General features: G+C 38.2%; 6 protein-coding genes and 1 non-coding gene across 12 annotated transcripts; 5 read left to right on the top strand and 2 right to left on the bottom strand.

Annotated features, from left to right (window-relative positions):
* Positions 1-17,790: 17,790 nt before the first annotated feature.
* On the bottom strand, positions 17,791-23,820 carry LOC113528524 (protein phosphatase 1 regulatory subunit 21). 3 transcript variants are annotated; one of them, XM_026917123.2, is made up of 7 exons: positions 23,025-23,820; positions 20,113-20,246; positions 18,962-19,191; positions 18,543-18,743; positions 18,243-18,386; positions 18,063-18,156; positions 17,791-17,929 (listed from the first exon to the last, which is right to left on the bottom strand). In XM_026917123.2, the coding sequence occupies exons 1-7, from the start codon at positions 23,113-23,115 to the stop codon at positions 17,891-17,893; spliced, it is 933 nt and encodes a 310-aa protein (XP_026772924.1). In that variant the 5' UTR covers positions 23,116-23,820; the 3' UTR covers positions 17,791-17,890. The 3 variants fall into 3 exon arrangements, with proteins under 3 accessions (XP_026772924.1, XP_053095292.1, XP_026772923.1); XM_053239317.1 differs by having other exon boundaries at positions 18,962-19,113; positions 20,113-20,249; positions 23,025-23,819; XM_026917122.2 differs by having other exon boundaries at positions 20,113-20,249; positions 23,025-23,817.
* Positions 23,821-23,864: 44 nt separating this feature from the next.
* leprotl1 (leptin receptor overlapping transcript like 1) lies at positions 23,865-32,172 on the bottom strand. Its single transcript, XM_026917157.3, has 4 exons — positions 32,014-32,172; positions 27,698-27,773; positions 27,208-27,394; positions 23,865-26,571 (listed from the first exon to the last, which is right to left on the bottom strand). Exons 1-4 carry the CDS (start codon positions 32,027-32,029, stop codon positions 26,455-26,457), a joined length of 396 nt encoding a protein of 131 aa, XP_026772958.1. The 5' UTR covers positions 32,030-32,172; the 3' UTR covers positions 23,865-26,454.
* A 128-nt stretch (positions 32,173-32,300) lies between these two features.
* LOC113528321 (F-box/LRR-repeat protein 12) lies at positions 32,301-36,540 on the top strand. The gene is made up of 4 exons (XM_026916811.3): positions 32,301-32,554; positions 32,947-33,022; positions 33,939-34,163; positions 34,656-36,540. The coding sequence occupies exons 1-4, from the start codon at positions 32,454-32,456 to the stop codon at positions 35,340-35,342; spliced, it is 1,089 nt and encodes a 362-aa protein (XP_026772612.2). The 5' UTR covers positions 32,301-32,453; the 3' UTR covers positions 35,343-36,540.
* A 2,199-nt stretch (positions 36,541-38,739) lies between these two features.
* tmem107 (transmembrane protein 107) lies at positions 38,740-43,957 on the top strand. 2 transcript variants are annotated; one of them, XM_026916948.3, is made up of 6 exons: positions 38,740-38,970; positions 39,288-39,395; positions 40,270-40,337; positions 41,583-41,683; positions 41,819-41,915; positions 42,843-43,957. In XM_026916948.3, exons 2-6 carry the CDS (start codon positions 39,309-39,311, stop codon positions 42,910-42,912), a joined length of 423 nt encoding a protein of 140 aa, XP_026772749.2. In that variant the 5' UTR covers positions 38,740-38,970; positions 39,288-39,308; the 3' UTR covers positions 42,913-43,957. The 2 variants fall into 2 exon arrangements, with proteins under 2 accessions (XP_026772749.2, XP_034165696.1); XM_034309805.2 differs by lacking the exons at positions 41,583-41,683; positions 41,819-41,915.
* Positions 43,958-45,031: 1,074 nt separating this feature from the next.
* Positions 45,032-49,912, top strand: aurkb (aurora kinase B). Of its 2 annotated transcripts, none has more exons than XM_026916159.3 (9): positions 45,032-45,207; positions 45,582-45,620; positions 46,538-46,583; positions 46,683-46,725; positions 47,403-47,591; positions 47,825-47,963; positions 48,047-48,195; positions 48,295-48,469; positions 49,041-49,912. In XM_026916159.3, the coding sequence occupies exons 1-9, from the start codon at positions 45,202-45,204 to the stop codon at positions 49,221-49,223; spliced, it is 969 nt and encodes a 322-aa protein (XP_026771960.1). In that variant the 5' UTR covers positions 45,032-45,201; the 3' UTR covers positions 49,224-49,912. The 2 variants fall into 2 exon arrangements, with proteins under 2 accessions (XP_026771960.1, XP_053095434.1); XM_053239459.1 differs by having other exon boundaries at positions 45,032-45,303.
* A 537-nt stretch (positions 49,913-50,449) lies between these two features.
* On the top strand, positions 50,450-50,531 carry trnal-aag (transfer RNA leucine (anticodon AAG)). Its single transcript has one exon. It is a non-coding gene; the product is annotated as a tRNA-Leu (tRNA).
* A 724-nt stretch (positions 50,532-51,255) lies between these two features.
* On the top strand, positions 51,256-68,681 carry bod1l1 (biorientation of chromosomes in cell division 1-like 1). Of its 2 annotated transcripts, none has more exons than XM_053239326.1 (27): positions 51,256-51,472; positions 52,673-52,797; positions 53,181-53,377; positions 53,796-54,233; positions 55,003-55,152; positions 55,597-55,760; positions 56,061-56,157; positions 56,273-56,381; positions 56,497-56,560; positions 57,737-60,242; positions 60,941-61,008; positions 61,130-61,211; positions 61,347-61,417; positions 62,470-63,061; positions 63,205-63,260; positions 63,745-63,820; positions 63,929-63,993; positions 64,073-64,157; positions 64,684-64,736; positions 64,826-64,868; positions 65,222-65,283; positions 65,593-65,650; positions 65,745-65,827; positions 66,037-66,112; positions 66,210-66,324; positions 66,646-66,720; positions 66,879-68,681. In XM_053239326.1, exons 1-27 carry the CDS (start codon positions 51,356-51,358, stop codon positions 67,000-67,002), a joined length of 5,751 nt encoding a protein of 1,916 aa, XP_053095301.1. In that variant the 5' UTR covers positions 51,256-51,355; the 3' UTR covers positions 67,003-68,681. The 2 variants fall into 2 exon arrangements, with proteins under 2 accessions (XP_053095301.1, XP_034165701.2); XM_034309810.2 differs by having other exon boundaries at positions 66,207-66,324.
* The last annotated feature ends 1,467 nt before the right edge of the window (positions 68,682-70,148 follow it).

Below are 70,148 nucleotides of genomic sequence, written 5' to 3'. Positions count from 1 at the left end.
TTACTTATCTATGTTGATCTGCACTGAGAGAAACTGTTATAGTCAGTTACAGTCATATTTCTACATATTTCTAAAGGCATGTCCTGGGCTAAAGGGGGACAATAGGGGCAATAGAAATGGAGTTACTGAGTGAGTAACATGGTAATAATGAATTAAATCCAGCTAGCGTAGTGCTAGTGCTAAGTCAGCCATGATATAAATCAGATTCACTTCTGAGGTATCAGAGCCTCTAGCTAAATGAAGTCTAAGCTTGGATTAAATATGTGCTGAATATGAGCGCTAATGGAGCATTATGAGAGAATGGAAAGCATTAGCAAGAGGAATTGGAAGCAGAATCACAATCTCACGTTCCTGTGATGTCATTGAGTATGTATGAGCATTAAACACTGCCAGGGTCAGTCTCTCTCTCTCTCTATCTCTTACTCATACAAACAATGAGTGTAATGCCAACACAGCACTCCCAGGAAACCCCTTTCTTGTTTGCTGTATATTGTTAATCTTATTCCATCCTTCTCTTTGTCTCTCTGTGTATCTCTATCTGTCTTTATCTAGAAGTGTCTCTCTTTATTTCAAGCTTTCTCAGAGTGCATTGCCCTATACAAACCCCACAAGCACTGAGGTTTGTGGAGAGATAGAGGTTAAATAGAAAAGAGGAGAAAAAGAGGGGATAATATTCATTCATTCCTTTGTTAATCTTCAGTAACCGTCAATGCCAATGCCAATGCCAAAACACCTATTTCTTGACATTTCTGATTTATTTCAGAAGTATTTTGATTTATGGATTCCAAATGGGTGTAGGTATACTAATCTGTCACAGGTCTACCTACTTCTGAAAATGAGAACACACACACACACACACACAAAACACATACACACACACACTCATCCAGGGTTCAGATCATCACAGAAACAAAGAATAAAATTACAGATGTGCGTATGTAATCCAACAAAGGCCAGACTCTGTATGTGATACTTTGTTTTGTAAGAAACTGATGATTCTGAGTGTTTTCAGATGCACCAATCAGGATAATTACAGTAATTATTTCATAACCTGTTTCCTGTCTGTGTTTACAGCCACTCGGAGCTGTCACAGGAGACAAACTCCAGCCTCGGTCAGAGAGTGAAGGCAGAGCTGATCACGAACAGCAGAAACAAAACGTTCATGTCAGTGAACTTCACTGTGATGCATATATGGGAACAATGCTGCTTAGTCCAGGTAGAAGTCAAATAAACATTGTTATTTCACAAAGACACGTTAAAGATCAGACACTGAAAGTTTTTAGGGGCAAAACGCACAGTAGGGATGTGACAATACGTATATTAGTCAGACCATATACTAGGGGTTGCATGTCTATTCATCTTTACTAGTGGACCAGTAATTCAAAAAGTAGTCTACTAGTCAACTAGTGAAAAGCTGATAATCAACAGCAAAGATCTTCTCAAACTGCATTTCAATTAATAGCCATACTGCAAAAATATATTTCCAGCTTCAGTGCTTTTTTAATACACAGTTAATGACAAAAACAAACAAATCAGTTCAGGAATTGTGAAAAATAATAAATCCATGTATTATATTTCACTATTTACCAATTCTTCAGCAGAAATTGTGGATTCTGGAACTAAGAGCATGCAGCATTGAAGCTTATGTCCATCCAGAGCCCTCCTTACAGCTCAATGATGAACCCTCCTTGGATGGACAATGCACTCAGTAATGTCTGGAATCCAGTCTGGATGAACACAATACTCACACTAAAACTATGCAAAGTGCACAACTTTTGAGTCATTTTATTGTTTTTGTTTACACTTGTAAAGAGATTTATCTGCCATTTTGAGAAAGAATCTCTCTGCCTCAGATCTCTAGGGCAAGTTTTGCTCTTGAAGTCTACAGCTGTGTCAAGAATTCTACCAAGGAGGAAGAAAGAGGAGAAGTGTATTAAAACAGTATAGGAATGCAGCCATTATGCGTAAAACTGTAATATGTGCTTTCTGTAACTAAATAACACAGGTGCCATGTTTCATTTAGCAGCTATAAATGAGTTTAATAAGAGTAGTAAGTAGCACGTTTGAGATGATTCAATGCTAAGAGCTCCTGCGCCTTCTTGGTGGTTTGTATGTGTGTGTTTCCTACAAAGTAACATGAGTAGCAGTGTGTCTGCTCTGGAAACGGGATTCAGGAACATAAAAAACTCAAATCAAATCCACCCCTGGAGAGCAGCTCCTTTTGTTAGTCTTATTTTACGTTACGTTGAATTATCACCGCACCAACAGTGGCTTTCACTCCTGGAAATTCCGTCTCTGGCTCCGTTTTTACAACCACTAGCCGCCAGTGTTTTTAAAGAGGAGTGGTTAATCAAAGCTGGGGTTTCTACCAACCAGAGAAAGAAATGGAATCACCCAACCATAACACAACATGTGGAGGAGCCTTAGGCAAGTCCATCTGTGTAATTTACTGTGAAGTATCTATCTATCTCACGCCAACGAGTTAGATATGAGCAGAGGAGTTATTTCACACTGGACATGGAGAACAAGAGCGAAATCAAATAAATATGGTCACATCCCCCCTAACTAGGGCTCAAATTAAAAATGCAGCTGAGTAGGGAATTAAGGAGCACAGTAGTCCAGCTTCCAGATCTCTGACATTTTCTATGAGGAAATAAATATCCCCAAATTCTGGACTAAATGAATGGAAACATGGCTATAGTTTTCATGTGATATAAGACCCAACCAGGTTTTATTGAAAAGTAGAATGGTTCATCTTGTTTCACATCATGTCCAATAGAAAATTCCAGCTACTCAATCCTTCCCCACTAGTGGACAAGTCAAGTGCATTTCCATAAATATTTATATTTCATGTGGAGGCCTATCATTTAGAGTGTACCTAAAACTGAGTTGGTACTGTGTGAGGAATCCTGCCCGCATGACCAAAGTGGCTTCTGTCCACTTTAATAATACCAAATCTGGGGTGCAGATCATTTTGAATCCAGATTTTTGCAGGAAAAGAATCTTTACTACACTACTAAGTTTTATGTGTGAAAAAAATATTGCGTATCTAGTTCGCTTCAGTATATTTGTATGTAATTATCATAAGTGTGGGATCTGACATCTGTTCGATCTATTCCCCTGTATAAACCCCACACACCCAGTCTGAAGTCTGTTTCAGCTCTAGCAGAGCTGTTAAAAGCCTTCACATATCATTCTTGCATGAAATCATTTATGTGCTTAATTTCTCTTAGTGAATTCCATACCAAGAGAGAAAGAAGTAAACATACAGTCCTTCTGGTGTCGGTTATCTAGTGTCACCTCTCCAACCAGGAGTCTAGGGACAGGCATATATAGGATACTTTAAGTGTTCTTTTGCCCAATTAACAGTTCTTAGCTTCCTAAAAGGTTTCTAGCCTTTACCCTTAAAGGAAAACCCCACCCTGAAACACATTAGATATGTTTATATAAAATATTTCTGATGTGCTTAGCGATTCTTGTGCTAATTTGTTGCTTGATGCTACATTTTTATTATTCCTGTTAGAAATTATCAGTTATGTGCCGCACTGATGTCACCGGGGAACACTGGGCCTCATTTATCAATCTTTTATTAAAGTTGTTTGTAAAAGTTTGTGAAAGCCAAACTAAAAAGTTTCAGAAAAGCTGATTTTCTTTTATTTTCATATCCTTATGTTGATGAATGCCAGTCACCAGGTGTGTGCATTGCAAAGCTGATTTGCATTTGGTGACGCCCACAAAACTCCATAAAAGGCAAAGTTCACACTGTGACCTTTCATCACCAATGTGACCTCCCTGACACCATGCTGGGAAAGCAGGAAGGCATGTGAGTGTCACAGGAAGTCATGCAATACAATAGGGATTATACGGCACATTGCAGCTTGAGACATTCCAGATTGGTCACTTATCATTCACTCAGTGTTGGCTCTAATGAAGTGTTACACAGCGTTAAAAGAATATGCTATGGCAAACAGAACCGATTTACACACTGCCTGAGCCATTGCAGCATGTCCTCCTTTTATACTGTGGCATTCTTAATTGAATGACTGATCTTATTTATCTTAATTTATGGATTTATGTTTGCTTGCTTTTTTATTTTTTTCATATTTAATACTTATTTAGTTGCATTAATATTAAATGACTGGCTTTCACAAAATTCTAACTAAATTTGTGTGCGCAGTTGAAATACAAACTTGACAGCGTAATCCATACACAAAGTGCAGTAACTCATACAAATTATATGATTTGAAGCCAATCAACTGAGGTTTACAATAGTTAGTCTTCTTATATGTACATTTATACACACTCAAGAGCACAAGTAGGATGTGACTGTTTTTTTCTGAAATTTCTTGTGAATGCTCATATGAACTGTTTACGAACAAATCTGTTTGTATCCAGCTTGATAAAGGAGGCCCATTGTTAGAGCAGTTACAATGGTTTTTAATAGGTGATAAAATTTCAACAATCTCAAACATATGTGACAAAAATCAGATTTTGATATTAGCTCCTAAAACCAAAAGAGCAAGAGCTCACTTGCCATTTTCCAGCAATGTTCCACATCAAATTAATGAGAAGTCCAATGTAGGAGTAGTAAAGACAAATACTGGACTCAAAGTTCCAGAATGCAATGCAGCTATACAACACATTTGCACTGAGTTAGAGCAGAGACTTGTCTTGGGTATTTGGTGTTGAAATGAAAATTGCATTAAAAATTTAAGAGTATACAGATGAGGAGGATAGAGAGCTGGACAGACCAAAGCAAGGACTAAATCACACTGGCAAACTAAGAATACAAAAACTGAAACTAAATCTTGGACTCCGTTGAAGATCTCATGTTATTTACTATGCAATTTGTTCAAGGTGGATTTTTCCTTTATGAGTTCTAGATTTGTACCTGTTCCTGAGGTGCAGCACCCAAACAGAAAGTTTAATGGCAGTTCTGCCTCCGCAACCATTTTGTTGAGACGTTGTGAGTTGTATTCCGCCATTTTGCTGCAACAATCCTTTCTTCACTGAGCCAGTACGTGGTCAGTGACTGGCTCTGTTTTATTTTAAATCTCACTATGATAAAGTGAGATTGTAACAGACCACCATGGAGATCTACATTAAATGAAAATCCATTCAATTTCCCACCTGTAACATCCACACTTCATAAATACAGATGATTCATACACACTTTCTATCTCTGATACTTGAGTACAGCTCATTCATAAGCAGAAAAGTGATGGTGTCATGAGGTAGAGAAATCTCACTCATCTTTTTTCTTTCTCTAATCTCTGCTTTCTCTCATTCTCACTTACTCGTCTCTGTCTATTTCTAGTTCTCTGTCTTTCTTGCTCTCCATTTCTGTCACTTTGAGATGAAAAATGACAACCAAACGGATGCTTAGTCAGTCTGTCCAACTTAAACAGCTTCAGTGCCAAATCTATTCCATCCATCATCCTGCATCCACATTAGAGTATGTGTATATGTGTGTACATGTGTGTGTTTGTGTGTGTTGGCAGGAAGGTGTGGACAGAAGTACTAAGATGATTTGTCATTGATAAACAACTATATCAACTATACCTCCCTCTTCATTCCCCACATATAGGGTTCTTCCTACCTCTTTTCGTCTTTCTATTTTACATTTCATTTTCTGTTCCACTCTTTCATTCTCAATTTTTCCCTCTTTCTCCATTCTCTTGTGTTGTCTTTTTCAATTCAGAACCTTTACCCTACATTCATACTTCAAACATTGCAAATACACTCACCAAAAGTCACAGGACATTGGCTGGTTCGAGCTGACAGGAAGGCTATGGTAACTCAAATAATCACTCTTTACAACTATGGTGAGCAGCAAAGCATGTCAGGAAGCACAACACATTGAACTTTGAGGCGGATGGGCAGATGACCACATCAGATTCCACTCCTATCTACCAAAAACAAGAATTTAAGGCTTCAATGAGCACAGGCTCATGGAAACTGGTTAGTTGAAGATGAAAAACGATGAGGGTTAGGATTATAGACATTACTCTATTGTTCAACTGTCCAATTTCAGTAAGTTTATGCCCACTGTAGCCTCAGAGTCCTGTTCTGGACTGACAAGATTCGAGCCTGATTTGGTCTTCTGTGCTTTGACGTGTTTCAACGTGTTGTGCATTCTGAGCTGCTTTTCTGCTCACCGTGGTTGTAAAGAGTATTTATTTTATGCATATTATAACTATTCATAATAAACAAGTGCCATTTTCATGTTAATATTTTTCATATTTTTATAAAATTAAATCAAAGAATCAAAATGTTATCTCACCCATGGGTTGGTTGTAATGTGGTGTGAGGTCAGGTTTGTTTTGTTTTGTTTCTTTTTTTTGCAAATTTTGCACCCAAGAAAATGTGGCAAATGTTACAACTGACCACACTCTCCCCCTCTACATTTAGCTAGCTGCATAGGTATGCATTATGCTAGTTAGCAAAAAGATATCATATATCATTTTGCTAGTTTAAATGTTGTATTATTAGAAAATAATGTGGTCATTGGCTTTTAGCTCACTAGGAATGCTGACAATGTTGGAAAATTTCTGCCAGGTGATATTTCTTTTACAGTTTTATTTAACTGTGCAGTTGGTGGGTATTCCAGTATCCCAAATAATCAACTCTACGAGGCTAAATGCAGTTTTAGTACACATAAAGTTCACAGTATTTCACTTTTAAAACAATACCTCCAAACATGGATGCTTATTTAAACAATACTAGGTTTTTAAGGACCATAAAACCCACATGTGGCACAACAGTCTGTGCTCAGTGTTGTGATCTTTGACCTTTGATCATGGTCATGACATTTGGCCTGACAGCTCATCCTGCACAGTTATGCCTCTTCTTGTGTTTTCCACACCTCAAGTGGGAGCTACTTTCCTTAAAATTTTATTACAAAATGTGGATCCTGCTAACATTTTGTGCCAATTATATGCTACTCTTTTTTTGTTTACACATGCATACACGCACACGCACACACACAAACACACAAGGTTCTGTATAGGCTAATTTGCTTGACACTTTTCCAGATGGTTATTCCTCCCTCCCTCATACACACACACACACACACACACACACACACACCTATGACTGCTTAAAAGCTCAGTGTGGGTAGACGTTTACATTCTCGTGTAACTCACTGACAGTACACACTATGTTACTAACATAAACTTGAGTCGTCACTTTCCATAGGCTGCTGCACCACACTCACACACACACACACACACACACACACACAGGTTGCTCCCTTCTCCCTTAAGGCTGCTTACACTGTATGATTTTCATCATAACAATGCTACAACAACCAAAAATGACAAAATTGTGAATAAATTCTTTGGTCTTGAGTTAAAACCTATGGTCTTAGATGTGTTCATATGACATGCTCATGGGCGGCTGATTTAGTGCTAAGTTCTTAGCCTAAAATTCAAACATAAAAACATTAACATTAATTAACGAATAAATATGACCCTGCTGTCTTAGCTTAGTTTGCAAAGAATTCAAACTCATCCATAATTAGAAACGTGAGTTTCATTAGTTTGTAAAAACACTAAATATGTTGATTAGTTAACAGGTTAGCAGGTTTATTATTATTATTTATTATTAAGGAAAAATGTAGCTAGCTAGCACAATTCCACTCTTAGCTAGTTTCACTTTTCATGTTAGTTTAGCAAGCTTGGCTAAGTAAACATTTTGCAATTTGACTTTGTTATTTACATACTTCTGCCAGCAAAATATGAGCTCTCGCTGCGTTCGTGCCATGTCGGAATTACCGTAATTACTAGATGACAACCCGGACATTCTACTCAGAACTGTTCACGTACTCGGACTCAGAATTATGTGTTTCTATATGCCAAAATGACTCTGTGTGAGATGATGTTGCTGACAATTGCAAAATACATATTTAAAACATTAAGTCATATTGTTATGCTATTTCTAACTGTTGAAGAACACAGAAAGCACATCAGGTAAAAATAACATGTTTATTAGTGACGCAGGCATTGGTAATGTGTTGTTGCAAATCTAAACAAACAACAACAATAATAAATTAATAACAGTAATAGCAGTATGAAAAATTAAACATTTTTTTTTATATAAAATTATATTATAAATGCATCTCTTTTTCCTTTTTTAGAGCAGTAATAGCTTTCATTGAAAATGAAAGGGCATTACCAGGAGTACTGAAATCAGATGCTACCTGTTTCCGCATGACGTTGCAGCGGTGGTACATGTCAGCGCTCTCAGAAAATTCCTAGTTTACAAGTTGTAATTACGAGTTCTATGAGGACGTGAATGATTTTTACAAGTCAGAATCTCGTAATTACGGTAATTATGACATGGCGTGAATGCAGCTTCTGCTACAATCAGCATCTATAGAGTACTTTCACTTTATTGCATCATAGTATTGTCATAAGAGAATCTTAAGCCAAGCTTACACTGCACGAAGGTGAAAATCACAGTGAAAGCTGACATGTTTTGAGTATTCGTTTTTCCAACTGTAACATTGGAAACAAACTTAATATCCAGTGGTAAGCTGTTCCACAGCCTCAGGGCAACAGCTGCAAAGGCACGGTCATCCTTGTGGAACAGCCAAAAGTGGCTGACCTGAAGATCTCAGAGACCAGGGGTAGGTCAGTGATCGGTGATGTAAGGAGGTGCATTTTAAAGTCCATGAAAGGCTTTAAAAACAAATTTACTTTTCTCTTAGTATGGGTACGCATCTAGAAGCTGCACTCTTTCCTAAATTTAACCATGCTAAAGAGGACTTATTTAATGCTATATACCAAGTATTATGGTAATCAAAACTACATAAAATAAAAGTATATATGACTTTTTCCATGTTGTGAAAAGAGAGAGATGGTTTGATTTTAGCAATTACTCCACATTGAAAGAATCTCCTCTTGACAGCAGAGTTATTCTATTATTATTATTTGTACTTCAGTGTGATTTTATTTTATTTACTAGTTTTAAAAAATCTCAGTACTCAGTACAGTACAGTATGCTACTTCTGTATAGGACTGTAGGACTTGAGTCTGGTCTTGAGGTGTTTTCAGTAATCACCTGGACTTGTCTCTGATTTATTGGCACTTGTACTTGGACTTGTCTCGGTCTTGGGAATTGGTCTTGCTAAATATGGTCTTGGTCTCAACCAAGTGTTTGTAAAAAATAATGTTCATGTTCACATTTTTTCTTTTTGCATGCACAAGGTTTGACAAGAAGTAATTCCTTCTTCTTGAAAACATAGCCTAATCATTGACTGAATGCCCGAATGAAGCCAAATTGTTGAAGTAAAGGCTTGGCCTCAAAAAGGATTTGTTTTCTTGTCTCGACCTTAACATTCTCACTTTCATTTGGACTCAATCTCGACCCCCTTAAGACTTCGTTTTGACTCTATCTTGGTTAATCTTAGTCTTAGACTTGTCATTAGCCATCTTGAATACAGTAGAGCACTATGGTTAATGAAGGTTGTTTTTAAATGTGCTCTAAATAAATGTGACTGGAGTTGACTAGTGCTGCTTTCATCATTTGGGTGTTTTGTGATTCTTTCAATTCAAACTCAGAAACAAGCCAGCTCACAATCATACTTCACAATGTCTAATTATATTTGGACCGAAATTGGTTGTGACCTCTGACAGGTCGATGGAACAGATTTATCAGGCCTTGTTTACCCTCTGATACTGTGCATTCCACACATGATTTACCATCTGATTCACATGTTTTAGTCATAAGTCACAAAATTGTGACTAGTTGTATCAAAAATGTACAGTGTAAGTCCAGCTTTACTTGTATTATTTGACACACAACAAACTTATAAGGCTGCACTTAAAAGAAGTAGGGCAACACAAAGCCTAAAGAGAGGCAAAACAAGCCGAATTTTATTAGTCAAGCTAGGTTAACTACTTTAGGCATTTTCACCAACTAAGAGCACTAAGATTAGTTAAATAATCTCTACTAGCTTGGCTTAGTTTAGCGAGCAAGCTTACGAACTAAATATACTGTAAGCTAGTAAAACTCCATTGTTTCTTTTTTCATTGTCCATGTTAGCTTAGCAAGCATTATTATGTGAACATTTTGTTACTTCACTGTGTTATTTATGTAATTCTTGCTGGTGGAAATGAAAGTAGTAAATATAATGGCACAGTTCCTTGGTTACATTAATTTTTTTTTTTTAAAAATGCATTCAGTTAACAGCTCCAACTTGTTAGCTAGCTTTATGAAGTAAAAATAGATTGTACTGTACTGGTTCAATTTAAAAACTCCACTGTGTTAGTTTGTTTCTCTAATTAAAAATACCTTTATAGAGTTTCTTCTAATTGATCTGGGAAAGCTGATCCATTGTCTTTTAGTCGACAATTAAAACAAACAAACAAGTACAAATTTTGAGTTTGTAGCTGCCTTGTATTCTCATATTTTCCAGAAATTAAATCGTGAACCTAGCATGCATGCCATTTGACCAAGAAACCGAAAAGCATAAACTCCTCTGTCGTGAAAATATGTTTTTTATTATTATTCTTAGATTTTGTGGAATGTCCACTATACAAGTCCCTGTGTATGAACTGTTACTATAGAAACAATAACATTTTAGAATGAGCACATTAATATAAACCTCTCGATCATGTTATAGCCGGAACTACTTTCCAAGCCGTTGCATTATTAAAAATAAGGCACACCTTCTGACCAATTAGATTCTTGCATTCCACCATGCTGTGGTATAAAGTTTATTATCAACGCACATAGTCGCATTTTCATGGTATTGTATGAACCACTACTTCTTTTACTAATAACAATTTCGTAACATTTTCTGTCAGTGTTGTATGTATTCAGTATTGTACGTATGTACTAGTCGAAATCCTAACACTATCATCTACTCCAGATTCCAGTGAAACATATTTCACTGTAATCCAGATTACATTGAAATATTTCTACTGAGCAAAAATATGACTATGGCACTTTAAAAAAAATTAACCCTTGTAAATCCATCACTTACTATTCCACACTCAAGAGTGGGAAATTTAGACTCATCCATAATTAGAAACAGGAGGACGAGTAATTTATTATGGCTTTCACACACACACACTGAAGAGCACTGTGTCAGAGGTCAGAGGTTAACCCAGTTACCGTGGCTACTTCAATCTCTCACTCTCTCTCTCACACTCTCACACACACGTGCGCGCACACACAGTTTTGGCACTACTTCCTGCTAATAGCTAACAGAACAGCAGAGTATATCCAGAACACTTTTGGACGCATTGAGATGACAGCTCTTATGTTAAATTATACACTCAATGTTGTGTCGCATAGATAAAGTCCAGGTGATGTTTTTCTAACCTTCAACTGTCCAGATTCGGTGATCCTGTGCCCACTGGAGCCTCGGATTCCGGTTCATGGCTGGTAGAAAGGGAACCCGATGTGGTCTTTTGCTGTTGTAGCCTATCCGCCTCGAGTTTCAACGTGTTGTGCTTTCTGAGATGCTTTTCTGCTCACCATGGTTGTAAAGACTAGTTATTCGAGTTAACATAGACTTCCTAACGTAGACTTCAGCTCAAACCGGTCCGGCCATTCTCCTCTGACCTCTCTCATCAACAAGGCCTTTCTGCCCACAGAACTATCGCTCACTATATGTTACTTTGTTTTCCGCATCAATTTGTGTAAACACTAGAGACTGATGTGTGTGAAAATTTCAGATCAGCAGTTTTTGAAATACTCAAACCAGTCTGTCTGTCGCCAACAACAATTTCATGGTCAAAGACATGGAGATCACATTTCATCCCCATTCCAACTTTTGATGTAAACATTAAATAAAGCTCTTGACCGGTATCTGCATGATTTGATGCATTGTGCTGCATGATTGGCTGATTGGATAACTGAATAAGCAGGTGTGCAGGTGTTCCTATTAAAGTGGATGGCGAATGTACTGATAAATTTCCAAATCTGACCAGTCAAATGGTGTAGATTAATTTTCTATAACACCAGCTCTGATGGTAGTTCTGACTGTAAGGCAAATCATAGGTTTATATTAAGGCACTCTATCTAATATATCATTTTTATAGTAACAGCTTACACAGGGACTTGTCTAAGCACCAGACTTAAAACTCCTGTCACAACGCAAATACACATCAACTCACAAGTATAAACCAGGCCTTACTAGGCTTCACCTCTTTGAGAAGGTGAAGCTGTAAGCAGATGCTGTACTGATAAACCATGATACAGAGTTGGATGATTATCATACCTGGATTGTATCATAGCATTACAGCCAGATGGATTTGTGAGGTTTTGGTTTGTGCTGTTTTGGGTGTGCAGTCGCCGTCACACTCCGATTAAGCTAATGTTAAAATGGCTAAAAGGGATTTCAAACCTCACACACAAATCACACGCACACAGTGAGAAACAAGTTTCTGAAGTCATGCTTCAGTGGTTCTTCTGCACCGGCGGGGTTGAACACTTAGACTTTTTCAAATATGGAAAAACTTTCTGGATATCGTGTGTATGAGAGAGAGATGTGTGACCGATAAGGCAAAGGAGACGGAGTTTCATAAAGCCCTCTTAAGCCAAGTCGCGTGACTGGACGGTGTTTTGGAAAGACAAAGACATGGTGTGTGTGTGTGTGTGTGTGTGTGTGTCTGTATATGTGTGAGAGGGTTTTTGATGATGCTTGCCACCTCTCTATAAGCTCTTTATCTTTATTAATCATCTCTCTCTCTCTCTCTTCACACACACACACACACACACAAACACACACACACACACACACACTGCAGACTGTCTGGCAGGGATTATAGAGGAAGTGAGATGTGTGTTTACATATCTCCATATATCCTATTATCCTTGTTGTGCAGATCAGATGAGGACACACACACACACACGCACACAAGCACACTCTTACTATCATTGTGAAGACCTTCCATTGACATAATTATTAATGTAGATAATTAATGCCATGCAATACCTAAATTTGTCTCTTTTAGGTTTTTTTCTTTGTATAAAATCTGTTATTTAGTAAACAACAAGAAGAAGTAAAACTTGGACATTTAGTCCCCACCAAGATATAAAAACATTCCCACACACACACACACACACACACACTTTAAGTGTCAGCGCCAAAGCTAGAATTTATGCATTGTTAGTCTTATTAACAGAATATTAAATACTAGCACACACATGCTAGGTCTCAATTAGCACACTCTGTGGACTTTATTTGTAATACTTTGTTCATGCAGGGTGACTCGCTCAGTTAACAGGACTGAGTACTAGTCTGAAAACTAGAAAATTTAGAAAACTTCTGAAATTTTCAAAATGGCCTCCACGAGCAAGACCCACCAAAAATGGTCGAGCGATAACGCTGCTATTCTGCAGATGCTAAATAGAAGCTAAAAGTTTAGGTCGGCCATTTTGTTTTTCAGAATTGCCAGTTGTTCCTGTTACTATGCAGTAATCTGTAATCTACATTTAGTGCAAAATGTTAATGTTCGATTTCAGATGTTAGAACCTTTCTTATATTCTAATACTGCATCATAGTCAGTTACATAGGGCGTAGTGTGCAATATGAGATGGAATGTCTTTATCTCACACATTTTTACTTCAAATATTTGGAGCAGGTTTGTTGTCTGAAAACACTTGTTTCTCTGGTAACAGGCCACTGTTTTGTGTGTGTATTCATGGTGCACTGCCTTGTTAATATTATACATTAAAAATAATGATGACCTAATAAAAAATAACATTCTTATTTGTGCACTTAAGCCAATGTATTTATTTACTTAAATAAACACTTACGTAATTACTTGAGTACTAATGTACGTACTAACCCATTTATTTATTTACCTAGTTATGTACTTACATACATAGTTATTTATTTATTCACTTATACATTATTAATATAGTAAGTATATATTTACTTATATATTAGGTAGCACTTAAATATTACTTACGTGCTTCTTAATTTACTTATTTATTTATGTAATTACTTTTCTATGTATATGTGTATGTACTTCTGCAATTAATTGCTTACTTGTGCACTGTTTTCTAAGTTTTATATATATATATATATATATATATATATATATATATATATATATATATATATATATATATTATTTGTTTTGACCCTGGGCTGAAGTTTTGGAGTAAGAGGATATTTTGAGTCTGTGTGTGTGTGTCCTGAGTAAACTTTGCCTGCTGTGGATGAAACCTTAAAATATTTGGATGATATCAGCAGTGAGAGCTGAATCACAGAGAGACTTAGTCACTGCTGAAATTATTCACCACTGTGTGTGTGACTGTGTGTGTGTGTGTGTGTGAGAGAGAGAGAGAAAGTGTGTATTTTGCATCTCTACTACTAAGACACGTGTGTTCAGTTAAAGTCAATTCCTACTTACTTGTGTGTGTGTGTGTGTCTGTCTGTTTCTGCTAGTCACTGGAAAAGTCAAAAAATTAAGCACACACGCACACATACACACACAATTCTTGATGTGTTGTTTACTACTATTATTACTAATAATAATAATAATAATAATAATAATAATAATAATACGAAGAACTCATTTTGTAATGAGAGTGTATAAAGTTGTGTACGTGCAGTTTGCAGATTTCAATGCTGTAATTAAAACCATATTTCTTTTATATTTCAGGAAACTAATACACCAGTGCCACCTGCTGGTCACGAGTGTGTACTGTGTCAAATAATCACCTCACCTTAGTGCTTTGTGTGATCTATCTATCTATCTATCTATCTATCTATCTATCTATGTATCTAACACAGTTATCTTCTTTACACAGTTTACTACACTTGATAAAGGTTTTAGAGGAGTTCACAGCATGTGGAGCTTCCTGTAGCTTCTTGTTGCTCTGTGTAGCCTAAAAATATTAATGTTTCTCCATTTTCTGACTATTTTAAAGTTTACACACAAATCAATGTTAATGTTAATTCCAGTTGATTATCCAAGACATTTGTTAATATTTAGCTTCTTTAGTTTTCACATTGATACTATGAGGCTAATGTGGCTAGTAAGTAGTCAATTAGTATTATGCTAACTGCATTCTGGTATCATGTCTCACACACACACGCACACACACACGTTGAGTTGTTCAACTTCCTGTTTGCTTATGTGTGATGAATTTTGCGTTTTAGAATTTGGGTTTCATAAGCTTTTATTATTTATTAGCTATGTTAGCCATGAAGCTTGTTAGCCATGGAGCATGTGAAGAATAAATAAGCAGAATCTAGTCGCCAAACATTTCTACTGAAGTTTAGTGGATACTTGATTTGATACATCATGAAGCTTACCTCTAACAAGCCTAATGACTGCTAACAAACTAACATATAGGTTCTAGCTAATCAACCAAGTAAATAATTCTTGCCATGTTAATCCTATGATGAGTAATTAGCATTATACTAACATTATCACACATAGATTTGTGTAGGGAGTCACAAAAAAATGAAAAACATTTAAATACACAGTCTGTTGATGCTGAGACGACACAAATGGAAAGCTCTGGGAAGGGGTGTGTGTGTGTGTGTGTGTGTGTGTGTGTGTCTCTATATGAACAGACCACCATTGTAACACCAATAAAACAACCGTAAAAGTATATTTAGGAGTGCATATATCATAGGCTAGCAAGATTTTCTGCCCGCGTGCTGATGTGTAAATGATCATGAGCTCAAATTTATTTTACGCAGCAGTACGAAGTGCCCCTAAAGTATGCACTAATAAGAAATAGTCTAGAAATAGTTATTCATGCTAAGGAGTAATAAAACTCATGGTCGGATTTTAGCACCTGGAAACACATTCATTAACATAGTGGGGTTCATTTGGGCCAGACGATGCAAGGTGTGTGTGTGTGTGTGTGTGTGTGTGTGTGTGTGTGAGAGAGAGAGAGAGAGAGAGAGCGAGAGAGAGAGAGAATGTGTGTGTCCAAGTCTCTGTCCAACTGGGAATAGGATTTTCAGAATAATGATGTGTATATATATAACATTGCTGTAACTCTGGGTGTAGTTTTATGCAGACAGGAAACAGGGGTGTGTCAGGTGATATGTAGTAGAGTGTGTCCTGGGTGATTGGGTGTAAATCGTGTGTGTGTTTCTATTCTAAGTGCCAGACTTTAAAAAATTCAAAAAAAAAAAAAAAAAAAAGAACTGTTAAGCCAACAGTCAGTGCTACCATTTCAAATTTTATATTTGCTTATAATTTGATGTGTAAATGTAAAAATTGTATGATTGTCCTAAGGTTAGTAGAAGTGTGTGGTGAAATAAAGTGCAAAGCATGCAGAGTAGTGTAATGGGTGACAGTGATGCACAAAACACTGATTTGTAAAGTAATGATCTGAGTAATGTACTGTAATGAAGTGCAATGTAGTGAAGCGTGTATAGTAGTGACGTGTGGAGTGAAATGTGTAAAGAATTATGTAGAATAATTAAGAGTGTGTAAGAAGTATATAAAATAGTAAAGTGTTTAAAGTAGTAAATTGTGTAAAGTAGAAGTATGTAAAGTGGTGAAATGTGTAAAGTAGAGAATTGTGTAAAATAGTAAAGTGTATAAGTGTATACAGTTGTGAATGTGAGATGTAGTGAAGCATGTGAAATGTGTTTACAGTAGTGAATTGTGTAAAGAACTGTGTGGGATACTTAAGAACATAAAGTAGTGAAGCATGAAGTAAACTTTGTGTAGCAAGAGTGAGGCATCGAAGTGTGTAAAGAAGTAAAGTGTTTAAAGTAGTAAAGTGTGTAAAAAGGTAAAGCATTTACAGTAGTAAATTGTGAAAACAGTGAAGTGTGTAAAGTAGTGAAGTGTGAAAAATACTGAAGTGTGTAAAATAGTGATGTAAATTAGTATGTATAATAGTAAAGTGTTTACAATAATTAATTGTTTACAATAGTGAATTGTGTACAATAGTGAGGTATCTAAAACAGTCAAGTATGTAAAATAATGGGTATATAAAGTAGTAAATTGTATAAAATTATGAATTGTGTAAAATAGTCAAGTGTATAAAGCTGTTAATGTTCAGATATAGTGAAATGTGTATTCACACATGTCGTGAAGTGTGTAAAACTGTAAAATATGTAAAGTAGTGAAGTGTGTATAATAGTAAGGTTTATGTTTGTGAATTGTGTAAAATAGTGAGGTATGTAAAGTAGTCAAGTGTTTAAACTAATGGGGGTGTGTAAAGTATTGAAATGTGTAAAATAGTAAAGTGTTTAAAGTAGTGAAATGTGTAAAATGGTGGGCTTTTTAAAGTAGCGCCTTGTATAAAGTTATGAATTGTGTAAAAAAGTAAAGTGTTTAAAGCTGTGAATTGTGGGATGTGGTGAAGTGTGTAAAGTAGGGAAGTTTTCAAAATAGTGAAGTGCATAAAGTTGTGAAGTGTGTAAAATAGTGAAGTATGTAAAGTAGTGAAGTGGGTAAAGTAGTGAAGTGTAAAAGTAGTGAAGTGTGTAAAATAGTAAAGTGTTTACAGTACTGAGGTGAGGTAGAACAGTGAAGTGTAAAACCATGTAAAGTAGTGACCTGAATAACATAACGTAATGAAGTTTACTGTGGTTAAAGTGTGTAGTGAACTTTGTAAAGTACTGAGGCATGTAATGCTTTGAGATGTTTGCTAGGTAGTGAAGTGCGTAAAAGTGAAATGTGTGGTACACTGAAGTGTGTTAAGTAGGGACGTATGCAAGTATGTAATGTTAAATTGCTTAAATTAGCAAAATTATCTGTCTGTCTGTTCTGTGTCACATAATGAAACATACTGGGAGAATATAGGCCATATATCCAAAGATAAATAACTAAAGAGAACCCCTCTATATAATGTGCTGAAATTGTTTTATTAAAGGTCACTAGTTTGGGATTTTCCCTTGTGCAGTAGTAGACACTTAGAAATAGTGCATGATTTCAGTCTCCAGACTTCATGGTGGTTTTAGGTATCCATCCTCATGACTATCCACCTGAAAACCAAATATTTTATATCTTAAATAACAACTTATTTTGTGTCCCGCATTAATGTGAAAAAGTCACGTAAGAAATAGTTACAGGAATATGAGCTATAGGAATATTATTTGTTTGTGGTTGTGTGTGTACCTGGTGTGATGTGAATTTGCTAAAGAGTTCCTGGTACCTTCCCTTCCACTTGTCTGCCTCTACCTGCAGATCCAACATGGCATCTATGTCCCATCTAGGAACAAGGGACTAATATTTAAAAAATATTCTCGCTCTTCACTCCGCAATTCCTACGCATTTAAAGAATTGTTTGTGTGTTACCTGTTGCAATGCATTTTGGGTTGTGTATCTTCTCCACCGATCATCTCAGATTTTGAGTTCTTTCTAATATCCAACAATTCTTCTTGTAACCTGTTCACCTGCAGAACCAGGGCCTCCTTCTCATCATTCAGGCAGTCCTTAAACCTACACACACACACACACACACACACACACACACACAAAATGTCCAAGAAAATGTCAAAATGAACAAAATGTCACTGGACTTTCAGCTACTGGTAACAGCAACATACTCTTTCTTCATCACTATTTACATACACACACATACACACACACACGCACCTTTTGATGCAGCATATCCAGTTGCGTTGTTGTTCGCACAACCACTCGACCTGCTCGGCCATCTCTCTGAGTTTGTGTACACTGGCTCTGTTTTCGCACTGCAGTTCCAGCACTGTCTTCTGGTGGGCGCTGTTCTGCTCACTTAGTTCCTGTTGCAATGCATCATGGGCCTTCTGTAGCTCCTGCAGGTCATGTGACTTACTGACCAATCAGAATAGGATTAGACAGCACAGTAGGTGCATTCTGTGTTAATACATACCCATGTAAACACACAAATAAATTCAGCATACATAGTCATTAACGTAAATGCACACATTAACAATTCAAACATAAAATATAAAAACAAACACATTATTTAACTGTCTAAACAGAAATGAGAGTAATTTGAATATTAAAATGAACTGTGTACACGTTGGTACCTCTCCAGCTCTTTCTGCAGATTTTCTGTATGCTTGCCATGGAGCTGGGCCTCCTGGTGGAGCTGCACCTCCAGACTCTCTGCCTTTTTGGTTGCATGCTGAGCCTCCTGGTGGAGCTCATCCACAAAGCCCATTAGCTGCTTCTCAGTGGACTGTAGATATTGCAACTCTGAGCTTATCGACTCCAAGTGAACATTTAACAGAGCCGAATCACTTGTGCTTACAATATTCTACATGTGTAAACACACACACACACACACATAGTTAATTAATGTTATGCCTAATTCTAAATCTAACCTTACCCACAGTAAGTTAAAAAAAATCTCTTGGCTCTTTTAGTTTTTTGTTTGTTTGTTTGTTTTTTGTTTTTTTTTAAATAAAAGGTTCTGTTTGAGTTTAAGATAGAACTTTACTTGTAGTTGAGGTACATGCAAAAGAGAAATAGTTCATTTTCAGAAAGCCTGTGGTTTTCAGAACTATATATAGTAGAGAATGTCAAAATTTCAACACGTGAATGGCTTTCCCAGGCCATATATACACATATATAAACTCATAATAGATAAACACACGTTCACACATTAACACAAAGTATAGACACAGAAAACACTTTCGTAAACACAATATCTACTTTAGTTAACTAAACAAACATAGTAAAACAACAGACACATTCATTAACATAATATGCACATACCATAATAATACAGTACTATTACACACACACACACTGCATTCCACAGGAACACACACATATAATAAAATAAAGTCTGCCTTTTTATTACCATCATTCCTTTCTCAACATGTTGCATAAAACAGAGGACAAAGGCAGGAATGTTCACTTCTAATTCACATGTAGCTATATTTTATATATTATTAAACACACAGGTAATGAGATCCGGCTTTTTAGATGCCTGTAGAAACGCAAACTTACTGCCTACATTTACTGGGCAGAACAAGTCCAAACACAGCAGTGACGCTCTTCACACATATCTGTCCCATGCATCAGTAAGTCTGCTGTCTTATTGAGATTTTTACTGGCTTTCACAGTTTTTGTAGCATATTGTGCTGTGTTAGGAACAGATTAGCAGGCTGCAAATGCCTATAACATTCAATATACACGTTAAAAATAATTCACAATATTTCATTGAAGGTACCTGCTGGTGTTGGAGTTTTTCAAGTAGCTCCTGGATGGTGCTTTCTTTCTGACGGAGCTGCAAACACACAGTTTCCAACTCTACCTGCAGGACCCGCACTCTCTCTCTAGATAACACACACTCTCTCTCCAACGCTGCTACACACACAACACACAGACATACACAAAATCATTCACTTTTCAATTTAAACACTCACACACTATATACTACATACTCACACATATAACTAGCACATACATACAGTAAACACAAAATTTAACTGAGGTACATTTAAGAATCATGTCAAGGACAAGGAGGCATCAGTATGGTGTAAAAATTGTTGAGGGTCATGTGTCAAGTCACATGAGGGGGCTTTGGATTGAGAAATAGAGAGAGATTGTTCTAGTGTATTTCCATCCATCCATCCATTCTCTGTACCTCTTATCCTACACAGGGTTGCGGGGTAAACTGAAGCCTATCCCAGGGGACTCGGGGCACAAGGCAGGGGACACCCTGGACGGGGTGCCAGTACATCGCAGGGTACAATCACACACATACGCTAAAGACAATTTGGAGATGGCAGCCTACAATGCATGTCTTTGGACTGGGGGAGGAAATCAGAATACCTGGAGGAAACCTCCGAAGCACGGGGAGAACATGCAAGCTCCACGCACACTGGGTGGAGGCAGGATTCGAACCCCCCAACCCTGAAGGTGCAAGGCAACAGTACTAACCACTAAGCCAAAGTACCTCTTCTGATGGAGGAAGAGTCACCTTATTTCTCATGGAGGAGTGTTTTGGACTGACACACCTGACCCTCACACCAACTGTATATGTGCTTTTTGAACATCCTTCTGCGAAGTCTTTCCACTAGATTTTGGAGCATGGATATGAGGATTTGCTCAGCCACAAGAGCCTATATTGGTGTGATGGTCAGGTGTCCACAAACATTTGGCCATATACTGTACATGTTAAATAATACTAGACTGAGAGAGAGAGACAGCAAAGCAGACAGTGACATGCCAGTGTCTAAGGGAGCAATATCTGGGTGAGTTTAGCTGGTTGAATAAACAGACGGTTAAGCCGCAGCATTTACAATTTTGGACCCTTTGCTATGGCGATACTGAAGGGGAAGGGATGTGGGAAATAAAAGACATGGATTTACTCCTGGTTGAAGTTATAGTTATTTCTAGGTGAACTTACCAGTGAATTCATGAGCCTCGGTCTTGTGAGTTAATAGAAACCAAGAAGGCAGGACTGTGGTCTATTGGGTCAGTCAAAAAAATAAGAACGGAGCTGCTTCTTATTAACTACTGATTGCATCAGGCCGGACATTTTCCTCACTGTTTTCATACTGTTACTTGGTGCACGTCTGAAAAAATTTGCCTTGTTGGACACAGTAGGGGTTTTTGTGGTAAAATTCTCTTTTCTTCTCTCTGTCTGCTAAGATTTCCTTGTAAGAAATGTTGGCACTTCTGTATAGGATTCACCATCATATGTGCAGGAAAAGCTAAACATAAGCAATATATTATCAGCAAAAGAAAACTGATTTTTTTATCACTCTATTCATCAGATGCTTTGTCAAATAGATATCTAAATAAATAAATAGTTGATTACAGAAGTGACCAGAACTGTGCCTTAATAAATGACAGATTATAGAAAGGTGTAGCGGTAGAAGAAGACGAGTTAACATATTTGGCTGGTAAAGAGCGTCTGTTCTGTTAAAAGCATCAACTTCATGACCTTTTATGCAACAGCTTTCTGCCTTTAAGGGAGGACGCTAGTGTTCACCACATAAAGCTCTAATTACACACACACGCACACACACATGCATGCTGCAAAGCAGATAAATACCATAACCATATAAAATCTGAACAGTTCTTATTCAAATGTCATAACTTCTCCTGCAGTTACAATTTTACTCTTATTATACATCTTCACAGATTTAGCATTTGCATAAATTACTGTGATAAATGATACATTTTCTGAATGTATACACAGAATTTCATATATTATCATTACAGATAAAATGAATACTAGGCTTATTAGAACACCTGTGTAATATACCTATGAGAAAACAATAAATCAAACAGACATTAATTAGCATAGTGCGCTTGGTAGATCTGTTCCTTATTGTTTAACATATTATTCGTGATAGTTAGCTTCTATTTAACAAACAGCCTCTAAAGTTGCTTAAACATATCCTTTTCTCAATCTTGTTTTCTAGCGTATTACGTTTTTTTCTGATTGTTCTTTAGCATACTGCTTGTTGCCTATTAGCATCATCGCTGAATTAGCATGAGCACCTAGAAGTTATTTTTTTTCTCTTTTGTATAAATTGTCTATTATTTTAATTATATAAACCCTACATTGTTTATTGTTAAGCATTACATTCTCAGAAATAACAGTACCAAAGTCTCCTTGGCGCTGGGGTGGTACCATCAGCAGTACTGTGTTTATACCTTACAATAAAGCTTTAAGGGTATATCAGTAGTCCTTAAGGCCCAATTATATACTTTAAATTATTTTTAAAGGTCTACTATATTCATGTTTCCACTTTTTTTTTTTTTTTTTTAGAAATTATACAGTGTAGTTTTTTAACAGTGTAGTGTACTTAAGGTTATAAAGGTTTTTTAGAACTATGTATTTGTATATTATCATATAGTATTGTTTAACAATGATTCTTGAGTTCCTGTCACTATGTGTCCCTTTATTTAAGGTGTAAGAGTGATTATCAGTGGAATTAGCATTTAGTACATGATCAGTAAAAGCTGTTTAATGTCTATTATTACGCCTTCCATTCCTTTGGCCCCTAAACCCTGTGTGTTGCTAATCATATAATGGTTATAAATTTATAATTATCTTCCTCTAATTTTCCTTTTATAGATTGGTGGATTATTTAGAGACTATAAAGTGATATTGCTCTGTCTTACCTTTCTCCTGTGCCAGACGGTTGCACTTGGCTGTGAGATACTGAATCTGACTGTAATCTTCATCTCTCTGCACGCGGAAAAATCTCCTCATCACCCTGGGCTTCTTCTTCTCGATCTCTTTTCTCTGCTTCACTCACTCACGCTTTTTATTTGGAAGGCAAAAGAGCAAGCTCCAGATGGCTCTGCCATTGCCTCAGGCCATGAAATTCTCTCACATGATCCATGTCTTTCCCTTTAACCTTTATGGGTATCAATGGAAAAAAAAAAAAAGGAGAAGCTGTTTTCCTTTCCTAGCCTTTGCCTGAAGATAATCTGAAAGTTTTATGTAGCTAGCAAGTGGCTTTAGCAGCACAGGCATGTTGAAGCTAGCAGGTACATGTAATGGGGGGATTTTCGTTTCTGCTGCACATTTTCTAACCTTACAGGAATGCCTTAAAACTACATCAGGGCTCAGGCCCAAATTCACAACTAGGCAGTGTGGCACAAAACCAAAAACACCACAACTTCTCACAAAAACAGAAATGAAAATAGAGCATTTAGCACCAGAATCATGAAACACATCAAAAGTGTTTCATTATAAACTTGTTCAATGTTTTTTATAGTGCTTTCGTATGCTGATGGCACATGGCTCTAGCATAATATGGAGGACAAGTTAGCTCCATTTTACGAAAGAGTGATGAGGTTCTTGTATTTGGGAATGAAAGAATGCACAAGATAGACTGCCTTGACCTTGTATTTCTAAAGGTAAAAAAAAAAAATGTTATTTTTATTTGCTTTCTAGAACAAGACAAGTTGAGTATTTGCTTAAAAAATGGCATTTATTTAAAAAAAAAAAAAAAAAAAAAAAAAAAAAAAAAAAAAAAACAAGGAAAAAATGAAAACAATGACCACAATGTTTTTAGATATAAGCAGCTTAGGACGTCTAGTTGAAACGCAAGTTTAAACAAGCAAAGTATTTGAAATGAAACATTTACAGCACTTTGGATTAACTAGAAATGTGTGAATTCTTTTTTTTTTATTATTATTATTTTGCATGTAGCTAATAAACTAAACTCTAGATGACTTCAGAGGCTTATCCTTCATTTTGACTCATAGTCGGGTTTAAAAGTCTGAGACCAAAAACTGAATTTATTCCAAAAACGCTGGACAGTACAAGCCCACAAGAGACAAATTGCAAGTGACACATCAGCGACTTGTCACTTCCCAGTGTGAATAAAAACAGTTCTTGGTGGTTTTGGACTCCGACTATACACACACAGAATTGGCCGACATTGCTGAATGAAAGTACCTTTTGGCGAATGTGACACTCGACCTTATCGTAGGACAAATGGCTGATAAATACATTAAAATAATTTATCAACTTGCAATAAGTCAGTTTCTTACATGGTTACAGTTACACAGTACAGTAACAGAGGAAGAAATAAATAATATGAAAAAAAAATAAACATGTAACAAATTATTCAGTGCTTCTAAAAGTTTTGAGACTCAACTTTTGTCACCTAAAAAAAACAGGACTTCACATTAATGGTTTTGAAGAGAAAAGTCAAACTAAATTGAAAAATTTCTCCCCACACCTTCAGTAATTCAGTAAGCTAAGCCATGTTGCGTCCAAATTTTCTTTAGTATTCGCAAAGAGCTACAAAGCTAATAAAGCTAACAAGTAATAAATGCCTATGAATACAGATTAGCATACAGCTAACTCTGCTGAAACTGTCACGCTTACCTCTGAGGTAAATTACAGACAAGTTTCTGAAATTCTTGTTACTTGCTGTTTGAAGTGAGTGTGTAAGTATTTCAGGATACAGTTAGCATAATGCTAATCTTTCTCATAGCTCCAGTGCACAAAACATTTAGACTACAATGATCAGCATCATGCTAACTTCGTAACTGCGTTTTTACCTCAGTGTTAATCTTAAACAGTCTTGCTTATATGTTGCTGACACAAAATTATCTCACAGCTGAAAACAATATCGGCAGCCATTTTGAAACAGAACTACTTACTCTTATTGATATATTAAAATCTCACTTTACTCACTTTCACTCACAAAAGACTCACTTTACAACTATATGAAATAGTGTATGTGCTAACGCTACTACATAAAGCTATTTGAAGTGTGTGACGTTTTCAGAGCACAGTTAGCATAACGCTAATCTACGTCACACCTCCAGTACAAACATTTAGACTAGAATAATCACTTTTTACCTCAGTGTTTTTTACCTCAGTCTTAAAGACTTGCTTATAGGGTGCTGACAAAATTACCTTAAAGCTGAAAACAATAGTGGCAGCCATTTTGAGACAGGATCACTTATACTTATTTATATATTTAAATTTGTAAATACAGACTCACTTGACAACTATATGAAATAGTCTGTGCTAATGGTACTACATGAAGCTGTTTGAAGCGAGTGTGATGATTTCAGATAATAGTTAGCATAATGCTAATCTTTCTCACAGCTCCAGTGCACACAACATTTAGACTAGAATGATTAGCATCATGTCAACTGTGTAGTGAAATAATCCCTTTTTTACCTCAGTGTTAATCTTAAACAGACCTGCTTATAGGATGCTGACACCACAGCTGAAAACTATAGTGGCAGCCATTTTGAGACAGGATCACTTATTATTATTATTATATATTTATATTTGTAAATACGGACTCACTTTACAACTACATGAAATAGTCTATGTGCTAATGACGCCATTTGAAGCGAGTGGGATGATTTCAGAATACGGTTAGCATGATGCTAGTCAGTGCTCAGTTACTTGTTAGCAAAGTGAGCTTTGTAGCTCCTATACACAATGTTTTATTCGATTACACTTTTATCTCAAACACTGGCTGTGTACTGAGCATTATACAGGGTATCGCTACTAAATTGCGAGATTATACATTAAACAGCAGCAATGGTTCTGGCGTTTGGTTATGGGATGGACTTGTGCTACCTATAATGCAATGGTGGCAGTAGACAGTGCATTTTACGTGAATAAATTATAACTAAACCCATGTAACTTGAAAAGGCAATTCACTTTTAAAATATTACACAGCAGATTCACCAAGCTAAAGACTAATGCTAAAGGATGCGCTCCAAATCACAGAGTCTGTGATTAGCTCTAACCACAGACTTCATAAAGAGAATTATCTATCCATATTAGCTCATTTTTTTCTGTGGTATTATACATTTTACATTCTGTAGAGAAGCGTCGATCATGCCTGCAAGAAGGAAAAAAAAAAAACTAGAAACATTGCTAATGCACAAAATAAACAGAAAAAACAACAGCTTTCTGAGGTCAAACCGATCCCAGTGACAACTTATTGCACTGATTTCCTCTTAATACGGATGGCCAGTCACTATAAATAATAACAAAGACGACAATAAGAACCACGACAATAGCCGTGGTAAGAATGTATGTTGGTAAAAACAGTTCTCCGCTTCACCACTGCTGCCAGCTGAAGTCGTCGTTCGACCCAAAGACGAGGAAAAAGCCCAGAATGGTGCCAAAAATGACAATGTTTCCTGTCAGGACGAGAGCGCAGGCCCCCCAGGCAATCTGCACACACAAATATTAATTATTTACGCAACAAATGGCACTAAACACACAACGCAGATGAGACCATGCTTCATTCTGATTGGTCATAATTTTGCTGTGGTAAAGTAGAAAAAGGAAGAAGTCTCCAATGTCAGTGTTACATAAAAGTAAAGTAAAGCTGGCTCAAGTTCCTTTAGTTCCATTTCTGACATGGAAAAGTTTTCAGGACAGTGGACTATGTGCTTTACAGTTTTTCTCCAACATGACAATCTGAAACAAAGAGGTTAGTGAAAGTATGACTTAAATAATCAAACTTTCACCAACTTCTCTTTTTTTCAGCTTGTCATGTAGCTGTCATAACGCTAATGATAACCTGTTTCACAGACATTCCATGGTGATAAACATAACTATTATTGGATAAAGTACAACATGTTATAAAAGTATAGAAGAACAGCGTCCTCCAGAACAGAACGCACAAAGCGGTGATGGTAGCATATCGTGTTTACCATAATGTCATTGTGCACGTCAAATCTTCTGATATATCATGTAACAAATCATTGGCATATGCCTGGGTTGAGCAGTAGTGACATGTAGGCATATACAGATATTTTAATACATTCCCAAAATGGGCTTCAAACATAGAAAAGCAATGTTTACCACACTAGCGCGTGCGAATATGATGGGCAGGCCGAAGGCAGACACAACGATCCCTGTGGTGAGGAAAATGGCCAGTTCTTTGCAGGCATTACTAGCCGAGTCTGTATCATCCACCACACGCCGAGAGATGCAGTACGGGATAGGAGACAGGATGTAGAAGAAGAGAAGAAAGAGGGGCCAGTATTCACTATTGAGAAACACACACACACACACACACACACAATATACATTAGCCATTACTCATCATTGTGCTGTTACCACAATGCTTAATATCCAGAACATTTAATATAACATTTATTATTCAAGTGTAGCATGATTTATAAACCTTCTCAAGCCTTATTATTACCATGCTTCTGGATGCTGTGCTGTGTAAGTTGCAGCAGATAAAAAACATGTAGTATTGAAAAGCTATTAAATATAAAACTCATGTATTATTACTCTAAACAGACTCATAACATGCAAACATTTAATGTTAAATATTTACACTCACTTATACACAGGCAAGGCACAGCCAAGCATCAGAAACATGAGGCCAATGGCTCCACCGAAGGAGAGGCTGATCAGGGCTGGACATAAAGAGGAAACAGACAGTTAATTAATTTTTCATGACAATAATAATTACCTAACCTTTTTTTCATGATGTAATTATACAATTCTTGCTGTTCTCATTGGTCAATATTTTGACTGTAACTGAACAACTTCCTCAGCCATCATACAAACCGTATGCAGTTCAGTGAGTCTGCTAGGCTTCTGTAGCAGATTTACCCAAATTACATGCATTTATGTGAACTATATAGCTGTAGGAAAATCACCAGACCAGAGTATAAAGAACTAGAAAGGAAGTCCATCCATTCACCCACTTATTGTACACAGGGTCGCAGGAGCCTGGAGCCTATCCCAGAGGACTCCAGGGGGACACCCTGGATGGGGTGCCAACCCACAATCTCACACACACACACTACAGACAATTTAGAGATGCCAAAGGAAACCCCCAAAGCACAGGGAGAACAAGCAAATTGCAAACTCCCCACACACAGGGTGGAGGCGGGAATTGAACCCCCAACGCTGGAGGTGGCTAACCACTAAGCCACCGTGCCCCCAGAAGGAAAGTCTTCACACGTTAATTTTTTAAATGGGAACTAATTGCAGGTAAGACCTAAAGTTGTGAACGAGGAACTGAAGAAACGTCAGACCACACGCGCTATAGGATTAGACAGAGGAATCATTTGTGTGAATAGTTTCGCTTTACATCACTTTACCACATCATACCTAACACAAAATTGAGAAAATGTCATTTCAAATGTTGCTTGTCATGCTGTCATTGTGTGCACAGGCATTGAAAATGAACTGTCGCCTGTTGCTGCTGCCTGTTGCTGTCCTTGCCTCCACTGAAGCGCATCATTAGACTGTTTGAATAACTTCCGGTTTGCTACCCTGTCCCCTTGTTTGTTGGGCAGCCTGTATATCGCACACAGGAAAACAAGCATTTCCACCAATTCAGGTTTAAGGAAAATACACGAAGGCGTAATAATATTACTAGCCATATAGTCTGGAACTGCCTTGTGAAACCAAGAGCCCGGTGAGCATGTGAGCTGGAGGAAGGGGGCGGGGCTTCCTGGCGATGTCGGTTAGTTAATACTGAAGAATTCAAAACACCTGCACAAATCATCCCAGATGCTGACTCATATGCAGATTGGCTCATCGCCCGTTTTATTGGGGAGGAAAAAAAAAACTGCCATATTTTTGCACAGTAAAGTTCTAGCGTACTCCACTGTTAAATTGTGGTCTGGTCAGGTCTTGGTAAGAGTCTATAATATAATCAGAGTAAACATCACCAGATATCGTGGCACTGTAATATCGTTATATCGCACAACCCTCATTCTAGGATTCCAGAAGCTACTTTTAGACTTTCTGACAAACCATGAATCAGCCTTATTGACATTGGCCGAATAAATGTGCAGTGTTTGTACCCTTGAGGTAAATCCAGCCTGTTCAGAAGGCAGCATATGGACAGCTATCTTCTCAAAGTTCTTTTTAGGCCAAATCTGAAGAAGCATCACATGCGTCTTTCTCAGAGAAAAAAAGACTGAATTGTCTCTCTGACTTTACTGTTAAAATGCTCCTCAATGAGAAAGGCAGACGTAGTCATGTAGGTTTTTTCAGATAGAAATGTAATGTATCCATTATAAATCATTATTTAGTTTAAAAAAAAAAAAAAACACACACTCACAAACATCTGTAGTCCGTGGGCAGACGTTTCCTTAAATGGTGTAATGAGTCATTTTAAAAGATTTAACTGTTGCCAGGGACTCTTGTGGTTTACAAAAGTGATGTTTATCAGCCATTTTCTCTCATGTCACATTTTTCAAAAGAAGTACATTCACAGAATTTCACATACTTGTTCTTAAAACCAGACTTTACCATGGGGTTTTTCTCAAAATGGTTGAGTTTAAGTCACTGGGTGTTTTCACAAGAAATTTTGATTAAATTAGTACACATTTCATGAGAAATCCCCTCGACAAATTCTTGTATTGGTGTGTTCTTTCATCAGGATAAGTTTCATTCTGATACAAGTAAAGGAAAAGATGTGGTACCTGATCATTAAAATAAACCTTAAGATAATTTACAGCTCTTAATTCGTAAAATGGAATTTTAGACAAATTACGTCTTTTTAAGGACTTAAACACCTGTGCTTACAGTATAACTAAAATTAGTACTTAGAGATATCGTATACATTCTCTGAGTCTTCCCTTGGTTATAACTTCTTATTCTAAATGACTGATCTTTAGTCAAATGTTTTAAACACATGAAACCATTGCAATCATTTCATCTCAATCTACCTACACATACAGTATACGTGCTAGGTTAGAGTTCAAAGTGAACAGAAAGGAGTCCAGTCCAGTATTTTCTGTGCTCAGATACACCTAATTTAGCTAATCGGCTAATTATCAAGCCCCTGCTGAGATCGATCACTAGATGGATGGGATTTATTGATCTCTAAGGGAAATGTGGGTGTAGTATCAGAAAAGCACGACATGATGTGCACACTAGAGCTGAGAAACATTGCAACTATGGACTGCTGATGGAGTGGACTGGTATTAGCCCTCATATGATTCATCACATGATTCTGCAGCAAGTCACCCTGAAATTACCACTGACTTAAGAGACCTCCCGCCTGTGTATTAAATATTCATTGGTATTATTGTTATGTAGTCCTTTTTATATTAAAGCAGTTTGCTGTAATTTACCATAAAATCTCAGTAGAGTTTTATATAGAGAACTCCAGGTCATATTATAGTGTTATAATATTATATATCGAAGAAATCTTAAAATGTGATTACACATGTGTCTCAGTCAGGCAAAGAGATGCATTATGTGCAGATGTGACATCTGTTTTCTCAAACTTCATGACATGCATCACTTCTCTGTGTCCCTTCTAAAAACAAATGGGATTCGTCCACTCTTGTGGGTGATATTTAGGCAAATTTTGTGCCAGGTAAGCAACAAATCCAGACATTTTCTGAATGGCGAACCATAATTGTGCAGCTCTGCCAGGACTCCTTTTGGTTCCTGTAAAAGTATACGGCACTCACTGATGATAAGAGTAAACTTCCATCCATCCATTCTCTTTCCCGCTTATCCTACACAGGATCGCAGGGAGCCTGGAGCCTGGAGCCTATCCCAGGGGTACAAGGCGGGGGACACCCTGGACGGGGTGCCAATCCATCACTGGGCACAATCGTACTCGCGTGCACACACACACACACACACACACACACACACACACACACACACACTACAAACAATGTAGAGATGCCGATCAGCCTTCAATGCATGTCTTTGGACTGGGGGAGGAAACTGGAGTACCCAGAGGAAACCCCCGAAGCACAGAGAGAACATGCAAACTCCACGCACACAGGGCGGAGGCAGGAATCAAATCCCCAATCCGTAGGTGTGAGGCAAACATGCTAACCAATAAGCCATAAGAGTAAAAGTGGAGTTGATAAAAGAAGCAAACATATGCATAATGTTACATAAGAAGTATGAATTTTTTCATTTAAATCATGGTTGAGTAACTTATCTCAAACCATATCGTGTTTCAATTGTACCAGCTCTCCCTTACTGCATGAGACGTTTCTTTTCCATTTATTTTAAAACTATATTTTTTTTCGCTAGACAGATTTTTTTCAGAGCCTACACAATTATTACAGCATCTGTCAGATCGGCTGTTTCCGGAATGTCCACTGACATGGCGGAAAATGCCGAACGGATACGGTTCTCACCGTTACCTTAATTTATATAGGAATCATAAACCTCAGTAAAAAAAAAACCAAAGAATTTTGCTTTTACATACATTATACTGTCCAGGTAAGTCCTACAGGTTTATACATTTAGTTTATTAGTTCATATGAACCTGGTAGTAAGCCATTTCTTAATAACGGCTCATACGTGGCTCAGGTAACCTAATAAACTAATAATGTGAGCTAATTAGCTAATAATTAGGCTCATATTAATGCGCTAATTATAAAGGCTTTCGGGTTGACCTGCAGAAAGTAAAACTGACTTAAATATAACATATTAAATATCCTATAAGTGCATAAATGTTATTTTAAATTTTAAAAAAATAAAACACATATTATTACAAAGTAATACAAAGCCACTAGCTCGTTTAGCATAGCAACGTTAGCCGGCGGTAGCAACCAAGCTAACAAGCTTCATCGTACAGACCAGCGCCTCCATGCTTTAATCAACAATTAAATCCAGCCAATAATGCACATGATCACAAATATTAAATCACTCACTCACCTTTAATACCGGCCATCGTTTCTACATTAAAAAAGCGTCGGAACGTCAGAGACTCCTCCGTATATGTCGCGCACAGTCAACACAAGAGAACGAAACAAGCGGCGCTACAGTTGATCCACAACGCATATCCATAACGCACTTCCGGTATAAGATAGTTTGTCGATCGGCGCTACTGTTTATCAAAGTGCGCATGCGCTAGCCGGTTATTTCCTCTGGTTTGTAAAAGTTCTCATTCGTTAATGCGAAGTCTGAAAGGTGACGTTTTTATCCAGTGTCATTGTAAACGCCTAATCATTCTGTTACACTCTGCTGTCTGTTCTTGTTTAGATAAAAATGAGCAAACTGTAATTTTAAAAAAATAATAATTAAAATATATATATATAGTACCCTGCTTTTGTGATATATTATACTTCCGGTCGCAGAGGGGTTTGTTTACTAAAATGGCGGGTATCAGAACTTGCACTCTGGACTGTTTCCCTGAAAATATATTAATTGAAATTTTATCCTACTTAAATGTCCGAGAGCTCATTCGCAATGGAAGGTAAAATGAAATATATGTAAATATATATTTAAAAACTCCTTTTTAATACATTTTGGCAGTTGCCTGAATCCCAGAAGTAGTTTTGGTGGATTAAATAGATTAACATAGCTGTTTTCACGTTTACAAAAAATAAGTACGTAAAAATAAAATATATATCTATCATTAATGATCTGTGAATAGCTATTATGTTTTAATAGTATATTGGCTGTGTGTGAAGATATTACTGAAGATAGTCTGAAGATCTGAAGTTGTCAGATGCTCTGGTGCAACAACCGGAAGTAGCAATAAACAAAAAGGCAACCGACAGTTGTTTTGTTGTTGTTGTTTTGCTTGTTTGTTTTTGAGGATTGTGAAATTTGAGTATGACTTTGATTTATTATTTTGATGTATAGAGTATGTAAGCGTTGGAGAGCTTTAATAAAAGACCAGAGGCTCTGGAGAACTGTGGACCTTTCCACATGGAAACGGGTAAGATGCTCTCTTCTCCGTTCCTGTGTCTTGTGTTTGTCAATTTGAGATCTAAATAAAATTTTATTTACAAAGTGTTAATTTCAGCTAACTCAGTTCTTACACACATTCAAGTGACATTTAAATTTCCTTTGGGATTCAATAAATGAGTGTTTCCATGAGTGGGGTGCAATCTGTGGCTCACTAATATTATATTTACAGTTAGGTACATAACGTAAAGGTAAAAGACACCAAAACTTTAAGGACATCAAAAAGTTAAAAGACTTCAACACGCTTTCTTGGCTAAAGCAGTGGTGAAAACCGCCCTTGTGAAGTCCAAGAATAGGACTAGCCAAGATCGAGTCAGAACCGAGAGAGGCCATGTCAAGATCAGGTCCAAATGAAAGTGAGACTGAAAACCATCAAATCCATTTTGAGGCCAAGCCTTTACTTCAACTAGTTGGCTTAATTTGAAACTGCACCAATGATTAGGCTGTTTTCCAGAAGATGGAATTACTTCTTGGTAAACTTTGTGCATGCAAAAAGACAACACAAGCATTATTTTTACAAACACTTCATCAAGACCAAGACCATGTTTAGCAAGACCAGTGCCCAAGACCAAGACAAGTCCAAGACAAGACAAGTTAAAATGTCAGTAAATCCGAGAAAAGTCCAAGTCAATGAACAATACATCTCAATACCGGAATCGAGTCTTTCAGCCCTAGAGTGGTCAGGCACAATATGAATAAAAATCACTCAGCAGAAAAGCCCATTCCCTGAAGGGGAAAGGATGCAGGATGTTCTGGAAATGGTTCATTCATTTCCTGCACACTTTATCTGGATGAATTTAAATCTTTGTAGATTTGTGGATATGCACTTACAGTGTTTTACAGTATTACATTAATCCCTTCTACTTGTGTGCGTGTGTGTGTGGTAGGTGAGCTCACGGGTGCTGTGGACGTTATTGCGACAGTATCTGGGACGTGGTCTATGTTCTCTACACCTGCGCGGGTTGCTGCATAGTGCACGCGGAGGGTCGTTCCTCTCTGAGCCGTGGCTGCAGACTCTGAGCTCAAAATGCCCTCGACTCCGCAGACTCACTCTTACTCACACGGACCTGCGTGGCCTGCACAGCTGCTCCTTATTACCTCCTAGCTTACAGGTAATAAGTTGTCCTGACAATTGCCACTGGGTCAACAAGGCTGGAACTGAGGTTGAGCATATTATATAGATTTCATCATATTGTATCATCACTGGGCCTTCACTTCTTTAGTATTGATTAGCATTAAATACTAAACTATAGTACTAAAAAAAGTATAGATTAGCAATATAAGGCAAATCTAAATGCAGCACTACACCAGCATTAGCCATGTAAGAAGTTAGCTTAGCTAATAATAATAATGTTAGCTCTCAAGCAGTAGCTGTATAATGTTAAATAGCTAGCAGATTATTACCAAATTATTTCATAAACAGCAAGCTAGAGTGTGGTGATCACGTGATGTAATCAAGTTTGTGATTGGTCTATCAACTTTAACAGGATTTTTTTTAACTGTTACTTAACATGAATTTTGAAAACATGATATTTTAAATTTTTTTATTTTATTATTTTTTTTGTGTGTCCGTAATAACAATATTGTGCATGCTTACTATACAGGTGCTAGAACTGCGCAGCTGCGAACTCCCCCCCGGCTTTTTTACCCAGAATCCCTCGAAGCCGGTGCAAACTGACCAGAATGGCTCAGGCAAAGAATCTCAGACCTCTTCCTGTAGTTGTGTTATCGAAGCACTAATTCTGGACAACGTGCCATCATTCACGGACCAGCACCTAAAGAGTCTGAGCTTGTGGGAGCGCCTGCGGCGTCTGGAGCTTCGCGACGTGTTGCGTGTGACAGTGGCAGGACTGAAGGGCTGCGCTCCACCTGGCCCACATGCGCTAAAACACCTCACACACCTGGAGCTGGAGGGGTTCAGCCGGCAGCAGATGGCAGCGCTGGGCCTGGCAGAGGGTTGGGCAGGGCTGGAACGGCTAACACTCGGCGGGCGAGAGGTTGCACCTGGTCTGCTCTGCCTCAACCGCCTGGTCGGGCTGCACTGGCTGCGCCTACGTGGCTGCAGACTCACGGAGACATTGGTGCTGCGCAGCTGTGGTGCGCTGAAGGAGCTGCGCATGCTAGAGTTCCTGCAGGTGGAGTTTGCAATAGAGGCAGAGAGAAAAGACAGCAAGAGGGATGAAAAGAGTGAAAATGACCCCATGCCTGGGCTCAGACAAGCATTGTCCAACTTGCTGCCCAAGTGCAGCGTGCTGTTCACGCAGTGTACCGTTATACTTGGTGCGGACTGACACGTGGGGATGGGCGATATGATAATGACTGTTACTGTAACCATGACAAGCTAGAAGATATGTTTTTTAAAGTAGCATCAGTATGTTTAGACCAGTGACCACCTTGCAAAATTCATGCAGTGGATTTCGGTCGATCAGAGAAAGCCTATTAACAAACAACGTTATACACTCAAATCTGCCTAGCAACAAGTAGTGGACGCTAGACGTATTTAGACCAATCACAGAAAGCCCACTAACAACCAGTGCCGTTATACACTCAAATCTGCCTAGCAACAAGTAGCCAATTGGATGCTAGCAACTTAGACATTATTTTATATATTTTGGAGCAATCTTTTGCTTTTAGTTAGCAATAAGTTTTCTTAGAAAAGAGTATTTTGGTGACTGTTGAATGAATTGTCCATAGGTTTTTCTACATTACACTGCTGCTTTCTTGTGTGTTGTGTCTCTTCCAACTTGTAAGGCAAACCTCAGAAGAAACAAAATACCGATACTACGTGAAAATGAAACTGTACTGTAATAAAAGTGATAGTTTGGCCACAAATGAAATGTACACAGTCTTCTGTTTGTTTTAGTTTGGAACTGATATACATATATTTAAAAAATATATATGTGTAATGATTCGGTTTTAAACTGAATCCCAGCTCAGTTTTAAGCTTCATATGTTTACATCATACAAAGAGTTGTGTATAAAATCATGCCAATTTGTTTTTAAATGAATTAATGATTTTTAATTATTGTACTGACTTAAGAATAAAGTGATGGAGTAGGAACAGCATGTGTGTGATCTTGGGACGGTTACATTTACAGGAAAGAACCTTCCATCGAATGAATAGTTTTTGTGTCAAATGTTCATTGCATTGTCAGTAATGGGTTCCTGCTCTAACTACTTACGGTGTGTGGGGGAAAAATGCAGTAATCGTTGTCTTGTTTCAGAGCACAACACAGCAATTCAAAATGTCTACTTTAAAAAATGTTTTAAAATGAAAACTATGACTTAAAATGAAAACTAATGGCAGTTTAAGTGCTGTGCCATATTGCCACTTTCCTGCCTGTGATAATACTCAAGATACTCAAGCCTTCTGCTAGTGACCAAGTCTTTAACATGGAAGTTCTCTTTCATATGTTCACGATCTCTCCACTCAATTTTTTAGAGATTTTTTTAATCATTTAACTTGATTTACAGCAACTCTGTTATGGTTTCTATAGTATCAACTTACACAGGGGTTTGTATTTCTATTTGTATAAATGAATTTTAAAAACATGTAATTGATTTAACATTTTGATTTAGCGTTTTTGGAAGCTGTCTCCAGCGCTTTGTACCAATCAGAGGTAAACTTGAAGTTTTTTGACAGAGGAAAATCTTCAGGATGGAAGGCTTTGCAGTTTCTCTGTACCAAGACAAGCTGCATTTTCTTTTGTTTATTACATATACGAGAGGCTGTTGAGGGAATAGCTGCTATAACAAAAGTGATAACAGAAACTAACTTCAGAGACATTCCTCAGCATTAAACATAACTATACACAGATAAAAAGTACAATATGTCACACATTAATAAATAAAAAATGTAATTGTTAGCAAATTGCTGTGGTATAAGAGGGATAAAGGACTTCAGTATAATCAGTTATAGGAAAGTAATCAATTTCAGGGTGCTAACAGTAACTTTGCATTGGGCCATGTCACACTACCCGGCGTTTCTATTTTTTTCTGTAACAGCACACCCCCAAGTATAGTATACCTTTAAATCGATATATACAATACTTCTATTGGTCAGACATTGATTGTTTTAGTGTGATGCCGTCTCTACCCCTTATTTAGTCACTTATTGGAATTGCCTTGTAAATTATCTTAATTGGAAACTTGTCTGAACATTATTGTTTAAGTATTTATATAAATAATACAAAAGCAGTTTCTTATAAAATCATACATAAAGCTATTCAGTGAATCCTTGAAAAAGGATATTAATGTCAACTGTCCACCTGTGGGGTAGTTTGGTGGGACAGCCAGTAATGTTGCTGCCTTACAGTTGCAGGGTCTCTGGTTACTATCTATTCTATGTGGATGTTTTCCCTGCATTCATGTGAATTTTCTCTGGGTTCTCTGATTTCCTCTCACCTTCTAAAAGTGGGAATGAATGTGTGTGTGTGTATGTGCATGGTGCCCTGGGATGGACTGGTGCCCCATTCAGGGTGTACTCATGCCTTGCACCCAGTCTTCCCAGAATAGTCTCAGGATCCAGTGCGACACTGGCCAGGATAAAGCGGTTACTGAAGATGAATGAATTAAATAAACATTCATTCTGTGGTGTAATACCTAGAAACTCTTCTTCAATTGTTTTGGCACTGTGTCCAAACAAAAAAGCACTGTAAAAGTTCATGTAGATTTTTCATTGAGCATATTGACTCTTTGGCTTCAGTGATTATAAAAGAAGCAAAATCAAAGAGCATTGTATTATCAATCTAATAATTATTATTGATCAAACTAGGCACTATGTAAAATATATTGCTTTCTCCAAAAAAAAAAAAAAAAAAGCTTAAAAATATTAAGATGATGAATATGTGCCTGTCTGAATGTCTCTGGCATTTCTACGATTGCACAGGCCTACTATTTGCATTCTAGTTACAAAAAACAAAAAATAATAGTTAACTCACAATTTTAACAGATGTCAAAGCGTCATTCTCTTTGAAATGAATAGTAGTGGCAGTTTTTTTTTTAAATTGTAAAAATATCCAATACTTCTGACACCTACAAACACAAAATGGACACTACAGGGTGTCCCAAAAGTCTCCAGTCTGAATATATATAAGATAAACTAAGTATGAAAAATTTTGGAAGACATTTTGCTAAAAAGTCTTCATTTCCCTTATGTATGGAGACTTTTGGGACACCCTGTATTGTGACACTTAATGATGTCACAAGTGTTGGAACAAATGGATTCGTTTTAGTGCTAAAAATAAAGTTTCAGTCCTGATTCATTTTTGCACTGTGTCTGGGTAGGAGTCTGCAACTGTAGCACAAAAATTTCACTGTATATAGATGCTTAAAGCGCTCTTTATGCACATGACTAGCTAGCATTCTGTCTTAATTGTTTTATATCATAAATGTTCTTCATCACACTGTTCCTCTGTTTTTGTTTGCCTGTTTTACAAGTATGACGATGCTGATCAGTTCAGTGTTACTTCAAATAAATATGTTTAAATAGAATTTATGTTTCGGTATTGTGTTATATGTTTATGCTAGTAAGTGGTCTAACCATCAATGAGCCGGTGTGTTATGATGTGGTGTGTTGTGGGCCAGGTGTGGTGGGCCAGGACTTCTGCCCCTGCCCCGGCTGTATTTCTAAAACTGTACAAACCAATCCAAAAAAAAAAGAAAGTGTGAGCTGTGAGTCTCCTCCTGTCCAGCAGGGGGAGATAGTGATCACATTAACCACATGAACCGAGGAAAGTAGCGTTGCTGTAGTAACGGGTAGGAGAGACGCTTTCGGCTAATTCTCTTGTTAAATACTCCGTTTAAATATGACTGTGTGAAGGAAATTTAAAAAGCTGCATGTGTGATATGGAGTGCTGACTGTGGCTACATGAATAACTGAAGACTAACCGTTATTCACCACTACTGCAGTCTAACCTGGTAAGTTTGAGACCTAAACAGAGCTTTAGCTGTTAGTTCAAAGAGGTTTATTCAGTTAAAGAATAGCTACAATAGCCACAGCTTACTGAAGCTTACTAAATAACTTCTGACTTTAATATTATTGATTATTTTCGTTGTTGTTGTTGTTAGTACTTAGAATGAGTAAAAATATGGTACATCAATTGTTATACTTTTTAATATAACTTTTTATACTGTTAAACTGTAATTTAATAGGTTTTATTTCTGTGTATGTTTGGTGGGTGTAATTTATATATATGTATATATTATGTTTTTGTATATATGTATGTTTTTACCAGAATGACCCTTTTGGCTTTGACATGTCAGTGATAAACAGCCTCGTCCCAGCTCGGTTTCTCGTCATCACCGCTCACCTTGTGATGGTCATCACCATCTTCTGGTCTCGGGTAAAGACACACACACACACATACACATACACACATACACACACACACACACACACACACACACACACACAATCAACGATAGGGAGATGTGATGCAAAGCTGAGTTACTGTTACCCCGAAGTAGATTATGTTTCTATTACAGCACATCCAAAAGGTTTTTTATTCCTCTTATACCACAGCAATTTGCCAACGCAAACAATTTTTTTTATTTGTTAAAGATAGATGCATTTTTATCTGTTTATAGTTACATTTAATGTAAACTCTGTTTCTGTTATCACTTACATTATAACTATAATGGAATGACTATATATAGTCATTCCACTAGCCTCTCTTTTTCTCTCTCTCTCTCGCTTGGAGTTAACAAGGCAAAAAAAAAAAAAATGCAGCTTACCATGTTAGTGATGTCATGTTACCACAAAGTGCAAACTCGTCTGTCCTGAAGACTTTGCTGTTGCAGAAAAGTGAAAGGAGCAGCTTTATCTCTGGCTGTTACAAAGCACTGACACTGGAGACTCATTCTATAAATGATGAATAAACGTCTTCTCACAGGAAACTTCACAGTATCAAAGAAATACACACATTTTTACATATTTTTTAAACATTATTTAAACATTTTTCTGTACAAGTCCCTGTGTAAGCTGTTACTAGAGAATTAGTTAATATAAACCTGTGATTTGCCTTGCAGCTGGAACTACTGTCAGAGCTGCTGTTATCAAAACTTAATCGTCTCCACTTTCATAAGCAGGTCATGGAGGCTTTGTGTCTCAGCAGACTTGCTCTGTATATGAAGTGATCATCATGTATTTGTACAGGAATTCATAGATAGAACCCACACTGCAATATCATTTCAGCTCAACATTTCTGTGTTTTACAGGGAAACAATGTTAAATCATGTTTACCACTGGACTTCACAGAGGAGCAGTACACGACTGAGGACAACCGGTAAAAAAATAAAATAAAATAAAATAAAAAAACACTAATATACAGTGGTAGCCTGCATATCAGCTGTTCAACAAATGTTAATCTTTTCAACAAATTTTAATCTTAAACGTTAAGTCCTCATTCACAACTTCATACATTTTAAATTCCGTAGATATACTAATTATGTCTGTGGAGTGACCAACGATTTAAAAATGTTGCTGTTTGACAGATATAAGGTTATGTTCCATTGATTTGCTTATCTTCCTTGATGTTGCTCAATCATGGGGCAGCATGCTTAATGCCGCACTTAGCTCCTTAGAGTTATTATTGCACTTAGTGGTCAAAAACTGGAACTGCAGCAAGCGCTAACACAGACCCACTGGGGCAGGAGTCACGCTGCCCCCTGCTCACTCTATGAACATTTTCAGTGGAGGAGAAGCAAGGGACAGGAGTGTTAATGACAGGGTTGCCAGATTGGGCTAGTTTAAAAAAATACTCCCCCACAAACAAAGGCAGAGTGTAAGTGCCGACAGTGTGTTTATGATGTACAGAACCATTTTTATTGCAAGTTATACTGCAAAGAGGGAAAGGGGGATTATGGAGTGGGTAATGTTCATATATCAGAAATGCATGTGCACCACAGTGACCTTGTTTCCACATGCAAAGACTGAGAAAAAGAAAAAAAAAAGTGTCTCCATCAAATTGGCTGATTTTTTTGGGCTAGATTTGGTTTTTATGTGGTTTTCGACATGTAGTTTGGCTTGCCAGAAATGTTGATAATCTGGCAAACAGGCCTGCTTTATTGAACACAGTTGAACAAAGTTACATCGAAAACCACTCAATATTAGCTGCTAGACAATGCTTTAGCCTATAGTAAAGTGTGATTTCATTTTGTCTGATGCCATTACTAATGTCGTCCTACTCCACCAAAATCTATGGTCATGCGCCTCTACTGCTAAGATTTCTTGTCAGGTTGTATTATGTTGGCTAGCTCTTTGTATCCATGGCGACTTAAGTCTAAGAACTTAAGTCTACGAACAAAAATATGACATGAAAATGTCTGCTACAACACAAGACAGTCAACTCACATCTGTGAATACCTTCAGGAGAGTGATATTCTGAAGTGCTAGTGAAAATGAAATTATGCTTTTTTGTATCGTGGTATATCATCTAACCGAATATCAGCATATCTCTAGACCCAAAACTGCATTTACTTGAATTTTGGGTGTCAAAATAAAAAAAGTATATACTCTCTTTTTTTTTCAGGTTGATTATTGCTCTATCAGTAACTCTGTGTCTATTTGCCATTGAATTGTTTGGATTCTTCTCCGGTGTCTCGATGTTCAACAGTAACCAAGGAGTGCTGTGTATCCTTACTGATGTCATCCTACACACATACATGCCTTTCTCCTTGTCATATTTAAGCAAAGTTGGCCAGCTTACAGTCTTCTTACAAGTTTTATAAAATGTGTATTGCGTATTTCCTTAGCTTGTCTCTCTAGCTATGGCGTGTCACTGCAGCGCATCCGTCTCTCTGTCTTTCTTCGTCTTTCAGCAGTGGGAATGCTGGGTTTACTGGATAGTCTTCGCATTCTGCAGGTCAGCAAGAACAACACCACATGTCAGTCTGTTGTAGACATAGAGAATTAAATAATCTGCTCTATTGTAGGGTGTAATGATCCGGTCACAATTTGATTCATGATACTGGCTTCACAATTCGATTCAATTTGAATATTTTAAACATGTTTTTTAATCAAGAAAAATTGTAACTGACAAGTCTTTTTTATTTCTGAATCATAAATAATGCAAAACAATATGCAGTATTGATTGTATAAAACAAAATAAATCAAAAATTGCTGCAAACAGAGGTCTAATATTGTAAACAAAATGTACTACAGGTTCACCATATCTTAAAAATGAATGAATAAATTTTTTAATTCTCCCAAAAATTTTGATTAAATAAACAAAGTCTCTGACCTGGGGAAAAGGATGGATTAAAACATAATAAGCTCTGTACCAGCACCTGCAGCACCATTTTTAACCAGAGATAGAGCTCCAAAGTCAGCTAAAATGCCCGCTTTCAGTGGCCTCTTTCTTAGGGAGTGTAGATCACAGCGGAGTGTGGCTGGTGTCATTTGAAATCTACTGAAGAGCTCTTTTTAATAGTTATAATGTGGTTGTTTAACTGTATAACCTATAATGCGTGTCAGTCGTTGTGATCCAGAGCTATCGGTCACTTCACAAGGGCAGATGATTCCCGGTAATGGTGCAGGCTCTCCATGAAAGAACGTGATCATGTGACCAGCATGCTCTCTCTATATTTTAACTATAGGTTGCACAGATTGGGATCTCTGGTGTTCAAACAGTGCAACTGTATTAAATGCATAATTAATAGGATGCTGAATTCCACGATGCATGTTGTCACATTTTTGCATTGTGTCACAATGTATCCTTACACTCTTATTCAGTTGTGATCAGTGTAGTTTGCGTACATGGGAACAGTAAAGATCTCTTTCTCTCTTACAGTGTCATTCCTGCCCTGTGTGAGCTGGTACTGATCATCGCTGTGTTCGGACTGAAGAAGAAGCCGATGTGAAGGTTTAAATCTGTGTGCCTAGTATGACGTCCACATTAGTAGCACAGATCTACTGTATCTGTAACTTTATAATGAGCTATGCAACATCAGCATTGGTGGATATTCCAGTGTTCTAAGATCTGTATTGTATAAAACTGCATAGTGCTGAAGATTTTACCCCAAATCATGTATATTGCTACAAATGACTTACCTCGGAAGTGGGAAGTCGGAGCTCCCAATGACATCATTTTCGACCTCCGTGCTATTGAGGTACAAAGTGTATATATATGTACATATTTTGTTAGCAACAAGCTAGCCAGCTAACTGTGCTGAGTGATGTATATTTTCCTTTTCAAAACAGCACATATAGTCAATGATATACTGTCGATTTAACAAGTAAATATATGTCTGTTGATTGATCTAAGGCAAATACTGTATATACATGTATACAGCATAATTCATTTAATAGCAAAATGAGCCATGCTTATTTGACGTCACCCCCTGAACTCGGAGGAACTCATAGTTGAGAAGATTACCCCGAGTTCACGGGTAGGAATTTCAACTATGATTTTTTTTTTTTTTTAAAACAAGGAATTAAAGTATTTTTCACCATTGTATCCAATGTTCTTGTACATTATAGAAAGAAGCTTGCAAAAGAGTATTTTATATTTCAAATTGCTTAGAGTATTTCTAGATGCTCAATAAAGATGACCATGCACCACAAGGACCCTGCGCATATGATAAAAATATTTGTAAATAGCAATACAATGTTTATTATTATTATTATTATTATTATTACAGTAGTAGTAGTAGTAGTAGTAATAGTAGTAGTATTAGCATTATTAGTAGTATTAATTTTTCACATAGTAAATGGCACAGTTCCCACAAAAATAAAACAATATACACAAACTTCACAAATAAAAATTGATTCATAAATATCAAAACACAAAAATACTTGCCTGACATTAATTTGTGAAATCTGCTGCCTTAATTAATTTGTTTGTTTATCTCAGTAAGCTCACGTATCTTACACTGGGGGTATACAACTGTACACAAGAAGTTAAATAAATTACAGATCTTTATAGTTTGTGTATTAATTGTGCTTTGTTTTAAGTAGAAATGTCACAATAACACTTTTTCTTTTCTGATATCGATACTGAAACCTAAAGTATCAGGAAATACCCATCCGATATTGTTTTCTTTAAAAACTACTAAGCTTTACAATGTATCTTTTTTCCTAAAGCACTTGACAGTTAAACTCTTTCACACAAAAAATCTTTTGCATTTTAAATAATAAATATAAATTATAAATATAATAAAATCATCCTTGCAAAAGAAAAAAAACAATAAAAAATCTTTATATTGTGAATGTTTCCAGCTTCAAAAGTAAAATTCTTTTCCAAATCCAATTTGGATCAGTGCCATCTCTAATTTTAAGGAGTCACTGTAATATGTTTTCACCCTTGTAAAACAACAAACGTGTGCTCATACACTATATGGCCAAAAGTTTGGGGACATCTGACCAATCACATCCATATGTGCTTGTTTTACGTTCAGTTCCAGATTTAGTCCCCTCTTTTGCTGTTATAATAACCTCCACTCTTCTGGGAAGGCTTCCCATTAGATTTTGGAGCGTGGCTGGTGAGGATTTGCCCACTCAGCTACTTGAGCATTAGTGAGGTCAGGCACTGATGTCAGGCGAAGAGCACAGTCAGTGTTCCAGTTCATCACAAAAGGTGTTCAGTGGGGTTGAGGTCAGGGCTCTGTGCGGGTCACTCAAGTTCTTCCACTCCAACATGGCAAACCATGTCTTCATGGAGCTCGCTTTCTGCACAGCAGCACTGTCATGCTGGAACATTTTTGGGCCTCCTAGTTCCAGTGAAGGGAAAATATAATGCTACAACATACAATGACATTCTACAATTGTGTGTTTCCAATTTTGTGCCAGCAGTTCGGGGAAGAACCAAATACAGACGCGATGCTAACGTCTTTAAGACCAACCAACACTTATACAACAACAATAAATAGAGATCTCCACAAGCCAATCAGATTGCGAGAGAGAGCTTTTCGATAACGCCCACGTTATCCCGACCAATCACATCAAAGAAATAAGCTCAACCAATCAACCAGTGCCATTCTCTCACGGCGAGGAAGTACCTCAGCCAATCACGGACAGGAGGATGTGGCGTTGTTCGTTTTGAAAACGTTGGCGGTTTGTCCAGGAAAGAAGAGAGCGACGAGTGCTGCTGCTAAACCAATAAAAGAAATTGAGATTTTAAAGCTGATTTTTTTGTAATACGTTTTGGAGACATGCAGGTAATTGAATTAACGTATTTATTTTTTAGTTCAGAGTTATGAGTGTAGTCTCGGATTAGTCAGAAAGCGGGAAGGAAGCTGTTGTCAGTTGCTAAGGTATTTAAACCGAGACGTTATAAAATGGCGGAACAAGAACAATGTTATTTTAAATACATTACTGTGTCAGAAATGCGTGGTTATTAGTATGGGTCCTGGTAGATTGTGTTATTATGTGTTCTACGATTTGTGACTGGGTTTTGGGAAATGTTAAAATAGTAGCTAGCAAGCTAGTTGTCTGAGTTTAGTTAGTAAATTGATTTCCACAGACTTTTCTTTAAAACATTTATCTAGGTAATAATGGCTAATGGGTTTCATTTGTGTTTCTCTGTTTTCAGAACAAGGAGAACCGTGAACCCAGAAGCCTCCTCACACAGGTAATAAACACTATACAGCCTGTTCAAGGCAAGACACTACAGGTGAATAGGGTCATGGAAAAAATAGAAATCTTTCTGCAAATTAGTTGCTGATATTCCTTTTGTATGTATTTAGCACTGTAACTTTTTCAAAATGTACATTTATTTATCCAAATAAGGCTTCATCTAATTTGATATGTATCCATTTGCCTACTTAATAAAAGCAGAAATGTTATGCTATTAGAATTAAAAATGTTTTTCACTCTGAAGATGCACAGTGAGACTCAAATGCCGTTTTCAGCATAAAATCTAACATAATATATACCCAACAACAATCAACATTTTGGTAAATCTTCTGTAATGTTGGTCTAATCTTGGATAGGATTGAGTGAAAAATTTCATGAACAGGTTTTTGGTTCTGAATATAGAAAAATGCTTTGGTGCAAATACAGTATGGTTTAATGTTTAGTAATTTTAATGGACCACTTTTCATGCATGTGGTAGCTCAATGTGCTGTACAGTCAAGTATTAAATTATTAAAAAGTAGTTTAAGATACAGCAAAGGGCAAAAAAAAAAATGAAGAAACTATAAGTGAGGAAAATAAGCAAAAGATGATCATCTCTTAGTATACAAGTAGAGAAATCATTTTACCAGTGTGTGGACATAAACGGAAAGAAACAGTTTGGGTTTTGATATTTTTTGTTGGCACTGTTTAAGCGAAGACATGTTTTAGATGCAGTTTAACGCACAGCAGGTGTGATATAGAGCTTGTATGTAGAAGCAGTGAAAATACTGTATTTGCTTTGTGTGTGTATGTCATCACCTGAGCAACTCTTCCGTTATTTTGAATACCTTCTGGCTAGCTGGAAGGTAGTTTTGGAAAAGTCCTATATTGTTCTAATGAAAGGTTATATTGTCGTTTATTTGCATTTGACAGACGGTCGGACCTCTCAGAGAAGAGATGAACCCTGGTGCTGTCATGGGTAATACTAAATTCGAGTTTGGTAAAACTCTATGAAACATACTCTTCTTGTTATTATTATTTTTACTGCAGGAGCTACAAATTATTTCTCTTTTTCAAGGCACTGGTCCTGGCCGAGTCCCGGTGAAACCCAGCACACAGAAGTAAGTTTTGCGTCTGTGTAGAAAAAATCTGCAGCAGTCTTTAACATTTGCAGATTTTTTTTTTTTTTTAATGTGCAGTTACTTTATAGTTAAACTTTTTAAAAGGCTGGGACACCCTTCCATTTGTAAAGCAAGCCTCAGAACTTAACTAACTCTTTAGTTCTTAATTGCCTCTTTAGGACTCATTAGAAATAACAATTCCATAGTGTAATAAATAACAACCACTATGGGCTCCTCTAAGCAGCTGACTGGGGAATGAATCTAATTGATGCCTAGAAAGCAGAGGAAGGCTTTAAAAAGATATCAAACACTTCCAGCTTGCAATTTTAACTGTCCGGAATATCATTAAGAATCGGCAGTTAAGGGGAACTGTGGCAGTCAAGGCAAGAATTGGAAGACCAAGAAAACTTGAGAAGTCAGTCGGACAAAAATTGTAGGGGTTGAAAAGCTGTTGGTGTCTCCAGGTGGACGTGTGTTGGAGCAGTACTAGGCTCTGATTCCCTGAGAGTCTCTAGCAACCATGACTTTCCCTGGGTTTATACATTCCTGTAATGCCCATTATGTGGCAGGCTCTGAAAGGGTTATTTTATCTGTAAAGTAGACTGCTGTGATTCCTGTGTTGTGTTTTTTTTTTTCTTTAACAATGAATTTATTACATTATGTTTCCCTTTTTACAGGAAGTTCTCAATTAAGGACTTTGATATTGGTCGGCCGCTGGGAAAAGGAAAGTTTGGGAATGTGTATTTGGCGCGAGAAAAGAAGCTGAAGACCATCGTGGCACTGAAGGTGCTCTTTAAATCCCAGATGGAAAAGGAAGGAGTGGAACACCAGCTCAGGAGAGAGATCGAAATCCAGTCTCACCTCAGGTAGGTGTGGTGTTCTGCCTTTGTCTATGATGGCCATGCCATTTGAAATAATCTTTCACCTGAAGTGAAAAAGTGTAATTCTAATTAATTTATAATATATATATATAGTATGGGGAAAGCTGCATCATGACATCCTATGGCACAGGCATGTGGCATTGACTTGATGAATTCTGCCTAAATTTAGCATTGTTCTTCTCATATGAGCCATGCACAATTTTGTGTTTTGTATGTAGGCATCCGAACATCCTGCGCTTCTATAACTACTTCCACGATTCGTCGCGTGTGTTCCTCATTCTGGAGTATGCACCACGTGGAGAGATGTACAAAGAGCTGCAGCGTTGTGGCCGCTTCAGTGATCAGCGCACAGCCACGGTCAGATTCCACATCATCCCTCATTTAACACTTAATTAACTCTGAGTATGGAGCTTTTTTGAACTCTGTGTGTCTGTGTGTAGTTTATGGAGGAGGTTGCAGACGCTCTTCAGTACTGCCATGAGAAGAAAGTGATCCATCGCGATATTAAACCTGAGAATCTGCTCCTGGGCTTCAGAGGAGAGCTCAAAATTGCGGACTTCGGCTGGTCTGTCCATGCGCCGTCGCTACGGTAACCCTAAATACTGTAGTCAACATGTCAGATTTCTCTGAGACTTAATAATTATTCTAGAACAGAAGCAGGGACTTGATTTGATGTTTGTGTGTGTAGGCGACGCACCATGTGTGGCACTCTGGATTATCTTCCTCCTGAGATGATTGAAGGGCATTCTCATGATGAGAAGGTGGATCTGTGGTGCATCGGTGTGCTGTGTTACGAGTGTTTGGTGGGAAATCCTCCATTCGAGACAGCCAGCCATTCAGAAACATACAAACGCATCACCAAGGTGCGTGCACACAGCGTTTATTTTATGACCTGGTGTCATGAACAGTTACTGCCTTGAGGTTGGTTTTTCTTATAACAGCACACTTTATGAAGTGTTTTATTCCTCTTCTACCATGACGTGCATGGACGTCTACCACAGCATGGCAGAATAAATATAAATGATTATTGTTGGCGTTGTGTTATACGAGGAATAAAACACTTCGGGACGTGCTTTCGTAAGAAGATGACCATCTTTGTGGTGATAACTGTAACTCTGCTTAACGTCAGGCCTGTTATTTTCCTATTACCTCATGACCTGCAAATGATTTACTGCTACCTGACACATAATTGAGCAGTTAACAATTTAACCACATGCACTTGCATAATTTTCCTCTGATGAACTCTCATGTTTTGAACATTCATTTAATTATCCACAAATGTTTAAAAAAAAAAAAAAAAAAAATGCAGATAAATTGTTGCTATGTAGCTTTCCTTCATCATTAGAAGCAGGAGGTGCAGTTCTACAAATATCATCTTTGATATAACGCCTTGAAGATTTGAATAGAAATTTACCTTAAGTTTGTGTTTACCAGGTGGATCTACAGTTTCCCAAAGTGGTTTCAGACGGCGCCCGTGATCTGATCTCCAAGCTGCTGAGACACAGCCCCTCCATGCGTCTGCCTCTGAAGAGCGTTATGGAGCACCCATGGGTGAAGGCCAACTCGCGCAGAGTCCTGCCCCCTGTCTGTCAGCCCAAACCCACTCCTTCACACTAGCCTAAATTCCTACTCAGTGCTTTTAATCTTTTTAATAAAAAAAATATTTAATGAGTATGTTGATGCGGATGAGTAGTTTTTGTAGGACTCCTCAGTCTGATCATTTAGGGTTAGTGCACATTGTGGAGGGAAAAATGGGGTGTGGGGATCAAGATTCCTCCTTCCAAGTATGGCTTATACTTGGATCTGCCACGATTGAACATTTTATTAGATACACCTACCACACACACATGTGCAGACTGTAGGTGTACAGTTACTGACTGGTTGGTGTTGACTGTTTATCAGGTCTCTACTACTCCATCCATCAATGGAAAGGCACCAGAATAGACCAGCTATCATTATGAGGGTGGAACAGCAGCAGATCTACAATAGAGTTTATACCTAAAATGTTTTCTCTCCACAGCACTGCTGGTAGCTGGATATTTTTGGTTGTTTGACTGTTTTTCACCTCAGCGGTAACACTGATATATGTATCTTATTCATGTCTGTACTTTTATACACTGTTGTTTGTACTTTCTATGTGTTTAGAGCTTTTATGGCCTTCACTGTTGGCGCTCAGGTTAGGTGCTGATTCTGACCAGTGAAGAACACGCTTTAGTGGTGTGTTATAAGGCGTGGTCTTGCTACGTGGAACCAGTTTAAGAATGACATTCTTTGATGTTTAAATAAAAACCTTGTGAATTACTGAACGAATGAATACTTCAGTGTTATTTTTCCCTCCTTCTGTTTTCCTACTACAGCTTCTGGCATTGGTTGGTATATCTCTTTACTTCTGCAAGGTAGTTGAGAAGTTACCAGAAGCTGGAAAAGTGACTGTCAAAATAAAGTACATGGGCACTTAGTGGTTCATTAAACCTGTGGTTCCAAACCTCAGTAACTCAAAAATGGGTCAAATTCTAATTCACGTCTAATTCAATAGTTGGACCTAATGTGTTCTCGGTGTAAAGTTCAGGAAAGAGAAATTTTGCCTTAGATAAATATCTGAAATATTATTGTATAAAATGTATAAGCTTAATATTTAATTGTTGGCTTCTGTTGATAAACCTGTACTACGGAATTAATTTTACATTTATAGAGGTGCCTGACTGCAAACAAAATCGAGAACCGCTGTAGTATGGAGCTATATCTTATTTATTTGTTGTTTCTGTGAGGACTGTCTACTATGTTCTAGTAGTGTGATGTAAGTCTGTAGTTATTTAGGAGCACATTCCAGCCTTTCCTCTCGAGGTAGCGTGGCCGAGCGGTCTAAGGCGCTGGATTAAGGCTCCAGTCTCTTCGGGGGCGTGGGTTCGAATCCCACCGCTGCCAACAACCTTTTAGCTACAATAAAACTCACCACTGCTCCCATTAGTCTCACGATAATTATAAATAAATAAACATTTATAAGTTATCTAACGTTTCAAATCCTTCTCGTTTAGTCCTCCTTTTCCGTGCGTAGTGTGCTTTCTCCTCACCAAGACTGTATGAACTAATGAGGTCTACACATCCTTAAGAAGATTAAACTAATGTCTTATAGCGGGAAAAACAATATGTGCAACAGAGGGAGAGAGAAAAAAGAAGTTTTGAAAACCACTACACCAGATAACTTGAATAGTTTTCATAGCAAACATGCATAAAATAATTTCTTCCGACAGAGGGCGCCGTTACAGAAGAATCGCCTACTTTATTCGTTGTATTTTAATAATATATTCTATGCTAAATATTAATACATGGATTTATTTTTATTTGCTGTATGTTATTAAAAATCGGCAAAAAAAATTACAAATAAGTTTATAAAAGCACTTCGCTGTAATTTCCAGCACATTAAACGATGGTCTTATTTTAAAATTAAAAAGAAAATAATATTATTCGTTGTTTCTGGGTTTTTTTTACATTTTCTATATTTTGCCAAAATAAAAACGCACACAGTAGACAAAAAAAAATCTAAAATATTTTACACAATCTTAAGACTGTATAAAAAATATTTTTATAGTTTATTCCGTGCATTGTGTTTTACTTCCTGTGTCAACGATCAACATCCGGTTCATTCATGTTCAACGCCGAAATCAAAATATTTCCATAGACAGGGGTTGATCCTCAACCCGAGTCTCTAGATATCGTTTTAAAACTGTTAAATCATTAAAACAGCCCAGATGGCTGGTTTACCTCCGGGTGACCCTCAGCTGGTCGCCATGATCGTAAATCACTTAAAAACACAGGGACTTTTTGACCAGTTCAGGAGAGATTGCTTGGCGGATGTCGATACAAAGGTAAGGGGGCTGTGTGTGCTAAGCTAACCGGCTAATGTCATAAGTTAAGATTTCAGTTTATTGTAGATTTGTTAACACGACTGTTTTAGATCATTTTTGTAAAGCTATATACATTTATATATTGATGTGTAGTCTGTATGCAGTAATATGTAAACATTAGGCGTGCTTCAGAGCTTGTCTAATATTATGGAACAATTCTTCTTATAAATGTGTGCAATATTTTTCCAATGTAATTCATAGATTAGTAAATATGATAAATATTCTTGCTTATTTTTGTTTGGGTTTTGTTAGCTGTATTAATAAATGTATTCATACCTAATAAAACGTATTGAGACTGATAATAATAATAATAAAGGAGCAGCAATAAACAATAATAACAAATCAAAAAGTAATCAGAATAAAATCGCATGTTTATGTAACTATGAGATAAAATATTCATAGTAAACTAAAATGTAGAGAGAACAATTAGACAAACGCACATCTCACATCACAGGTCAAAGCAGAATGGCCAGACTGACCAGAGTTGACAGGAAGGCTACGGTAATGCAAATAACCACTCTTTACAACCATGGTGAGCAGAAAAGCAGCTCAGTACACGCAACATGTCAAACATTGATGGGATACGACAACAGAAAATCACATTGGGTTTCACTCCTGTCAGCCAAGAACAGGAATCTGAGGCTGAAGTGGTAGTCTTGTTTTTTTCTCATTTGCAGCTGTCCAGTTTGGGTGAACCTGTGCCCACTGTAGCTTCAGCTTCCTGTTCTTGGTTGACAGGAGTGGAACCTGATGTGGTTTTCTGCTGTTGTAGCTCATCTGCCTCAATGTTTGACATGCCACATGTACTGGGATGCTTTTCTGCTTAGCATGGTTGTAAGGAGTGGTTATTTGTCTCAAACTAGTCTGTGTAAACTCTAGAGACTGTTGTGCATGCAAATCCCAGGACATCTGCAGTTTCTGAAATACTCAAAGCACCAACAGCCATGCCACGGTCAAAGTCACTGAGATCACATTCTTTCCCACATTCTGATGTTTGATGTGAACATTAACTTAAGCTCTTGAGTTGTTTCTGCATAATTCTTAGCAGTCCACTGCTGCCACATGAATGCCTGATTGGATAATTATGTGAATGAGCAGGTGTACAGGTGTTCCTAATAAAGTGGTTGGTGAGTATAGGCTTCAGTTTTGCTTCTCTTTCAGCCTGCGTACCTGCACCTGAGACAGCGAGTGGACAACTTTGTGTCTAATCACCTCTCTAACCACACATGGAGTCCTCAACTCAACAAGAACCAGCTGAGAAACAGCATCAGGCAACTCGTGCTCCAGTATGTATCATCAGACCTAGTTACATGTTTTTTATACAAGACTTTATTCCCAACAGGTTTGGGAATCTGTGTCTCAGATCATTTCGAACCTTGGAATATTTGTAGTTGTCAATGTTTGCTGAAAGATTTAGTTGCACTATATATTCCAGATCTGGTACTGGTTCTTCATACATGGATTGGATTGTTGGTCATTTAACATGATTCTAGATTTGTCCATTCTTCAAAGCTGTTGAACATTCATTACCAAGATTCATGGTACTGAATGGACTCATTCCAAGACAACAAGTGCTCAGGAGCAGCGTCGAAGAATGGACAAATAAGGATCATATCAAACCGTCAGCTCATGGTGTGAGTTGTTTGTTGTTATTTATTGTTTACCTCAGGTCGGGCTTGCTGGAGCAGGGCGTAGATCGGATTGTAGCGCAGGTCGTCGACCCCAAAGTTCAGCACACCTTTCGGCCACAGGTGGAACGTGTTGTCCGTCAGTTCCTGTCTCCTGGCAATCACATGGAGGAGGACGAGCCTCCATACACTGTCGCACAGGTGGAGGAAAACCAGGAAGCTCAGCTGCCATCTCCAGGTAACAGAGCTCACACACTTCTGAAAACGATTCATTTCTTTGTGTCCTTTCATTTACCTTCCCCTCCTTGCTCATATTATTTACACTTACTCTTTCCCTTTCTTTCTTGTTTGCACATTCTCTCTCTTTCTTGTGCTGTTCTTCTCTGTCTTGTCATCGTTTTCTCACACCTACCAGTCTCTCGCACTCTTTCGGTGTCATTTTCTTCACTTATTTACCCACCCTCAAAGTTCTTCCCGCACTCCTCTTTTTCACTCCTCATTCACTTTCAGTTCTCCTTACCCTTTCCCCCCCCATTTTCTTTCTGTCTCTTTCTCTCGCTCTCTCTCATATATATATATATATGTGTGTGTGTGTGTGTGTGTGTGTGTTTTTCACTACATTGATGCACATATATTTTCTCTCTCCCCTTCATCAGCAATCTCCTCGACTCCAGTCTCAGACTCCGCCCCCTCTCAGAGCCACGATCCCTCTGTTATAAAGACAGAAGACGGAGGAGAGGAAGACATGAGCCTGGTAGAGGAGGATGAGAAGGAAGAGGAGAGGACAAAAGAGGAGGATGAGCAAGAAGAGAAGCTCGGAGGGAATGAAGATGAGACGAGCAAAGAGCGAGAGAGGGAGGAGGAGAGACAGAAAGAGACAATGGAGGTGGATCAACAGACTGAGGAGCCTGAGGAGGTCAAGAAAGAGGAAGAAGAAGAAGAGCGAGAGGAGGAGAAGGAAAAGAAAGGAGAAGAGGAAAAAGAAAAGAAAGGAGAGGACGCAAAAGATAAGAAAGGGTCAGGGAAGAACAGGGAGGAGAGCAGCACTGACAAACTGCACATTCGCCAGAAAGCAAGAGAACGACTGAAAGAAGGTAACAGAGTGATCCGAAACATCAGATCCAGAGAGCATCAGATTTCCTTATCATACTATTCCATTATACACTTTTCACACTTGCCATTTTTTTACCCCCTAAACTGCCAGCACAGATTTCATGTGTAATCCTATAGAAAGCGGCTGATGTGGCTGCTTTTAAAAAACGCTGATGTCTGTGGGTTTTTTTTTTTTTTTGGTCATGTGCAGGATCTGTGTTGAGTTCTGAAGAAAAGAAACCAAAGGCATCTGAATGAGAATACATTTAGATAATAAACTTGCTAAAATTGTCGCAAAGTAAAACAATCAATGAACAATCACCTGGAACTGTTATAAATGCATAGAAAATGGTTCACAAATTATAGATTTACACGAACCGATAACGCAAGAAAAATAAAACAGTTATAAAATAAGAGAAAAAAGATTCTGAAATTATACCTTAAAAATCTCCACTGGTGCATTCTAGGGGATTTTTCAAATCCCTTAAAACTTTAAGGGACCAGAAGTGTATTCCAGTCACTGGAATTACTGTTTAGGATATATAAATGTGATATACAGTGGCAACTGGTTGATAAGGTCTTTATAAATAAAACTACTATAGTAAGCTGAAATAGTAACTAATGAAAGAACAAGTTTAAGTTGCGGTCATTTTTTTTTTTTTTTGTGATACATTGAACCCGAACAAAGTGAAATATTTCCAAGCCACAGTGTTGTTTTCTAGTCCAAGACTGTGTTTGCTCATCTGTGTTTGTGTGTGTGTGTTGTGGCAGAATACTCTCTGGAGGACTCGGATCTGGAGGGTTTGAGCGACATCACGGTGAGTTCAGTCCACACAAGCGACCTTTCGTCTTTTGACGATGACAGTGAGGACGAGGAGCCACCTTCTGAATCCACCGAGGAAGGAGAGATCACCTCAGAAGGTAAGACACAGCCCTTTTTAATTAATTAATTCTCTACACACACTCGACCTTTGTGTAAGGGGTGTTATTTATACCAAAGCACTTGAATTCTCAAATCTGATTGGTCAGAAGGTGTTGATTAATTTTCTGTGACAGTAGTTCTGAGAGTAACAGGAATTAACTGGTTTGATACATTTCACATTAACATTATTATGCCTACTCCTCATATTTTAGCCCTTTCTCAGATTTGTCACTACTGAATGAATAGCTCTTATTTAAATATTTACTTTCTTTAAATATTAGTAATAGACTAATAACTGAAGCATGAATAATAACATTAGCTCCTTTCCTTTCTAAAATATTAGACATTCCCATGACAAACATAACTGTGTTGTATCTGCGTTGGTGCTACTTTATATAATAAAGTCTTTGATGTGTTAAATGATTCTTAAATTCTGTGTGTAGATGAAAAGGTTCAGAAGAAAGCTACCGGAGAGGAATCTGATGAGAATAAGGAGAAAAAACCTCGTGGATCCCGCCAAGGCTACATTCACAAGCCTTTCCTTTACTCTCGTTACTATAGCGACTCTGACGATGAGGTTACAGTGGAGCAGCGACGTCGTTCTGCTGTGAGTGAACGGGTTGCACTCTCAAATCACTGTTTAAGCTCTGGTCCATGATGTCTATGAATCTATTTTTTTTTCTTTAAACAAAACAATGAACTGTTAAAAAAAAAAGAAAAAAAAATGTAGCTAATTAGATGTGCAGATTCTCACAGTGTTAAATTGAAGGCTGTACATTTCTCTTGCTTGTTGCTTGGCAGCTCCAGTGCAAAAAATGCACTGCAAAAAAAGGTTTGGTACAGAAAGGTGAGAAGGTGAGGGTTTTATGTTGCCTCTATAACCTGTGATTTCTTTTTGTTTTTCCAGGCGAAGGACAAAGAGGAAAGACTGCTGAAGCGCCAACAGAACCGGGAGCGTCTTGAGGAAAAGAGGAGGCAGAAGGCGGCGCAGGCAGAGCTACAGGGTACGATGTAACCACTTTTGTTATCGTCATTATCATTAACATCATATTCAACATGAACATGTAATATGTTTTGTGTGTGTTTCTTTATTTGTATTTTTTTTCCTCCTCTTGGCAGAAAAGGAAAAGCAGGAGGTTCAGAGACCTCAAGCAAAAGAAGCAAGGAAAGAGAAGAAAGTTCTGGAAAAGAAGGTGGCACTCAGCAGAAAGAGGAAGAGAGACTCACGGTGTGTGTGTGTGTGTGTGTGTGCGTGTGTGTGTGTATGTGTATGTGTTTTCATCTGCGTGGGTTCACCTGTTCCACTTTTTGTTCAAAGCTTCTTTCATTTATTTGGAATGCAGGAAAGAAGACGACTCTGGCAGCAAGAAGAAGAGTGATGGAGATCCTGAATCCGTAAAGAAAGATGTGAGTCTCTCCCTCTGTCTCACTTTCTTCCTGGCTTTCTTTCTTTGTTACATCTCTCTTTAATTTAATCACTTTTATTCCTCCACCTTTCCCTGCCACACATTTCTTTTTTCTCATAGTAGTAATATAACAAGTAGTATTTAAAAAAATGCAAAATAATATGCAGCTGTTCACAATAAAGCTCGAAATAAAAGATAATACAGAATCACAGTTCACAAAAATACATACGGTATATGCTGAATTATGTGTTACTGCCTTTTAAATCCTTTACTGTTATGGACATTACATACCATAATACAAACTAAAATCATGATTTTTGATTAAGTTTAATATTCCTTAATGTTCCTTAAATCTAAAGTCCATGATTTGTATTAATTTACCAAGTCAGATTTCCATTAAAGTCACAGGGAATACATTGTAATTTTTTTTTAATTTGTATGTAACCAAACATATTAAATATGTTTGCATGTTACCAAATATTAGTGTTATATTAAACATTGTCCTCTCAGATGAGACTGATCTTAGAACTGTCTGGACATGGACTAACATCTTAATGAGCACACTTGATTCACTTTCCACTGTCCGAGAGTCCCAGCCCACTATGCCATTCAAGCAGATCTTAACTGCACAACTAGGAAGAATCAGGATTGTTTGGCCCACATTTAGTACTGAACTACCGGTACTAAAATTTAGAATTGATAGATAGATAGATACATTTACCACTGTGCTGTGCTTGCTGGGTTACTTTTATCTCGCTGGTTTGTTTTTCTTACAAAATTGCTCCTAGCAGAATAGACGTCTTCAGCAGAATCACATAGTTTTATAGAAGCCAAGTGGAACAGTTGTGATTGGTTAGACCTGTTCACTTTACATCCAAAGCAGAGAAATTGTGGCAAAGTACATGTAGACATTGCAAAGTCAAAATTTTAAGTATCCTAAGCCTAAAAAAAATACAGTGCCATTAACTTTACAGTCCTCAAATTTTACTATAACCATATAACTATTTCTGTCAGCTATAAACTCCTTTTTAAGCTACTGTTCCTCATCTCTAATAAAGATGTAGTCCTTGTTCCCCATTAAAACTCAGTCCCTTAAGAATAAGTGCTTTGATCCCTAATAAAACAGTCTCTGATCTCTGTTAAAGTTACAGTCCCTAACGTAGTATTGTCCATGTAGGATGCAGTGAAGTTTAAAGCAATCTCTCAGAAGCCTGTTAAGAAGCTGTCTGAGGAGGAGCAGCGGAGGAGGAAGAGCATTTCAGAGGACTCAAACGAACCACGCAAAATCCTTGACAAAAACCGTACACACTCGTTCATCCTGGACCTCGAGCTGGGAACTGAGGAGGCTCTCAGACAGAGAGGCGGTGGGAAGAATGAGCGACATGCTCGCAGAGAGAAAGAGCGAAAAGAGAATGAGAAAGAGCGTGGTGTGTCAGATGAACGAGCCAGGTACAAACAGAAGCCAGAAAATAAGAAAGGAGGAGAGGCTGTGGCAGAGGAGAAGGAGGGAGGGGTGGTGAAAGGTACAGTTGATGACAAAGTAGAGAAAAAAGGCTCAAAGGTTAAAGGAGACAAGAAGGGCTCTGTGTCAGGAAGGGAAGGAAGGCTTTCTGTGATGGAGGGATCAGTCCCAGAGGAGGGAACGACCAAGGATTTGAAGAAAGAAAAGATGCCCTCAGAGACTATGAAAGAAAAAATAAAAGGAGAAAAATCACTGGGCAAGACTGACCCAAAACAGCAGCATCGCCTGGATTCTACTGGCTCCACAGAGGAGAGGTCCGAGGGTGAGGCTGCTTCTGATTTCAACAAGAAGAAAGACAAGCAATCTAAAGACATTTTGAAACGGTCAAAAAGTCACCCAGAGGTTAAATCTCTAGAGAAGGTAAAGGTCAGACAAGATGGCAAAGATGTAGGTGCTGGTGGTAAAGACAAAAGCTCCACATCAGAGGCTCCCAAACATAGCTCAGACACAAAGGTCAAGAATTCAGAGGCAGGACCAAAGGTCAAATCTGTGTCAGAAAAAACAAGATCCAAGTCCAGAGATGACTTGAAATCTCAGAGTCCATTAATGACCAAGACAGACAAGAAAGCCCAAGGTCAGGAAGCCAAGGGAAAAGCAGCAGCAGCTCCTAGCAAGTTGGAGTACTCAAAGGAGAAGAAAAAGGAGGGAGTGATGAAAGAGGACAGGAGGGTCTCAGAAGACCGTGTTGAGAAAGGGAAAGATGCAAAGAGCACAAAGAAAACAAGTGAGAAGAAGACAAAAGAGTCAGAGAAGAAGGGAGGAGACAGTGAAAACGAAAGAAGAATCTTGGAAGCAGATGATCTTTCTTCCAGTTCCTCTGTTCCGTCAGCAGTTGCTGAAGAGGTACAGACTGCAGGTGGAATGGCTTCTCAGCCTTCAAACACTCAAGCACAACAAGCTTCAGAATCCCTCACAACGTCTGACCTTACAGTTCAACAAGTCTCAGAGTCTCTTGGTGAATCAGAACTCAAAACCCCACAGGTCTTGGAGTCCCTTACAGAGTCTCATGTCTCAAACCCACAGGCCTTGGATTCTGCCGCAGAGTCTGATTCCACAGACCAGTCCATCACAGAGTCTCTCAGAAAGTCTGACCTTACTTCAGACTCACAAGCTATGGATACAGAGTCTGATCTTACAGCCTTACAATCCAGAGATGCAGAGTCTAATCTTACAGCCCCGCAAACCATGGATACAGAGTCTGAACCTACAGCACCTCATGCCATAGATACAGAGTCTGTCATTACACCCCCACAAGCCAATGCTGCAAAATCTGAACTCGCATCACCACACGTCTTTGATGCACCCACAGAATCTTCTGTAAAAGAACAAAGTCCACCTACAGAGTCTGATCTTGTTAGTACAACACCACTGCAGTCCTCAGAATTAACTTCAGTATCTGATCTTACAGTTCCTCAGTCTTCAGATTCAAATCAAAGTTCTGATCTCATGAATTCTAACTCCTCCAAGCCTAATTTCACAGTTCCTGAAATATCAGACATAAAACCAAATACTGATCTCGCTGTCCCTCAGTCCTCAGTCTCAATCCCAACATCCATTCTCATGGTTGCTGAGTCCTCAGACTCCATCCCAGAGTCTGATCTCACAGTTGCCCAGCCCTCAAACTCAGTCCCAGCATCTGAACTCACAGTCCCTCAGGGTTCCGACACACTTCCTAATCCAGTTCCTGCTGAAGCTAACAGCACCTCTGTCCCTGACGACATGTATGATGCCCTGAGTGACATCACTCCAGATCCTGACGACGAGGAAGAGGCCACCATGAGACTGGCCGAGAGCCAGCCTCAGCCCTGTCCCATCCCTGCAGAGGCTGATGCCCTCCTGTCCTTGATGGATGTCTGTGCTTCTGCAGCTGTAAGCAACTCCACTGGTGCTTCTGATGGACAGGTAGCTGAGAGTTCTTTCCGGGATGCGGATATAAAGATGAAGGAAGCAGCACTCACATTACTCTCCATGGATCCAGATCAGGCGGTTTCACCAAGTTTTATCACTGAAGATACACATGTTGCTGGGCAGCAGGTGGAGTCTTTAGCCTCAGACCTGGTTGATGTGACAAGTGCGATAAAGCCACCTAAAGAAGTTACGAATGAGTCTGAAAGTGAATCATCTGCTCGTGACTCAGAGGAAGGAGACAAACGCACTGAAGGTAGTTCTCCTTTATTCACTTGCCTGTGTTCTAGATAATGCAATAGCCCTTCCTTTGTGAAAATGCTCCAAACAATTCAGCTATTCCATGTGTTCTAGATAATGCTAGTTACCTTGCTCTATAGTGTTATAGATTATTCATTAGCTTCTTGTGTGGTCTGGATAATGCAGTAGGTAATGACATTGAGCCTTCTCCATTCTAGATTATATAAACTGTGGCCTCGTTCTATATTGTTCTAGATTATTCAGTAACTGCTTGTGTGTTCTGGCTAGTGCAGATCATAATATTTCTCCTAATCTGTTCTAGATCATATAAATTTTGGCTTTGTTGCATTATTGCTGTAGATAATACTGTAGCCCATCCTGTGTTTTAGATAATGCAGTAAAGGCTGTGTTCTAGATAGTGATATTTTCAGTTTTCTCTTCTAGATCTAGACTTTGCTTTTCATTTGTTTTAAGTAGTGCAGTAAATCATAACGATTGCCTTTCTCACTTCTGGATTATGCAATTGATTATGATGTTGCCACTTAAGGTTCTGGATAATGTAGCAGATCATCATCTTTTCCCATGTTTTATTCAACATAAATGTAGTAAATCAAATGTAATGTAGTAAATCATCAGTTTTTCTAGAACACTTAGAACACAGGGTGTGCAATGTTTTGTTATTTTAATCAAACTGATTACCTTTTTTTTCTCCAGCTCTAGCCAACACAGCCATTGAAGGAAAGGCCACAGACACAGTGTCTAAAGAGGAAGCAACATCTGAGGTGAGATTAACATCATATCTGGTATAGATTTTGTTGACCATAGAAGTGGAAAACTAGGCATGTTTTAAATGTATTTAGCATGACAGTTACCAAATTGCCTTGAATGTGTCCATATGTTCAGATCAACAACGGTGAATCAAAAACAAAGTCTGACGTTTCTAAACCAGAAATCTCTGCTAATGATGAACCAGCAGGAGAATCCGGTAAGTCTGGGTGTCTAACTATTGATGTTGCTGATACCTTTTAGGAATACCTTTGGTAACTGGGTTGTAGTTGTTTTATATACAATACAGACCTAAAAAAAAAAAATTATTATTATTATTTTTTACTGTTTTCAGCTGAGACTGATGCCAGCCAAATACACACACAAACTCCGAGTGAAAGCATTCACACAGCTGAGGGCACAAAGGTAAGTCTGTTACTTGTAGCCAAAATGTTTAACATTTGTACATTAGAGTAGGGCTGCATTATGAATGATTTTAAACTGACATTGAAATTTGTATATGCGGTTTTCACATTACAAGAAATCGGATGCTAATTGGTTGCTTGTATTATTAACGCAATGTTGTGTTAACAATTGGTTTAACCTAATAAACAAGCAGACCACTTGTATGTAAAAACAACTGTAAAAACTGGCTAAACTGTGATGATAATACCAAGCTAAGAACACCACAAATGCACTAACAAGTAGACTAACAAGTGGAACTTGCACACTAATCATAAATACTTTAAATAATGGACAAACTACCGTAACTGCTGGAGTAGCATGACTACCGTAAATACACTAACAAATGGACAAACTATTGTAAGTGCGAGTAGCATGTGCAGCATAAATACAGAAACCAACAGGCAAACTACTGTAACTGCTGGAGTAGCACGACTACCGTAAATACACTAACAAATGGACAAACTATTGTAAGTGCGAGTAGCATGTGCAGCATAAATACAGAAACCAACAGGCAAACTACTGTAACTGTTGAAGTTGCACAATTGCTGTAAATAAAAAATCAAAAATGTAAAAAAAAATAATAAAAATACTGTGATGCTGACTGTATTATACCTTAAGTAATGGACAATAGTAAGCCTACTACAAATACACCAACAAATGGAAAAAGATACTGTAACTGCTGGGGTATCACGTCTGCCATAACTGTTGCACATCTGCAAGAAGCATATTAAAAAAAATAGGCAAACTCCTGGAGTAAATATTGGTGCATGTAAAATATTGGTGCATGTAATTAGAGTAAAAACAGTAACACATGGACTATTCTAGCTCTTCATGTAGCAAGCCTACTCTAAATACACTAAAATGGTTAAACTTATGTAATTGCTGAAGCAGCATGGACAAACTACAGTAACTTGGTTAGTAGCAGTCGTGAATTTACTGTGCATTCGCTTGTTTATAAAATTAGAAGTATTTGTACTGGACACTTCGTGAATCAGCTGTGTGTGTGACTACAGAGCAAAACAGAGAACACTGTGCAAGAGGCCCAGGCACAGGAGGCCCAGGTGCAAGAGGCACCAGTGCAAGAGGCACCAGTGCAGGAGGCACCCGCGCAGGAGGCACCCACGCAGGAGGCACCCACACAGGAGGCACCCGCGCAGGAGGCACCCACACAGGAGGCACCCAAGTTGCAGGAGCAGGAGACCCAGATGCAGGAGTCCCAGACACAAGAGGCAAACGCACAGGAGCAGGAGGCGCAGACCCAGGATGTGCAGACACAAGAGGCAGAGGAGCAGGAAGCACATGTTCAGGAGGCACAGGCACAGGAGGCTCAGACGAATAAGGCACAGGAAATGCAGGATACCCAGCTGCAGGAGGCGCAGGGTCAGGAGGTGCAGGAGGCAAAAGCACAGGAGAAACAGGAGCAGGAGACACAGGCGCAGGAGACACAAGTGCAGGATGCGCTGGAGGCAAAGGAGACCCAGGCGCAGGAAGCAAATGCACCAGATGCCCAGGCGCAGGAGGCAAAGATGCAGGAAGTTCAAACCCAGGAGGCACAGACACAGCCGGCGCGGAGAGGGCGACGTCCTAAATTAGTTAAACAAGCCAGTACGTTATAAACTTCTGTGTGTATTTTGAATTGTACATTATGTTTGTACAGTGCCTTATAACACTAAAGAATACAAGTATTGCTGTTTGTTCCCATTTTCCCTATTTGTCTAAGTGGAACCTGTTCTGTGCCCTTCTTTCAGGTAGCGTATCTAAGTCAGATGGACAAGAAGAGGACAAATCTGATGTGTCAGAAGCGGTAAATAGATTTTTGCCCTAATTTTTCCCAAGTTGGTCATTTGCCTATTCCTTCTCACTAGGTAGCACTTCGGGACACGGAAAACTGCTGCTCATGCTACGTCACAGGGAAGCTGAACACACTCAGAGGAAAATGCTGACTGTCCTCTGTCCTCAGGACACTGGCTTCTGCCCCATCCAGAGAGCATGACAAGTTTCACTCTTTTGGACTCCCAGCCACCAATGGCTGTGGTGAACACTCTTCTGTTGCGCCACTCAGAAGCCAAAGATACAGTTGTAATGCTTATGTTTGCGGTTTTGATAATATGAATGTTAATGATTGGAAAAAATGAAAGGGAGGGGTGAATGTTCCAATGATTAACATTACATGTGTGTGGAACATAGATTTCCACTCGCCTTAACAAGCTGTTAATAAGCTGCTTTTAATCCAGCTGACATGTGTACACCTGAATCAGAAAAGACTAAGATAAATAAATCTTTTTTAGGATGAGCGTCTGGAAGGCAGAGTGACCCGCAAAGGACGATGGTCCAGTCAGAGAGCAGCGTCAGCCAAGGAAACTGGTATGCGTTTGGTGTTTTTTTTGGGTTTTTTTTAACCCTTGCAAGTGTAATATCACTCAGAGATCAGAGGAATGAGACACACTCATCAATTTTTTTTCTGTGTTTCAGCATCCAAAGCTCAAACCAGTCAGGAGGCCAAAGACACAGAGACTAACAAACCATCGCATAAAAATGTGAGGAAAGATTGAATTTCGTGTGTTCTTGCATGTGTCTATATTTCTTTATTTTTTTGCTGATGTGTATGTTTGACAGAGTGAGGATGAGGACATTGAAGATGGAAGCAGAACTGCACAGAAAAGATCGTCTAAGGTCCCAGATGCTTCACAGAAAGAAGCTTGTGAGTGTGCACACACACACGTACACACAAACTATTAGAGTATTACCCTTTACATTAATCATTTTTGGTGATACTTTAGCAAAATGAACCAAACTTAATCAGCTGTAGACAGACTAGTGGATGTAAAATTAGACAGACAGACGGGTAAACATCCGAACAGATATATAGATCAGTAGACAGACAGATAGATTTACATTTACACAAATATATATCGGGGCTGCAATACAGAGAAGTGTGAAATTCAAGGACAAACCTATATACCCTCATCTGTATATATTAGATACAGACAGATAGACAACTGGATAAAAAGACAGCCCATCAGACAGATCAATAGACAGACAAACCGAGAATAAGACAAGACAGTAAAATGTTAGATCATAAGCTTCATATGTTGATTTTTTTATGGTTGGGTCTGGCATCCTGGTCGCATATGTTCATGTTTTTTCACACATCACAGAGCCACGATTTATGAAAAGTTTGAAATACTCATGATCTAAATTAAGTGAGTTTTTCCCATAATGCCTAGCATCGAAGCCTGAAGAAGCAGAGCCAACAGGAGAGGAAGTGGAGCAAAAAGAGGTGAAGTCGTTTACATGTACAACTTTTAATGAGGTATACTGAATCTGAGTTCTGATGTGTGTGTGTGTGTGCTGTGTTTGTGTTTGCAGGCGCGTAGAGGAAGGCGTTCTGGAGTTCAGACAGCCGCTGTGGGTAAGTGAAGTTACACCTCCCCGGTGAATCGGTCTTCATGATAACCCAAAATGAAAATGCAGTTTGAAGCAGAGCTAATTATTAAGCCTGTATCAATCCCGTTTTCAACGTCATGCACATTCACAGCATAAAATGCTTTGATCAAAAAATACTCAACATCCTTCTGATACTGATCCAGAATGTCAGGCCAGCACTGGTCATGATCCCCTGTATTGTATCTGGATTGTTTGGCATCAAAATAGATCCACAGTGATATAAAAAGTGTGATAATCTGTAAATGAAAATTCTCCATAAAAGCACAGCACCTCACACACATGGGTATGTCTGAGACACATTTTTGTTTTACTTGACAGCTAAACCAGCACTGAGGAGAAAGAGGTCTGACCAAGCTGAGGATCCTGAGAAAGTAGGAAAAGTGAGTAAAATGGTGTGTGTGTGATGGTTTATATTAGTGCTTTGACAAAGAGAGAGAGAACGAGAGAAAGAGTTGCAGTTGGAGATGAAGAGAGAGAGAGAGAGAGAGAGAGAAATTAAAACCAAAATAGAGACAGAAAGGAAGGCAGAGAACCAGAGAGAAAGGAGGAAAAGACAGACAGAGCACATTGATGTGTATTACCAGTATTGTGATGTACTGTTTAACCTACCGATCCATGACAGTACTCTCTCTCTCTCTCACACACACACACACAGTAACATATTTATAATCTGTTCACTTTGTTTGAAGGAACTTGCAGCTGAGGAGAAGGAAGAGGAGCCTGTGAAGAGAGCACGACAAGATAGTGGTAAACACACACTCACACTCACTTGATATGTTAAAGGTGTTTGTGTCTTTATTTGTCCTGCTCATCACTCTGTCTCTCTCTCTCTCTCTCTCAGAGAGTGTGACTGAGGAAGAAGAGGAAGGAAAAGAGGAGAAAAAAGAAGAGGACAGAGAAACAGAGAGCTCTAAAGAGAAGGCTGTGAGTCGATCACACACTCTTGTCTCATCACTCACTCACACACACACACACACACACACAATATCATCAGAGGCATATAATTCACACACACCATCATATGTTTTGTGTGTCAAAATTCAGTAGATATTTAATAGCTCCATAAAGGGCCCCAAGTTCCCTTTATTATTGAGCTAGCTGAATAAATACCAATGATGCCGACTTTCTTTTAGGAGGAAGAGGAACCAGTGAGAAAGACTCCACGGCGAGGCAGATCTTCAAAAAACACTTCTAACGTGGATGACTCGGGTGCGACAGGACTGTGTATCTGTGTTGTGTTTTAAGGTTGTTCTACTGTGCTTGATTCTCAATAGTGACACTTTTTTTTTTTTTTTAAACTCAGCAGCCCCAGAGAAGAGAGAGGGAGAGACAGAGACAGGAGAAGAGGATGAAAAACAGGAAGAGGAAGAAACAAAAATTAGAGCAACAACACGTTCTGCATCTCGGCTGGAGGCTGAGAAGTATTAAGATTTTCTACACATTTTGTTATATATTTAGATCACCAATTTTCTTAGAGGCCATTTAAAGAGTTTTTCCATATAATTTATGAAAATTATACAGCTTCAATGCAATGAGCAAATTCAGTGGGGTGACTGTTTTTGTTTGCCATCATGATCATTAACGCTAATTATATTAGATGGTTTTTATATAAGGATTTATAGGTTAGGACAGTAAATGGCACTGGGCTAATGTTAAGCAAAATTAATAACATACTTGTCACTTTTCAGTTAAAGTCACAGCAAAAAAAAAAAACGTGTCAAAAAGAATTTTCCTTTGTGCAGAAATAAGCCAAGTAAGCCATCAACCAGAGCGGTGAGCAAACTGAGCGGGAAGGAAGAGAGCTCTCCAAACACACGGTGTGTCTCCATAATAATTATAGTCATACATGGATATTTTTTAGATTGTCCTCATTAAAATGATTTTAGGACTGGGTGTGTGGATGTATGTCAAGTTGATGTCCTTGAACACTGACATTTTAACTGAGAAATAACGTGTCTGTCTATCTCTCTCCCAGTTCCTCTCGTTCTCAGAGTGCTGCTGCAGTAAAGGGCCGTAAGGGCGAGTCGAGTTCTCCAACACCTCGGACCCGCGCCGGCCACAAAACTGAAGAACCGCCCTCAAAGAGGACCAAACGATGATGTGTATTTGTGTATATTATGTATGTATGTAGCCCAGTCAGCTTTATGTTTATTACGTATTCCTTGTCCAGTGCAAACAGAGTGGCTCTGTGTGGCTGTTCCACTGTAATGACATCGGCATTTAACATGATCCCTCCCAGCTGCAGATGTCACACGGGAACGTGTTTTTAACTCACTGACACTCTCCTGCTGACCAGCTTTACGCGCTCAGGATTGTGACCATGCAGTAAGTTTTATAACCAGCATTTATGAGCAGTACTGAATTGTTTCTAATGGCGTTATGTTTGTCTGTTTTCTTCTTGTGTACAGTTTATCTCAAAGTTCCAGAATATTTTGATCTCAAAACATATTTTCAGAAAGTTGTGGACAAAGCACATTCTGCTTACTCCAAGTACAAACCCAGAATGTTCTAGAATGCATTTCCAGAAAGTCATATAACCAGAAATCACCGTGTTTTCTCTACGCAATGTGTATTGTAATTTTTTTTTTTCTCTCCAAGAAAAGTGCTAGACACAGAACATGCCATTATTGCTGTGTCCTAGTTGCTGTGAAGTTGCTGTATTTGTGCTAAAGAATTCCCTAGAATTATAACAGGTTCTGCTTTTCCTGTTGGAGAACATGAAAAGCACATGTTCTTTCAACTTTTTGAAAGTGTTCTAAAATGCGTTTTCAGAAATACCTAGAACCAGAACGCTCTTTGCTTTCGTTGTAGGACACAGTGTGTTCTAGAACATTTTTTAAGAAAACTGCTAGAATCAGAGCATGCTATTATTACTCTCCAAAGTGTTCTAGAATGCATATACAGAATGTTCTAGAGCCATCATATCACATGATCTGAGGTAAAACCTTAGTGTTCTGCATCCAGAAGGCTATAGAATTCCAAGAACAATAACTCACATTGCTTTCCCTGTTAAAACATGAAAAGAGCACGTTTTAGAACTCTCTAAAATGCGCTGTCCAATATATTTCAGAAAGAACCACGCTGTGTTCCCCTAGTGTTCTAAATAGTGTAGTTAGTAATGGGTAAACCAAGAAAATTATGTGAGAATCAAATTCATTACACACAAATACTGGTGGGGAAATGTGTGCTGTAGCCTAGATATATTTCAGAACAGGTATCCGTTATATACACAGCATATATACCGTTTTAAAATCCTGTGTTAGATTCTCACACTGAAAGGAACTCTGCTAATAGACATGTGCCAATAATCAATTACAAAATATAACACAATATCCTGATGGAACATTTGAATGTTGGTCTAACTGATTTTTTCCCCCCAAAATCTGGCAAGGTACGTAACAATGTGGGAATACTGTAAACCTTGAAAAAGCCATTGGTAAACCTTGGTAAATGATGGTGATATGAACATATTGCTCAAACCAATCCACTTTAAATACAGTACTATTTACACTCCTAGAAAAAAAAGGTTCTATCTAGATGTATTTTTTCCCTAAGAGTGTATATGTTACTTGTTCCACAGAGTGAAAAATATGTTTAGTTTATTATGTCTTATGTGTCATTTTATTGTGTATCTGCTGAGCCTGTTACTGTGTTCAGTTGCATTTGTGCTGATCCTGTTGGCGTGTTCAACATGAAGACACTCATTCTGTGAATGTAAAGAACTGAGCTATTTCTTTTCTACATTTAGCTTTTATTATAAAGGCCACTGGGACCATGACTGTGTACTCTTTCATTTCTGTGTGGTTTTTAATTTCTGGTTCTCTGAGCCTCACTACTCTCCAGGCTTCCTCTTGGTCAGGAACCTTAGATCTCCTGATCTATTAGTCATAGTCTTTCTAGACTCTAGATTTTTTTAATCCCAAAAAATGTTTTAAATAGTCTGCATAATTAGCTTTCCTAGTTTTTTGGGGTCTTTAGTTAACAGAGGTTTCCTAATAAACAGGTTCCCCTATTTCTCTGATAGTTTTTGTTAGATTGCATATTTCTCCTAAATTTCTAATATGCAGGTTTTCTGTTTTCTTGGCTTCCGTAGTTTAAAGGTCTGTCTATTTTCTTTGCTAGTTTCTTAAATTATCCTACTTATCCTGGACTCTAGTGTGTAGTGTCTAGTTCTCATAGTTTCCACAGTCTCCAGATTCCCTTTTTCTTTAGTTTCCCTAGTAGGCAGATTCTTAAAGTTCTCCTAGTTTTCCTAGTTGTCCTAATTCCCAGTTTTGCTAGGCTCTGAGTTTACTAGTTTTTAGGGTTTTTTTAGTCTTTAGATTCCCTAGTCCTCTGAGGTTCCACAGTTCTATTTCATCCCTTTCCCCTTCTAACTGCCAGGAGTGGTGTATAACACCTAAATAACCCCTTAAGTAAGTATGCATGCATGCTAAGATATTTCAGCAAGGTCATGTAGTATTTACAATAAATACTACAGTCAGACAACATAGCCATGACATACTGTTTGAACATGGTATTACATTTAGCTACTTTACACTGAGCTCTCTTTTCTGATATCACAAGCAGGGATTCTATGTAATGTGCAGTTTTACATTTTATTATTTCCTCCACACTGACATTTGCTCGGCAGGCCCCGGCAGGTACATGTTCTGGCTGATATAATGGATCATGAGAAGGCCATCCTTAGACATATGCATGCTGTTGATGATTTTGCAGCAATATGATGACTATTCTGCTCTAGCACTGTAGCAATCACACCAATCTAGAGTCGGTGACCTCACTATAAGGGAGCTAAATAACACCCCACTCCAGGAAGTAGGGAATCTGGGTCAGGAAATGGGGTGCCATATTGGCTTGTACTTGACGTCAGGTGTGGTTGTGACAATCCACCCTGCTGGAATTTGTGTGCCTGGGTCTTTCTTTGGGCCTGCTGCCAAAGAAGCCCCGGACATGAGGGTGCAGGTTTTGGAATAACAAAACCTACATGACCAAACAGACTGCCCATGTGGTGTGTTTAGGACTGCACACACTGGTTCCACCTTCTAACACTTACTGGGTGTCTGCCTGGCTAGGGGCCACAGCCTCAGGCTTCTGGCAAATATTTGAGTATCCAACATCTACCTCATAGGGAGGGCCCTAGGGAGCACTCCTTGAGCACCTACATGAAGGACATGAGATGGCAATGAATGAGAACATCAATACCTCAGATAAGTGGTCCTGATGACAATGCCACTAGGATAAT

This window comes from Pangasianodon hypophthalmus, chromosome 13 (genome assembly GCF_027358585.1).
Source record: "Pangasianodon hypophthalmus isolate fPanHyp1 chromosome 13, fPanHyp1.pri, whole genome shotgun sequence".
NCBI classification, from domain to species: Eukaryota; Metazoa; Chordata; class Actinopteri; order Siluriformes; family Pangasiidae; genus Pangasianodon; species Pangasianodon hypophthalmus.
This window is presented reverse-complemented; position numbering and strand designations above follow the sequence as displayed.

Excerpts from the sequence above, each read along its gene's own strand:
- LOC113528321 (XM_026916811.3), top strand. The coding sequence starts at position 32,454 with ATGGCGGGTATCAGAACTTGCACTCTGGACTGTTTCCCTGAAAATATA. Across the intron at positions 33,023-33,938 it reads ACCTTTCCACATGGAAACGG|GTGAGCTCACGGGTGCTGTG; the intron begins GTAAGATGCTCT and ends TGTGTGTGGTAG. Across the intron at positions 34,164-34,655 it reads TATTACCTCCTAGCTTACAG|GTGCTAGAACTGCGCAGCTG; the intron begins GTAATAAGTTGT and ends CTTACTATACAG.
- bod1l1 (XM_034309810.2), top strand. The coding sequence starts at position 51,356 with ATGGCTGGTTTACCTCCGGGTGACCCTCAGCTGGTCGCCATGATCGTA. Across the intron at positions 63,994-64,072 it reads ACAAACCATCGCATAAAAAT|AGTGAGGATGAGGACATTGA; the intron begins GTGAGGAAAGAT and ends TATGTTTGACAG. Across the intron at positions 66,721-66,878 it reads GAGAGCTCTCCAAACACACG|TTCCTCTCGTTCTCAGAGTG; the intron begins GTGTGTCTCCAT and ends TCTCTCTCCCAG.
- aurkb (XM_026916159.3), top strand. Across the intron at positions 46,584-46,682 it reads GAACCCTGGTGCTGTCATGG|GCACTGGTCCTGGCCGAGTC; the intron begins GTAATACTAAAT and ends CTCTTTTTCAAG. Across the intron at positions 47,964-48,046 it reads GTGATCAGCGCACAGCCACG|TTTATGGAGGAGGTTGCAGA; the intron begins GTCAGATTCCAC and ends GTCTGTGTGTAG.
- LOC113528524 (XM_026917122.2), bottom strand. The coding sequence starts at position 23,115 with ATGAGGAGATTTTTCCGCGTGCAGAGAGATGAAGATTACAGTCAGATT. Across the intron at positions 18,744-18,961 it reads CTGCAGAAAGAGCTGGAGAG|TAAGTCACATGACCTGCAGG; the intron begins GTACCAACGTGT and ends CTGATTGGTCAG. Across the intron at positions 17,930-18,062 it reads GCAAATTCACATCACACCAG|GTGGATAGTCATGAGGATGG; the intron begins GTACACACACAA and ends TTTGGTTTTCAG.
- tmem107 (XM_026916948.3), top strand. The coding sequence starts at position 39,309 with ATGTCAGTGATAAACAGCCTCGTCCCAGCTCGGTTTCTCGTCATCACC. Across the intron at positions 40,338-41,582 it reads TACACGACTGAGGACAACCG|GTTGATTATTGCTCTATCAG; the intron begins GTAAAAAAATAA and ends TTTTTTTTTCAG. Across the intron at positions 41,916-42,842 it reads ATAGTCTTCGCATTCTGCAG|TGTCATTCCTGCCCTGTGTG; the intron begins GTCAGCAAGAAC and ends TCTCTCTTACAG.
- leprotl1 (XM_026917157.3), bottom strand. Across the intron at positions 27,395-27,697 it reads TGTGCCTTGCCTGTGTATAA|TGAATACTGGCCCCTCTTTC; the intron begins GTGAGTGTAAAT and ends GTTTCTCAATAG. Across the intron at positions 26,572-27,207 it reads TATTCGCACGCGCTAGTGTG|ATTGCCTGGGGGGCCTGCGC; the intron begins GTAAACATTGCT and ends TTGTGTGTGCAG.